The 70991-nt window shown below is 37.1% G+C and overlaps 5 protein-coding genes and 2 pseudogenes across 11 annotated transcripts in view; 4 read left to right on the forward strand and 3 right to left on the reverse strand.

The window, feature by feature from the left end:
* Positions 1-13124: 13124 nt before the first annotated feature.
* LOC148917592 (protein FAR1-RELATED SEQUENCE 5-like) lies at positions 13125-14042 on the reverse strand (annotated as a pseudogene).
* A 1644-nt stretch (positions 14043-15686) lies between these two features.
* On the forward strand, positions 15687-29564 carry LOC103328690 (DNA ligase 6). Of its 4 annotated transcripts, XM_089050131.1 has the most exons (19): positions 15687-18051; positions 18151-18268; positions 18382-18463; positions 19103-19205; positions 19386-19482; positions 20856-20958; positions 21959-22087; positions 22270-22317; positions 23003-23100; positions 23205-23270; positions 23928-24087; positions 24216-24323; positions 24621-24670; positions 25925-25959; positions 26068-26129; positions 26212-26373; positions 26473-26561; positions 26816-26915; positions 29041-29564. In XM_089050131.1, the coding sequence occupies exons 1-19, from the start codon at positions 15831-15833 to the stop codon at positions 29344-29346; spliced, it is 4137 nt and encodes a 1378-aa protein (XP_088906257.1). In that variant the 5' UTR covers positions 15687-15830; the 3' UTR covers positions 29347-29564. The 4 variants fall into 4 exon arrangements, 2 of the variants coding, with proteins under 2 accessions (XP_088906257.1, XP_088906258.1); XR_016126010.1 differs by lacking the exon at positions 24621-24670; XR_016126009.1 differs by lacking the exons at positions 26212-26373; positions 26473-26561; positions 26816-26915; positions 29041-29564 and adding an exon at positions 25745-25833.
* A 490-nt stretch (positions 29565-30054) lies between these two features.
* Positions 30055-32857, forward strand: LOC103328656 (histone chaperone ASF1B). Its single transcript, XM_008231064.3, has 3 exons — positions 30055-30500; positions 31928-32043; positions 32142-32857. The coding sequence occupies exons 1-3, from the start codon at positions 30392-30394 to the stop codon at positions 32484-32486; spliced, it is 570 nt and encodes a 189-aa protein (XP_008229286.1). The 5' UTR covers positions 30055-30391; the 3' UTR covers positions 32487-32857.
* An 834-nt stretch (positions 32858-33691) lies between these two features.
* Positions 33692-37109, reverse strand: LOC103328655 (stress response protein). Of its 2 annotated transcripts, XM_008231062.3 has the most exons (6): positions 36723-37109; positions 36550-36600; positions 35276-35523; positions 34216-34338; positions 34070-34123; positions 33692-33983 (listed from the first exon to the last, which is right to left on the reverse strand). In XM_008231062.3, the coding sequence occupies exons 1-6, from the start codon at positions 36892-36894 to the stop codon at positions 33924-33926; spliced, it is 708 nt and encodes a 235-aa protein (XP_008229284.2). In that variant the 5' UTR covers positions 36895-37109; the 3' UTR covers positions 33692-33923. The 2 variants fall into 2 exon arrangements, with proteins under 2 accessions (XP_008229284.2, XP_088906259.1); XM_089050133.1 differs by lacking the exon at positions 34216-34338.
* An 82-nt stretch (positions 37110-37191) lies between these two features.
* Positions 37192-38340, reverse strand: LOC148917593 (protein FAR1-RELATED SEQUENCE 5 pseudogene; annotated as a pseudogene).
* A 15185-nt stretch (positions 38341-53525) lies between these two features.
* Positions 53526-58528, forward strand: LOC103328654 (Thiamine pyrophosphate dependent pyruvate decarboxylase family protein). Its single transcript, XM_008231061.3, has 2 exons — positions 53526-55287; positions 57987-58528. Exons 1-2 carry the CDS (start codon positions 53863-53865, stop codon positions 58299-58301), a joined length of 1740 nt encoding a protein of 579 aa, XP_008229283.2. The 5' UTR covers positions 53526-53862; the 3' UTR covers positions 58302-58528.
* Positions 58529-65279: 6751 nt separating this feature from the next.
* The window catches only part of LOC103328689 (protein DETOXIFICATION 8), a 6261-nt gene continuing 549 nt past the window's right edge, over positions 65280-70991 (forward strand). Inside the window, exons 1-8 of one of the 3 annotated variants that reach the window (XM_089049623.1) lie at positions 65280-65538; positions 65671-65707; positions 67168-67441; positions 68464-69008; positions 69287-69373; positions 69476-69532; positions 69670-69908; positions 70099-70304. In XM_089049623.1, the coding sequence (XP_088905749.1) occupies positions 67187-67441; positions 68464-69008; positions 69287-69373; positions 69476-69532; positions 69670-69908; positions 70099-70304 (1389 nt within the window). In that variant the 5' untranslated portion in view covers positions 65280-65538; positions 65671-65707; positions 67168-67186. Of the gene's footprint in view, positions 65708-67167; positions 67442-68463; positions 69009-69286; positions 69374-69475; positions 69533-69669; positions 69909-70098; positions 70305-70991 lie in introns of all 3 variants that reach the window. The other 2 variants (XM_008231096.2, XM_089049622.1) reach the window with 2 other exon arrangements.

The following is a 70991-nucleotide window of genomic DNA, read 5'->3' on the forward strand; positions in this document are numbered from 1 at the left end:
GTATTTGCCATGGCAAGGGGCTAACTGCTGGAAACACACATTTGCTTGGGGAGCTAGGGTAGCCACTATTCACGTGAATAGTAACTGCCCTAGGGCTCCCTTGCCATGGCAAGGGGCTAACTGGTGGAAATGCTCTAATGGGTTGGGTTTTGACCCGAACTCAATTCAATCTTCCAAATCTGTCTCCTTAATTTTTGGGGTTTTTTTTCCCTTGACAAAAACTACATTTAATTTAATAAATAATCAAACATGTTGGGGAAATTACAATTAAGAGAATAATTCTTTATTTTCTCTTCCAAGAAGCATGTAGCCAATTAGTTTGATGCAACGATATCTCAATCTTCTCAAGTAAATTCAAGTCCATTACAGTTTGACAAAGCCCATAAATTGATGCAACAGTACATCTCTTGACATGTTTCCTCCAGGTTACAACAACCCAATTAAGATGTATAGAAACTCCAAAAGTCGTGAGATTATATAAGGAATAAAAAGATACGAGATAATAATAAGGGATGATTGAAATGGTGGAGAATGTGGTGTTATTTATAGGCTCGTAGCATCACCCCTAAATTAATAGGGTGGAAACCCCTAAAGTCAAAAGTCTCAAAATTAATAGAACATTACATAAGTTATAAGAATGTAAAAGCATAGAGACTCCATAATAATGTTCCACTAAATAAGCCACCATAACTCTCAAGCATTTTCTCACCAAAAGAACATTGTGAGTTTGATGAGAAGAAAAAAAGCTTAAAAAGTTATGAAGATATTCAAATAACAAACCCATTTACAATTTTCATAAATTTTTGTTGGGACAATTTTTGAAGGAGAACCTAAAAGATGAATGATTTCCAAGTCAATAATGCTAGGGAGACCAAATTTTGTGGACATGTGACAAATGAAGTGTCATGTTATGTCAATGATGTCAATTATTCTATTACGTTCTTAAACCTTTGATCTCCTTCGTCTTCTCTCCTCCCCAACCATTTACCGAAAAACCTTTCCAGATATTGAACCTAAGAATTAAGAAACCAATCTAGAAAATACGTTGACAATTATTTACACACCTAAATCAATTAACACTACACAACCATACACAAAATTCAAATTAAGATAAACAAAACTGTTGAGTTGCATCAGTTACCTTTACAAGAATCACAACACTCAAACACAATATTAGTATTATTTTTTTAAATGATGAATGAAGTCCAAACGGAGAAGTGGCTTTGATCACACACTAGCATAAAATCAAGCTATTGGGAATAATTTTTATTAGGTCATCAAGATCATGAAGGAAGTTGAGGTTTCACCCCAAAACCAATTGGTAATGAGGAGAGTAGCTCAACTTCTCTAGGTCCCTTAACTTTTCAACAACAAGACCTCGCAACTGTGGTGTACTTTCAAGCCTAACACTCGTTGTGAACCCTTGATTTTGTTTTGTATTTTTAGTTGGTGTCATTTGTGTGAAAAAAAATAACTAAATAAATTTGGGGCTCAATGTGATGAAAGTTTGTGAATTTTTTGAAACTAAGTTGAATTTTATGGCTTGTGGGCAGGTCCACCTACCTTTGACCTCACGATCTTTACAAATCACCGGGCGGGTGTACCACACCATCCCCGTGTATCTCGACGTCATCCACCACTGAGAAACTCATGGTCGGCCCTTCCTCCCTTTAACCGTTCAGTCTTTTTTATCATCCCTAAAGATCCCCAAACAAGGGTCTTGGCCAATCTTGCCATGTATGTCCAGAATTTGTATCCTTCAAATCTTTGGTTCCGAGGTCGAGTCGATATAGCTGCTAATGTATTGGTCAAGGCTTTTGATTGGGTTTTTCCTCAAGCTATTAAACCCCTATTAATGATGCTGCTGAGGTTTTTGATCGATGAAGAGAATGTGATTTTCTTATGCAGCTTCATCAAGACCAAGATTTCTATGGCCTTTGACTTCACATTCTAGGGTGCTATTTTGGCTTTTCAAGAGAAATAAGGTCTCCTATCTAGTTTTTAGTTTTTGTTTAAATTACTAATTCCCATGTTCTTGAATTACTAAACCTTAAACCCTCTAAATCTTGATGTTGTTGCAGCTTGATGTGTCTGCACCAAACATGAAAATATTAAAAGGCAATGAGGAGGACGCTAAGTCTGGGTTCTTTCCTCATTCTTATGATCTTCATGTTTTGATATTCTTTATCTATCAAATTACTAAAATGTGTTAGGATGAATATTTTTGAGCAATCAAGTAGCTAGCAGTTCAAGAGGGAATGCAAGAGCCTTCTAAACTAGAGAGACGATTTACCAATCCTTAGTCACATATTATCTTTTCTCATGGAAAGATTGAGAGGTAAGGAAAACAGGCACTGACAGATCCATGAATTTTTCAGGAAGGGGCAATATCTTAAAGGCTAAAAGTTCCACACAAAAAAAAAAATTACTATAACATTAAGGCTTCAAGCCTTGAATTTCCAACGCAATGGATGGTCATCATGATCCACCATCCATTTAATTCCAACTTGGGCTTGGCTTATTCAAATTTCAAAGCAAAGACTGCTTTCAGTTTCTTTTCATTTTTCATTTTTTTTCTTGGCTCCAAAACACTTCGTTCTCGCCATGATTTAAGAAAAGAAACAAATGGACGTGCAACACAGCAAAGAAGAGGAAACAAAGGGTCTCTTGGGCATTTTTTTCAAACTGTTGGTGTGCACCTCAAAGACATAGCTGAAGGGCAATCTCTGGCGACTCCAAACCTTTTTCCATCAAGGGGAGGTACAGCTGCACCTTTTTGCACCTTTGCGGGTCCGCCACTGAGAATAGGCATGCTTATTCTTTCCTCGTTACTCCATCAATTCAGTAACCTTTCATTTGGAACTAAAGGTGAAGTTCCAAAACACCCAATTGAATTTTTCTTGTACAAACTATATAGAGTATAAGGCAATGTTGGAAAGCATAAAGAGATAAGGGGTAAAGTCAGGTGCTACAAACCTTAACTAGATCATGACACATGATCGTAAGGAAGAAAGGAGGCATTATGTACAATGGGTTTTACTTCAAGCTACTCATCTTGTTGTTGAGATCACATGCGATTTGAAGGTTAGTGTACCATAATAGTACAACTTTCCTCTGACTTTGTCATCGTTGACTACTAAGGACCTCATGGTCAGCACCGCCTCCAATTGACCCAACGAGTTTACAGATCACTAGGCTGGTGTATTACATCATCCCCGTGTACCTTGCTACCATCCATCGTTGATGAACTCATGGTCGGCCCTTCTTCCCTTTGACCCTTCAGTCTTTTTGATCGTCCCCAAAGATCCCCAGACAAGTGTCTGTATCTTACAAATCTTTGGTTCCGAGGTCAAGTCGATGTAGTCGCTAATGTACTAGCCAAGGCTTTTGATTGGGTTTTTCTTAAAGTTGTTAATACCCTATCAATGATGTTGCTGAGGTTTTGATTGATGGAAATATTAAGAGGCAATGAAAAGGACGCCAAGTCTAGGTTTTTTTTTTTTTGTTTTTTTGGTCAAGGTAATTCATTCCATAAATATGAAAGGGATTACACAGTCAGAAAATGCAAAAATAAAAACTAGCCCAACATTGATAGGTACAAGGCCTCAGCCCAACAGAAATAAAAAAAAGTCACATAAAAGAAAACCATAAAACAAACATCTAGCACAATACAAATACAAAGGAAAAACCCTAAATCCGATAAGCTACAATAATCATTTTCCTCCTGTCGTGCCTCCGTCGCAAATCCACAACTGCCAGATATAGGTAACCAGTAACCAAACAAACCATTGCTTAGAACGAAGAATGGTGGTAGACAAACCACCCACGCAAAGAGCGCTACCATAATCCTAGAAGCTAGTGCAAAGAGCACTTTTGAACCATCCTCATCCATGGAGCCGAGGAGCAATGGCTAGTGGTTGAGATCTCGGGTCGAGACACAGCTTGAGGGAATGTGTGGAGGACACCATAGCAGAGAAGGGGCAAGGGATGTAGAGGTGAGAAGTGTAGATTGAAGAACAACATTTATGGGTGGGGAAGACAGAGGGTTTTCCAAATTTGGGTATAATTTAGGGAAATTTAAGGTGAGGGTGAAGAGGAAGAGGTAAAGGAAGTCAAACATGGGGAAAGGGGAAAAGGAGAACTTGGGGGAGATAAAAGGGAAGGAAAAGAGTTGGACAGAAGAATCAGAGAGGTAAGTAGCAAAAACAAGCAAACAAAAAAATAACATAAACTCTCACAGAAGAGAGGAAGAACTCTCACATAGGAGAGAGAAGACTCTCACAAAGGAGAGAGAGAGAGAGAGAGAGAGGAGAAGGAAGAAGTGGGAAGAATGAGAGGAGAGGGGAGGAGGTAGTTCCTCCTCTAAAGCGATGCTGCAAATGTTTTCAAAAAAGAGTCTAAGTTCTTTCCTCATTCATATGATCCTCATGTTTTGATATTGTTCATCTATTAAATTACTAAAAGGTGCTTGGATGAATATTGTTTAGCACTCAAGTAGCTAGAGTGTAAGGTAGTGCAAACATAAAGACATAAGTAGTAAGTCAGGCGTTACAAACCTTAACCAGATCATGGCACATGATCATACATAAGAAATGGGGCAATGTGTACAATGGATTTTACTTCAAGCTACTCATCCCATACATCATGATAATGCTTTATGTTCAAGTATCATTAGTTGTTATGATCCTCAATTTAGTTACCTTTTATTATTTAAGTTTTGGAATGAAGGGTGAAGTTCTGAAACACACAATTGAATTTGTCTTGCACAAACTATATAGAGTGTAAGGTAGTGCTTGAAAACATAAAGACATAAGGAGTAAAGTCTGGTGCTACAAACCTTAACTAAATCATGGCACATGATCATACAGAAGAAATGGGGCGATGTGTACAATTGATTTACTTCGAGCTACTTGTCTTATGCATCATGATAGTGCTTTATTTTCGAGTATTGTTAGTTGTTATGATCACGTAGATAAGACTTTTAAATTGAAAGATGAAATCACATTAGTTTATGTTTTAAGAGATATATATATAATATTATATATATACAACATCCAACTTTTTATTGGTTTATAATATATATATATATATATATATATAACCAATTGTTTCAATGTTATTGAAACTTGCGACCTGATCAACAACAGGTTGGCTTTGACTAGCCAACCTTTCAACTCACAAAAGAAATATTAACGTGGGGCCATCAATTCAAAAACAAATATCAACGTGGAGATGGCTTTGACCTTCAACTAAAGGTCTAAAACCCAGCTACCTTAGCAATGAGGGAGTTAATCAAACAGCAGATTAAACAAACCCATTAAACAGGTAATCTCGTATTTCATTTAGAACATAAACGATTTTTGATAAAAAATCTCAGCTCAATAACTCACTTTCCTTTTATTATTCCAGTTGCCATTGTTATCAAAGGAGACCCAAACTCTAGCTGAGTTTTGGTGGTGATAATTCTTCACTCTCTTAAACCCCTTGGCTGGACCCAAGCCAAGCTTGTAGGTCTTGTCATTCTATTTATTTATTATTTGACTATTGCTATTATAAATAACAATATCTTTGTTTTGGCTAGACCTTTGGGTTTCCACTTGACTTGGTTTGGAATTGAAACCACTTGGCTTGACTTGAATTTGGTGACCACCTCCAAACAAATATTGATGAGGATGTTGAACTTAGCGGACCGTTACAAGATGAAAAGGTGAAAGAGTTAGTGAAGAGTTTATGTGGAAATGGTAAAATAGTATTTGTAAGTGATTTAGTTGAACAGTTGGAAAAGTGCGAAAATATAGATTATGACTTTAAAGTTCGGTTTGTGATGTTTGCACTTAACATTGTACTTTGCCCCACATCTTCACTATCAATGACCATAACTATTTAACTTTCTTGACGATTCCAGGGAAGATAGAAAGCAAAAACTTGGTTGACCATGCATTCAACTTATTATGTGAAGGTGTTAGGTCATTCAAAATGATTAAAGTTGCATATGTAAATGGGTCACTGCTTTTCCTCTAACTATTCTATTTTGATTCAATTGTCCACGGTGAAGTATATGTTGATAAATCTTTGGATCCCATTGTATCACGAGACAACAATTCGGTGTGTAAATTGATTATATGGGGTTAGAAAGCAAGGTGGGTTTGATAGTCCTACAGTTGGGGTTATTTCAAGGCACAATAGAACGAATGAAATGTTCGGAGTGAACATTGAAAGAATTATTGAAGAGGTTGCTATCACTTTGGCGCTAATAATACAAGCCGAGCTCAAGTGCTTAATGTTGGAACTCACTAAGAAGGTAATGAGTAAGTGAACTCCTTCATGAAAGACACAAGACAACATCTTCTTGTGGGACATATGGAGATGTAAATGAAACTAAAGGGGACGGGGCATTGAAAAAAACTCAGGAAGGTGGTGAGAATGTTATGACCAAGAAGGATGAAGAATGTAGCAAATTAAATGAAAAAAGTGTAATTGACATGAGCAATTCATCAACACCATTACTGGATGGACAGAGTTGCATTAAACCTGAGGTATGATGAGCGATTAGGAGTTTGAAGATCGACAATAAGTTGGTTTCTTGCTATCGTTTATATTTATTAAGTATCCATTTATTTGGATAGTTGTAATATACTTAAATATTGTTTTTTCCTACATGTAATATTTGAATTCCCTTTTCTGCACAATTCAAAATTAGCGTGGAAAATATGAAGGTCACGAAGTTGCCCCGTGGTGATTGAAGTGGAATATAAACATATTGTATGATCGAAGGGTGTCCAGGACATCATTGTAAAGAGACATGGGTTGAACCGACAATTGAAAAAGGAAAAACAATGTAGAAGATAGGGTCTAAGATAAAAATTGGGTCATTCAAATTAAAACCGGGTGACTTAGAAGATTCCGATTTCAACTTATTTAGTTATATTTTTAGGTCTAACGACACTTAAAGGTAATTAGTTACGACTCATGAATTAACAAATCAACAAAATTCCCTCTATGTAGTTGTCTACATCAATTTAATTATAACAATTTATTTCTTATTCTAGTGTAGTGAGGAAGTTATATTGAAAATTGGAAAAGGACATCATGTGACCCGAGTTGAGTTGATGTGCCTAAGGTCGAAAATGTGGATTAATGACCAAGTGATTAATGAGCAAGTGTGTTATTTACAAGAAAAGGGATCAAGGAGTTGGTACTTCCCCACATAGCTATTGGTACGCATTTATATTTTTTAAAATGTTATAAGTAGTTATTTAGTAAATGAATTTAAGTTTAAACTATATCTCAATGTATGATCAAGTTAATGATACAACTAATGATAAGTTGGACAATTTGGGTGTCAAAATAAGAAGGGGAAACTCAAAACTATTCACCATAGGCCTTAAAAAGTGCCATAAGGTATCAATTTAAGTTGTGTTTGGCAACATCTTTAGCTAGGTTATTTATATGCATGTCTTTTTAAGTAACTCGTTATGCTCCTAGATGTTCATCCCTGTTTTGGATCGAATCGGGAGTCATTGGTATTTGGTAGTGGTACGTGTTGGTGATCAAAAGGTTGAAATATGGGATAGCCTTACAACTGCTAAATACAACGCATCTTGTTATAAATAAGCTCTTGACCACATTTACATTGACAAGATTATCACGGATTTTTAAAAGGGATGGGAGTTTGCAAAATAAAAAAATGTGTTAAGTGACAAGGGCTGTAAACAACCAAATGGATGAGGATTGTGGTGTCTTCGTTTTGAATTGGTTAGAAGATGTTGAACGCACATCACACAGTTCAAACAAAGTGAGTTGGCCTATATATCATTTCACAGTTTTTATCTTCCATGTCACATTTATGTTCATCATCATTTGTTTAATGAGTTGTTTTTTATTTTCAATTCCAACACGTAAGTAAGCGAGGTCGTGTTGCACTATCGTTGGTGAAGAACCCAAAAAATATGCGTCTAAAGGAAGTAACCAAGTCCGCTCGACAAGTTGTTGATGAAGAATTGAACAAGTTGGCGTAACATGGTTCCTTCATCCTTCAAGATAAACTCCAAGTTCCCCAACTTGTATCGAGGGTCAAGAACAAAAGCAACCATCAAAATCTGGTTCAATTTATCAAGGTCACCCTAAAACTTTTTAAATTTCATTGTGATGTTAAGTGTCATGTCCTTCAAAACCTTAGAGGTTTGGGTTTCACTTAATATTTCCTCCTCTTCCATCAATAAATCCTCAATTTCTTATTCTATTACAATCAAGTCGTGAAATGTGATTTGGGAAGCGGGATGCAAAGTGACACTCATCTTCAATATAGTATCATAAAATACCTTTAAAAAATTCACAAAGGTACGAGCATTGTTCCAATTCTGATTAGTTGCTGGCATTTCCCTCTTTTTGGAGTAATGAGATATAACCACTTCATCTTCGAGAACCGATTCATCTTCACCAAACCAAGAAATATATAGGCCTTCATCATCTTCTCCTATTCTCCAAAAAAAGCTTTTTCAAACATTAAAGCTGCTTCCAACATCATATATGTGAAATTTTACTTAGATGACACATCCAACACCACAAGTCATTTGCATTCAATTTGCCCATTCTTAACACAACCCTTAAAGCCCTCTAATTTTTTGGGAGAAAATCTTACGTACTTCACCGAATTTCTTATACACACTATGCTTTTCTCCAATGTCTTCAACCCATCACGAACTATCAAATTCACAATAGCACAACACCTAATGTGCATGTACTTTCCTTCTAATACAAGACTACCATTTCCCCAATGACCCATTTTCAACTTTAAGTAATCTATTACCTTTATGTTTGAAAAAGTATTATCGGCCGTGATGGTTAGTATCTTCTTTATATCCCAATCAAGCAAATATGGCTCGAGGAGTTTACCAATTGAGTTCCCCTTATGATTGAAAATGACACAAAAGTTCAAGACTCTATTGTGCAAGTTCCAATCACCATTTATGAAGTGTGCCGTGATTACCATGTAATTTATATTTTGAACACTTGTCCAAGTGTCCGTTATGGGGCACACTCTTATGTGGTGCTAATTCTTCCTTCAATTTTTATTTCATGGTATCATACATTACCATGAAATATCTCACAAGTGTCCTACGAGATGGCACTTGGAAATGGGAGTTCAAAGAATTACAAAACCGCCTAAACCATTTTCCTTCAACAACACTAAAAGGCATTTCATCCATTACTATAATTTCTACACATGCCTTTAACCACTATTCTTTGTCATGCACTGTTGATGTAAGAACCCCATGTTCTTGGCCAAAAGACAGGAGCCTTTGTCATTTATCTTTAGGAACCCCCAACACCCCCTACCCACACCCGGATATTTTTTACATAGGTTCTCCATATGCTTCCTCAAATTTGCTCCCATCCTCCTTCACACTCTCAACCACATCTTCATATCTCTCAAAGTGATCCCATACTTCCAATTTTTCTTTTTTTGGACTGGAATGAGGTAATGGTGGAAGACCACTTAGTGGAGGTGGTCTTTGGGTATGAGGTGCACTTTAACTTGGTGTTTGAATGATGGGTAAAATGGGTATTTTAAGGTGTTATTACACTGTTGATGTAAGAACCCCATGTTCTTGGCCATGCATTTATCTTTAGGAACCCCCAACACCCCCCCACCCACACCCGGATATTTCTTACATAGGTTCTCCATATGCTTCCTCAAATTTGATTCAATTTCTATGGAGTCGAATTATAGTACTTGAACCTAGATACGGATGCATATAATGGCCACTGAGTGGACCTTTAACTTCATAGCGGATGGCATGCATATGGCCCAACTCTCATGCAAATAGGTTTGACTCATTCATGAATTCTTTAAGAAACAAAAAACAACTTAAAGTTTAAACATGATATTAACCAAAAACAACACCTCAATTTAAAAATAAAATAAACCATTATACAATCCAATTAAACAAAACAAAACAAAATCTTAAAACATTATTCAATCCCTTAGATTAAATTTGAAAATAAAAAAACCACTTTCACAGCAAGCAAATAGGAACATTTATTAGTTTATAACATTAAAGTCATTGGTATAAGAAATTAAGAAAAACTCTATTAAAATCTGCAAAAGAAAATTTCATGTATAATTTAATTAAGCAAAACCCTATTAACAAGATTATCAACTAGTTTATTCACCATCAATAAAAAACTGTTCAATTTACAGATTATCAACAAATAAACACAGCAAAAACATAGGTTATCAACAATTTACAGATTACAGACCTGTCCAATATATTTTCTCATCAATAAAATACAAAAATTTTGATAATTTTCAACAAATAAATACAGCAAATCAACAATACCTACCAAATATATTTTGCTATCAATAATATATGCAAATTTTCAATGGTTGAGAGAGAGAGAGAAAGAGATGAACAATCAAAGAGGAGTTGAGAGAGAGAGAGAGAGAGAGAGAGAGAGAGAGAGATAAATAGTACATGAGTGAGATAGAGAGAGACAGAGAGCTATACGAGATGAAGATGTGGAAGTTGCAAATTACTGGAAGCTGCAATTGCTGGATCTCCGACTTGCTAGAGGACAAAGAGAGTTCTCAGAAAATCTAATGGGGAAAAAAAAAAGATAGAGAGAGAGAATCGACTGCGTGATGGTGGCGATTAAGAGAGGTGAGTATGAGAGAATAGCAACTGAGAGAGAGGTTTGGCGTAGAGAAGGGTTTCAGTGGGCGGCTGAGAGAGTGTGAAGGAGAGAGGAAGAAAAGAAATGGGAGGAGAAGAAAATGCATAAAGAAAAAAATCCTAAGTCAGTGCGTTAGAATTTTTGTGTGATCCTGTGTGTACACGCCTATGGTAGCAGCATACACACCCAATCAAACTTAGCTTTGTATTAAAAAATATTTATAATTTCAAATATAAATATATATATATTAATTCTATTAGATCGGTTCGGATTAGACTGGTTCCTTATGGTGAAAAACCGAAATCGAAATCGGTCTAAACCAATCAGGTTTGGATTTGTCTCGATTTTTGACTTTTCTCGTCAATATGATTTTTTCGGGATTGGATTGGTTCGGTTTTGCGGTTCCAATGCCCACCCCTAATAGCTAGTTGAATTACATTACATGACTGTCAATTGTACATCATGTAAGTAAATTCTATTATTTGCTTACAACCATTTTTGTTGTTGTTATTGATGAAATGAAAACATTTTACTTTTTGGAGGACGTAATCGTGCCAATCATTGGCGAAGGCGGTTCCACTGAATGACGACGTGGCGGATTATTTTCCTTTGGAGGATGTAATCGTGCCATTATTTTTGGCACAAACACACCACGGAACTGACTGCATGCATTGTTCACATGAGGATCCATGTGTATGGTTTTCTTCACACCACTAAATGAACCACATGTAGTGGTTTTCACATTACAAGGTACATCACCCCTAAACCCTTTCTTCACAACACAGTTATTTTTTTTCATTAACTTGGTGAAGATAGATAAGTTGGAGTGTGTATGATAGGATGATCGAAAAATTGTGGACATATAAGGAGTTGTTTTATAGAAATATGTAGAAGCAATAAAGAGAATAGTTGATTCAATTATACAAGTAATGAAGGGTGTGGTTGGTGGTTGATGCAATCATATAAGCAATGAATGAGGTGTAGTTGATTTAATCTAATTGACCCTTGGACAACACACATTCATATAAGTCTCATTTTCAAAACTAATTTCTAGAATATCTAAATTTTTAAAAATTATGGATTTTCATTTCTAATAACCCTAAACCCTAAACCCTGAACCTAATACAATTTTAACCATAAAGCTCAAACCTAATTCAATTTTAATCCTAAAGCCCAAACCCAATTCAATTTTAACTCTAAAGCCCAAACCCAATTCAATTTTAACCGTAAAGCCTTCAACCTAAAGCCAAACCCAATTCAATTTTAACTCCCAAACCCAATAAAACTCTAAAGCCCAAACCCAATTTATTTTTTTTTTAAAGCCCAAACCCAATACAATGTTGGGTATTTTTTAAAGTTCCCTTGGGTTTATTGTATTAGGTTTTCACTTTAAAGCCCAAACCAATGTCAATCAACTCGAATTGAGTTTACTGTATTCAAAATTTGCGAAAATTTGAAGTGTTACACTCTCAGTCTCTCTCTCTCTCTCTCTCTCTCTCTCTCTCTCTCTCTCTCTCTGCCAATCTTACTGCCTCTAGCTTGTCTATCGGCTCTCAACCCCTCGTGGAAAAACCATCAAACTGGACAAATCAACCACATAGTTGGCTATGGATTGAGAAACCGTTTCACTAGTATAACTGTAGCTTATGTCCGGCGACGGCCCATTCTGGTTACTATATTGATAGCTTTGATTACCTGAAAGCATATTCATAGTTGCGTTTCTACTCGGATGCAAGTTTCTTTGGGAACAATTAAGCTTTGTATGTCCATATTCGCGACATAAATGACATTGTCAACGCTTGCGGGTTCCACTATGGCTTGCTTGAGTGCTTTTTGTCTTAACGATGTTTGGTTCTTTCACAAAATTTAGAGGACATTACTCAGCATTACCCAATTTAAGACTTTTATCTTCTTCCTTTTGCTTAAGCCCTCACATATTCCCTCCTATTTACTAAACTCATTCGTCAACATGGTATAACCATCTGCACTCTTCGATGCAAAAAAACAAACTTTGTTTGATATAACACTTAAACTTCCGTATCTCGCCATTTCTACAACTTCCTAGCTAGTGCCTTCGCCTTCGCCCATAAATTTGCTAGAAGCATCACTTTGGCACTCTTTGTCCATCTCTTCATTATGAGCGATGCATGAATTTCAGTAAGGTTCTCGCACTTCGTTACATAAAATAGGTGAAACACGGGATCCCTTCACTTTCATATTTTTAGCATCCACACTCTATTCACATATTTTTCCCACTGTGGTACACACAAGTCCAATTATTATGCGGTTCACCATATTTTGACAATATGTGTACATAACCTCTAAAATTATACATAACCTTATCATGGGTGAGTGTAAACAAGCTTCGGTCTCATGATGTATCAATACAAAGCACCTATGTGTGTAAATCGAAAAAAGTTTATTGCTCGAGTTTTGTTAATGCGGTTTTAAGGACTGGTGTTGAGTACTTTGCGTTTGAAATCACCATTCGCCGTGGTATTCCTACGACATAACATAGCCCTATCAAACAACTTAACGCCTTTTCTCAAGTAATCATTCACATACTTGTTCATATACTCCATGCGTTGAGTGGTGCATGTACAATTGAAAAACTTTCCTCTAAGACATGATTCGACCCATGAGTCTCTTTTTGCATACATCATTTCTAACCATTCGCTATGTTTCGAAGTACTAGCTCTTTCTCTCAAAACCTCTAATTTCTTCTCAAACTCATCCAACGTAAATGGTTCCCAAATACATCCATAAAAATCTCTTAGTAGTTCATCATCCTTCAAGTTATTATGTGCATTCCTTGACATATGCCATGAACACAACTGATGATTATACATGGGAAACACATCATCAATGGCTTTATGCATCGCCTCATCACCATCCGTCAATATTGATATTGGGGTTTTATCTTTCATGGATGCCATGAATGTCTCCAATACCCAATTGTACGTTTCAAATGTATAATTAAGCAATAATGCGCTAGCGAACATTACAATGGAATAATGGTTGTTCGAACCAACAAACAACACTAGGGGCTTGTCATACATATTTGTTTTGTACGTGCTGTCGAATATGAGGATGTCTCTATAAGCAATGTACTCCAAAAGTGAAGTGGAGTCCCTTCAAAATAAATTAGCAAGCCTATTTTCCTCGTTAAAACTAAACTTAAAAAAGAATTCAGGATTGTTTGCTCATTTCGCTTTCAAGTAAGAGAGTCCGGCTTTTGTGTCACCGTCGAGCAAGATTTCCCCACGTGATGCATCAAACTTATTGTACATATCCTTGATTTGAAAACCAACATTTAAATATTTGCCACATTGGTCAACCATATACTCATATGTTATGTATGACATGTTTTGACCAATGCTCTTCGCATTCCCACTGCTTGTACTAAATTGGAATTTCGAATAACACAATTAAATCGAAGATATGGTGATTAAAGTGGAGTAACTAGTTCATGATTGTGATGTGGTTCAAAATTCTTAATAATGTAAGTATCACGTTTCTTCTCATAACTTACCAAAAAATTGCCCGGACAATTTTCTCTTGTAATTGGCTTCGGTAGCGGAATCCTATCCGGTACCTCATTAAACTTCTCATTTCTCAAACCTTCTTTAGAACAACACCACCGTCTCATACTTACTTTCCCTTTCGTGTTACGAACCAATATGTCATTTCTCCCGCTAAATCCAATTCCCTTTGCATAACTCATATAATATTACTCCTCTAATTTTATAGTTTTAAACTTTTTCCTTGTAACATCTTCTCTCCTCGGTACATTAATATCAACACTATTATAATCACTACTTTGTATAACAGGATGTTCGATCGACATATGCCCACTCTCTGTTGCCGGTGCCCCGTGACTTGACCTTTCACAACCACCCAGATACCTCGAATCACTACAACCACCCTTCTGATGTCTCTATGCCCCTGTCCATCTTAGCAGACCTCTCCATACCTGAGAAACATAAATTCAAACTAAAATTACATTATAATCTAAGTGCTAACATACTTTTTCTTCAATACAGACAAATGAATAATCTCAACATGCAATTTCACATTGTCACGACAATAATTGCACATAGGAATAACTGTTTTGCAACAAAAAACATGAACGTATGACCCAAAATACATTCAACTCCTAAACCACAAAAAGAGGGTCGTTTGAATCTTACTTGATGTTTCCAAACATTCAATGCCTCCTCCTTCAAATTCGTTTCGCCACCAACTCAAATGAGGAAGCAATGTCATCGTTCAAAGCCAAGGAGGTTGTAAATCTTCGAAATCTTTACGATGACGCTATTACAAATCAATTCCCGCTGATGTCATCAACGATCAAACTCTTCGGGCATTCGTCCTCTCTTGTTTCTCAAGTTCGAGATTGAGTCTCATAGATTGATTTAATGGAGTACCTATTGGAATGGGCTTCAAAGCTTGTATAAAGATCGAGAAATGGGCGATCTCAGATTAGGCCGGTGCCACCCTTCAATATGTGAGATTGAAGTTATGTATCAGAGTAGCGGTTGACAATTCAAACAAATCAAACTAAATACCTCTCAGTTAGGTGAGCATTAGATCATGGGGGATGGAGCCACCCTCAATTCGGTGAGTATTAGCTTTCTGCAGATGAGTTTTGGGCAAGCAGAGAGAAGAGTTGGAGGACCTCGCTAAGGATTGGATGAGGTAAAGTCGCGAGCGTCGTCTTGGGTTTTCTCGTGGACGACCTCTAGAGCGTGCGTCTGGATTTCTTTGGCTTTCTCACAGTCACATGTGACTCACATGTTTAATAACAAATGGATGAAGAAGTCATCAGGTCATTTAATCTCATCCCTTAATTTTTAAAATCCAATTTAAGCCTTTGGATAAGTGACTGCACAGGTACTATGAACGTACCACGGAATTTTTGAAAAACAAAACCTCCGAGTTTTATAGAGAAAAAATACATGTGAGTGGCAAAGTGTAATTGACCGTGAAATATATACAATATACAATTATTTGGTCTTTGCCGCCTTCAAAACCTGCTCACAACAACTTGTACTAAATCCTCAAAATCCAAACCCAGTAATCAAGCACCGGTCCATTCATTCCCATTCCCGACAATGCTTTCTTCTTGACCTTCCTTTCCATGTCCGATCTCCATGGCCTCCTCCTCCTCCTCCACAACCAAAACCCAAACCCTAGATTCCACCCGCCTCTTCCTCACTGCCCTCGCCACCTTTTCCCACCAACCCAACCCTCCCCAGCTCTCTTTCCCTCCAATTCCCTCCACATTCCCTCACTCCAAACTCATCCCCAAAACCCGTTTCTCCGTCGATGCATTTCGCCACGCAGGCGATCATTCCGTCTCCTACTTCCTCTCCCATTTCCACTCCGATCACTATTGCGGCCTCTCCCCCAATTGGGCTAAAGGCATTGTCTTTTGTTCACAGACCACCGCTCGTCTTCTCAACGAGGTGCTCAAGGTCTCTTCGCTTTTCGTGGTCGCTTTGCCGCTCGACGAAGCAGTGGTAATAGATGGCTGTGAGGTTGTGCTTATTAACGCGAATCACTGTCCGGGTGCGGTTCAATTCTTGTTTAAAGTTCCGGGTTTGAATGGAAAGTTTGAGAGGTATGTTCATACTGGCGATTTTCGGTTTTCTGGTTCGATGAAGTCAGACCCTTTTTTGTGTGAATTTGTGGGTTCGGATGCGATTTTCTTGGACACTACCTATTGTAATCCGAAGTTTGTGTTTCCACTGCAAGAAGAATCTGTTAATTATATAGCTAGTTTGATAGAAACAGCAGGGGGTGAATATAAAAGTTCTGTTAAAAATGTTTTGTTTCTTGTAGCTACTTATGTTATTGGGAAAGAGAAGATTTTGCTGGAAATTGCTCGTAGGTGTAATCGTAAAGTACATGTGGATGCTCAAAAAATGGCGGTGTTGCGTGTTTTGGGCTACGGAGAGAGTGGGGTATTTACAGAGGATGAGTGCGAAAGTGATGTACATGTTGTTGGGTGGAATGTCTTGGGCGAGACTTGGCCATATTTTAGGCCTAATTTTGTGAAAATGAAGGAGATTATGGTTGAGAAAGGATACTCTAAGGTTGTGGGTTTTGTTCCTACTGGTTGGACTTATGAAGTGAAGCGTAACAAGTTTTCAGTGAGGTCAAAGGATTCATTTGAGATCCATCTTGTACCGTATAGTGAACATTCTAACTATGATGAACTTAGGGAATATGTGAGGTTTTTGAAACCAAAGCATGTTATTCCTACGGTGGGCTTGGATGTTGAAAAGCTTGATAGTAAGCATGCCAATAAAATGCAAAAGCATTTTGCTGGGTTAGTCGATGAAATGGCAAACAAGAAAGAGTTCTTGAGGGGCTTTCTTCTTGGATCCACAGAAGTTGGTAACAGTGTTGAAAATGAGTCCAACAATGGTCCTATTGAAGGGCTGGATCAAGAGAAAGGGGCAATGCCATCTGATAAGGATACTGTGCACATGGAATTATCTTCTTCTCTACAAGAACCTGATCCACAAAATCCAATGGTATTAAATGATGAAGAAGCAGAGAAAATCATTCAAGAACTTTGTGATTGTTTGCCCACATGGGTCACTCAAGAGCAGATGTTAGATCTGATTGGAAGCTCAGGAGGGGACATTGTTGAATCAGTTTCCAATTTTTACGAACGCGAAACAGAATTTCATGAGCAAGTAATTTCTTCTACAATTGCTGTTTCTGAATCCCAGACCAGCTCACTTTGTGACTCTGGATCACTCCCAAAAGGAGGTTCTGTTAAGAGCAGTCCATATGGAAGTACTGACGTTCCTTCAAGTCAAGAATATATCTCACTGAAGCCAAGGAATGTAATTAAAAGTGGAATTTCTCCTGGAAAAAGGGCGAGAAACACTAATAATAAGGTAAACAAAAAAGTTAAATTAAATTCCAAATTGGATTCACGTGGGCCAAAGCAACTGGCAATAACAAAGTTTTTTAGTAAAGTTTTGCCTGATGTTCAAGAAACTCTGGAGATTGGATCAATGGATGAACAAAACGTTAAAGATGAAAGTTTGCCCCATGATGACACCAAATCATACAGAGATGAGATAGATCAGTTTCTTCAGATAATAGATGGTACTGAATCATTAGAAAGCTATGCTGCCACCATTCTGAGGAAGACAAATGGAGATATCAATGAGGCGCTGAATATATATTACTGTAATCGCGAGGTTAGGTCTGGTAAAAATGAAGCAGGATTGGTGGTTGATTCAGGGAAAATGAAGCCAACAGCTGATTCATCTGTGGAGGTATCATTACAAGAGAATGTAAAAACAACTGTTCTGTCATTACCACCAGAAAAATACGATCCTACAGAAGATGGTTAGAATAAGTTGTTCAATTTAGAGAACTTTTTTGTATTACATGCCATAATTGTTAATAGTTTTTGAATCTTGGATAACATGGAGATAACACGTGCAGCGTGCTGGAGCTGTGGACAGCGCGCTCCGTATTTACATCTTGCACGAACTTTTGACTTACTTGAGGATGAAAAAGGCAAGATAAAAGCTACTTCTATGCTCTGCAATATGTTCAGAAGGTTTGGTGTATGATTCACTGTGATGTATCTGGTCTTTTATTTAGTATTGGGGTTGCATTTTCCACTTTGGTGTATGTGGTCCATGATTGCTGGAGATGTTTATTTTTATACAGTTTGCTTGCCTTGTCTCCTGAGGATGTGCTGCCTTCAGTGTATTTGTGCACAAATAAGATTGCTGCAGACCATGAAAATGTGGTTAGTTGAATTTCTTTGTAGTCCTTTATATATATTTTTTGCATGTCTGGGTTTATGTTTGCAACCTTTGTTTCCTATATACTAAAGAGAATTGTTGTTTTTTTAATTTTGACGAATTTATATGAAAATTTTCATATAAGAGCTTATTTAGTTGATTGGTTAATTTTTTATCAGTTCAGCTGTGACTATAAATTTTTATCTTCTATTTTGTAGCTTTCACCTTGTATTCCTTACCTCTGCAAAGTCTTTTGACCTGTCATCCTTTGTATTGTCAGATTGAACTTTAACTTAAATTACTGATCAGAATGCATGAATTATATATTTTGTTATATTTTACTTCTAGCATGCCTAGACGGGGTTGTAGTTTATTATTTAAACGAGAAAAGGGAATAGTTTCTTATTACTATATTTGCTTAGGCAGTTTCTGTTTGCATTTGGACCATTTAGTGTTGTACTGCAATCTTTTTATGTCTAATAAGTGTGGTGTTTCTGCTCAATGTGCTTCGTGATGTGGGTTTTCCTGGCAACTGTAGCCGCAATATACTATTTGTTTTCTTAATTTGGCTGGCCAATGGCCAATGTAGGAAGAAACACAAGGAAATTAACAAAAATGGATTCTCATCTGTAAGAATGATACAGGAGCTAAACATTGGTGGAAGTTTGGTCACATCAGCATTGGAAGATGCATGTGGTACAAGCCGATCCAAAATAAGGGAGATGTACAATGAGTTGGGTGATCTAGGTAGGAATGGGCCATTCTTCTCATAATTGTCTTTTTGCTCTTCTAAGCATTTATCTTTACTTTTTTTTAATTTAAAATTTTTAATTTTTTTAAAAAAATTTATTTTGGGGGCCGGGGGAGGGGTGATGGTGCTCGCCATGGTCTCTGAATAACTTTTAAAATAGTCTATTGTGCTTAAAGGTGATGTGGCTCAAGCATGCCGGCAGACACAGAAGCTACTTGCCCCTCCTTCACCGCTTCTAATAAAAGACGTATTTTTCGCACTCCAAAAGATAAGGTATGGATAATCTAAATTGCTTTTGCTTCATGGACAAACATATGAGCTCGACTGATAGGACGACCTGTACTGGTGGTGCACGGGTTTAGTCTATGAAGGATTTGACTGAATTAGAATTAATTTTCATGTTAGTGATGCTTGTTTCATTTTAAATGAGGTTTACATTGTAAGAAGTTGGCTGATGACCCCCCTTTACTTTTCTGCATTGTTTGACTGAAGAAAAAGAACCTAGCAGTTATTTGACCGACTGACACTGTTTGTATATTTTCCACCTTAAACTTGAATCTGGATGCCAAATTTTATTTGCCACAAATAAGTTGAATTTCTTGACTTCTTTTGATATGCTTAAAAATGTACACCATAGTTGTTCCTTAATTTGCATGTTCTACAAGTTTGTCAAAATTAAAAGAACTCACCCCATTAAACATTTGCAAAACAAAGGGAGTTGTATTGGATTAGTTGGCACTGAGGCCACTTGGTGATTTGGAGTTTAATGATTGCATGTTCTCTTTCCTGAGTATTCACCCCCAACCCCCGCCTTGCCTCTTGAGATTTTAATAGAACAGAAAACTCACTTTTGTTAAGTCTGCACTTAATGGAGTTCAGTTCTGTAGCCTGTGTAAACAAAACAACCATAGCGGGTGCACTTATTGGTGGGTAGATGATTGCGTCGTTGGAAGTGTGTTCTGAAGAGAGAATCCTTTAGAGGCTTAATTGTTATACATGATTCTGGATGCCAAATTTTATTTGCCACAAATAAGTTGAATTTCTTGACTTCTTTTGTTATGCTTAAAAATGTACACCATAGTTGTTCCTTAATTTTCATGTTCTACAAGTTTGTCAAAATTAAAAGAACTCACCCCATTAAACATTTGCAAAACAAAGGGAGTTGTATTGGATTAGTTGGCACTGAGGCCACTTCTTGGTGATTTGGAGTTTTATGATTGCATGTTCTCTTTCCCGAGTATTCACCCCCACCCCCGCCTCGCCTCTTGAGATTTTAATAGAACAGGCCTAAAACTCACTTTTGTTTAGTCTGCACTTAACGGAGTTCAGTTCTGTAGCCTGTGTAAACAAAACAACCATAGCGGGTGCACTTATTGGTGGGTAGATGATTGCGTCGTTGGAAGTGTGTTCTGAAGAGAGAATCCTTTAGAGGTTTAATTGTTATGCATGAATATAAGATGCCTTTAATTGTGCTAGTAGGTACATGACCACTTTTAAATGAAAAGATGTTTATGTTTTCTATGCTATATGGTTTTTTATATAATGGAAACTGTACACTTGTTCCTTTTGTTTTTGCTTGTTAATTTATGGTTTTATCTTCTTCAATTACTTGCTCCTCATCACTATTCTAATGTAGTATTCATCAGTGTACAAACAGGTAGTGGGAGCACTGGTCGAAAGAAAAGCCTCATTGTGAATCTCATGCGCTCTTGTAGAGAGAAAGAAATGAAGTTTCTTGTTAGAACTTTGGTAACACAACAGAGCACTTTAGTTATATATATTTTTTTATTTTGGGTACACATGCGTATATTATTTGGATGACCTGGCTGTTTCAAATGGGAGAAGGGAAGAGTTGGAAAACTGATACGTACTTCAAATCTAGAGGTTGTGTTTGCATTTGTTTGTTTGTTTTTTTGCTTTTGTTTTTGTTTTTTTGGTGGTTTGGTGTTTTTGTTCTTGAGGAGTGTTGCATGACCGATCAATTCAGGCAGGCAATTTCTATCTGTTTTCATAGTTCACTTTTCGAGAACATGAAAAAAAATCATCTTTATACAGTTTGACAACATGAAAAACCAAAAGCTCAGCCCTCTGTTAAATAGACAAACCAAAAGCTTTGGCTATCGAGTGAATGGAAGCGAATTCCTGTGTAATAGGAGTAGAATTATAGTTTTTGTTTTTTTTTTTTTCTTCCTATTCTCTTTCCTTGGTGTTACAACAAAAGTTTAAATATCATTTGGAGTGGAATAAGTTCTATATGGTTAAGGAACATGGTATTTTGGGTTTTCAATTTTGTTATTTTGAATGATGACTTTCAGTGCACCTTGGGTCATTTGATATGAATTATAGTAGAGTGTTTTCCTCTAGATTAAGATACAGGGTAGGAGGGCCTGAGAGGCTCTTATAGTTCAGTATATGGAAAAGCATATCATGGAGAGGAGGAAAAAGACAACAGTTGGTCTGAGAGCTGGAAATGACAGTTGATAATTTGGGATATTCTCTGGTGTAAGATGCCATTACTGTTTGTACCTTATATGAATTTGGTTTTACATATAACATTGTTAAAGTATCTTAATATGCTTTCTTTTTCTCCTGTCAATTTCACCGACTTATGAAATGTGTATGATGAATGGAGGAATGCTTGACATCTTCTTTGAAATGAGATTAAATTTAGGATCTTCAAGATTAAATTTAGATCTTCAAGTGTTATTCTTATTTGTCACCATCCATTTCCGTACATTATTCTGTGTAGGTTAGGAATTTGCGGATTGGAGCAATGATGAAAACTGTTCTACCTGCTCTGGCTCAAGCTGTTGTCATGAATTCCTCTCATAACTTCAATCATGAAGGAGCAGTACAAAGTTTGAAAGATAGGCTTCAGGTTTTAATTTTTTTTATTTTGCAGTGAGGAGTTCCATAATTGTGGAAAAACATATCTCAATTTTTTTATTAGAAAAGTTTGTTGTAAATTTTTTCGTTTATCAAGATAATACTTATTTTTTAGAATATTTAATTTATTACAAGTTCATGTTTGTTTTTCCTGGCTTTCTCTTAAATTTCCAGCTCCATTCAGCAGCTGTAGTCGAAGCATACAATGTACTGCCCAATTTGGTAAGTGCTTATCTGTTTTCCACCAAACTTTAAGTTGGCTATTTTGTCTTTAGAAGCTAAGTTTTCAGTGACATTCACAGTATGAGTTACGATTCTCAATTGTTTGGACCAGTCTAAGATATTTGAGGGGTTTTATCAATCCAGGTCCTGGTCCATTGTTATCATCACAGTGTATGAGGTTATGTATCAACATGTCTATGAGGATCTTTTCTTTTGTATATGGTTGATTTTCTTCATCTTCCGATGCCCATGCTTTTGACAAATAAATATAAAAATCTTGCATGGTTACTAACTAATTCAAGTTAGATGTCAATGCTAATTCAAGTAGGATGTTGGGATACCAATGCAAGATGTTAAATGTAAGCATATTATGTTGCCAAACTGTAAATCTGGACTACATATTCAGGAAAGAATCAGCCTAAGCCTAGATCCACAGTTGGGAAAGAGATCCAATCATATATAATACTTATATATTTTTGGTATTTATTCTATTAGATTTTGTCTTGATTCTCAAGCACAATTTGAACCCAAAATTAGTATCCCATTTCACATAAGAGAGCTAGAATTTGTTTTATTTAGTGTTTTCCTTTTGTGAAGTTTATTTATTTTCAAGGCAAATATGTTTGTCATCCTGGTTTTATTATCTCTAGCTGTCAGAATGTGCTGTGTGATTAATTGTAAGCAGGATTTGGTCGTTCCTTCTCTCATGGACAAAGGCATTGGATTCTCTTCATCAACTTTGTCAATGGTTCCAGGAATACCTATTAAGCCAATGCTTGCAAAGTATATGCTTTTTGAAGATGTTTCCTACTTTGTATTGAAGAATTTAAGTAGAATGGAAACTAATGCTGGAGCTCATTGTTTTTAACGTCTGTTTCCTGTGCCAGAATCACAAATGGTGTTCAGCAAGCACTAAAACTCTTAGGAAATAAAGCTTTTACCTGTGAATACAAGTACGGTCTTCTCTTACCTGTAGATGCATTTTTTTTGTTTTGTTCTTTCTTTATGCCCTCTTCAAATCTTAGTGAATCATCTTATATTTAGGCTTATGAAGACATGAAACATAGACCTGCGAAACTATTTATGTTCAAATCCATGATCAAAGATTTTAAATTTTTCAGTCTTATAATGAGAGCTATATGTAAATATGCAATAGGCATTATATTTCTGTTGGAATTTAGAGGGTCAGACGTGTCAAGCCTGAAAGTTGTTGGAGACTTTTGTTCTGTGTAACCTATGATTTGTTCTGACAACTCTTCTTGTGATAAAATATTTTAGGGTTTTTCCTTTCAAGGTTTCATGTCAGAGTTTTCTTGTGAGACTGGCTGGTTGTGTTGCTCTTCTTTTTCTTTGTTTTTCGTTGGTTACATTGTGGTACTTTATTCCCAAAAGGGTATTAATTGGGTGGTGGTCTGTCTTCTTGTTTTTTCCATTCTAGCTATAGAAGCTCCAACTGTTCCTTTCAATTTAATTTTTAAGTAACTCTGCGATATGTGCTCAAGCGGCTCTGCTCATTCAACGAACTTTGCCTCATGTAAAGTTACAAGAGTAAGCTGAACCTTTGCATTTGAAACCAGTAATTATATACCTGCTATTGGCCATAATTTCAGATACGATGGTCAGCGTGCCCAAATTCACAAATTAGTTGATGGGTCTGTGCGTGTTTTTTCACGAAATGGGGACGAATCAACGTCAAGATTTCCAGATCTGATCAAGATAATAAATGAATCTTGTAAGCCTGATGCAGTCACTTTCATACTAGATGCAGAGGTGAAAACTCCTCACCATCATACCCACACAACACACACAGGTTCTGAAGTTGATTTATATTATTTTCTTTTGGTGGGGGAACAAATATAGTTCACCAAGTCTTTGCTCTGTTTCTTTTATGGTTTTAGGTGGTTGCAATTGATAGGAAGAATGGTCTGAAGCTAATGTCTTTCCAAGAGTTGTCTTCACGTGGGAGAGGGAGCAGAGATACATCAATTACATTGGATAGCATAAAGGTTTTATGAGTTATTGTGATGCTTTGCGATGAATTTCTGTATGGGAAATATAAGATGTTCATGCTAAAGTCTTTCTGACATATTATGTTTAATATAAAGGTATAATTTATTGAAAGAGCAGATCTAATAAAAATGTTGATACATTATCTGTGTAGGTATATGTACGGGATAAAGAAAACTTCACATAAAAAACCGTGTAAATTTGTCTGGGTAGAAGTATTTTAAGCAGATATCTATTGGCTTCTACTGTGTTGCTGAAATGTTGAATTTGTTTTCAAATATTTTCTTTATGTGCAGGTCGACATTTGTGTATTTATCTTTGATATCATGTTTGCCAATGGACAGCAGTAAGCATCTATAGCTCCTTAAGTAGTTTTTCTCAATCTTCTCGATATGCTTTTATCTTCTGTGTAGAGATGCTTTCAGATCGAATTTATTATTAATTTAGTAGATTTTTGTACAGCGAAAATAGGATAAGAACCCTGATCTACACTGGTCTAATGAATCGATCTACATAACCTGTAGAAATTTAATGTTCACCAAGTCAAGGACAACATTACTAGTATTTCAGCAGATTATGTTCCTAATTTTCTCAAATATTGTTGTCAACAAGCGAAATTAGTGTCAATTAATCTGTTTGGTGCTGTATAATAATGATCTTGGATACATGGTAGTGTTTATGAAGGCATATTATTTACAATGATAATTGAAAATGTTTTTGTGCATTTTGGCATGTATAGCGTCATGCTGATTTTAGACATCTTCCTGTAATGCTAGTGCTGTGCAGATGTAAAGATGTTGGTTGGACTTTGATTGTTGTACGTATGTAAACTTGAATAATCAAACAAGTATTTCGTGCACTTATGACTCCAGAAATTATACACTTCTTGTGTGCTGGGCGTTGTATTGTTTTTGCTTTTGCTTTTTAATCTGCAGTGCATTCTGAAAAGGTTCCTTGCTTCTCTCCTTCTAATATCCATGTAGCAAGAAATCAGAGAAAGAGTACAAAAAGTTCTCTCTTCAGCTGAGGCTCTACATAAAGGGCGTCAAATAACCTTAATGGTGGAAGGGTCCTGGGAACACCTTACCCCCATACCAACGTCCTTGTGCGGTCAACTTCATGAAAAGAATATTGTTACATATAAATTGACACTGGTTCATCTTTATAAGTCAGGTTTGGAGGGCCTTGAGCGCCCCCTCCCTGCACCAAGAAAAAGGGCAATGTTGGAAATGCTAACTGCTAAATGCACTTGTCCTTTTGTCTATTGTAAATTATCCTGAACCTCGTGTACATTATTTTTGTGCACTGTAAAGCGTATGTACTTGCAACTTTTACAGTTGATCTTTATCTAGAACATTTTTATGGTTTCTGCATTTGGTTAACTTCTGCTAATCTACAATCTGTCTTTCAAACATTATAGGTATAAAATCAAAAGAGTTAAAGATCTTCAAGCATTTTAAAAATCTTCATATAGTTTTTGTGATATCCCAGGGTTGACACACTATAGTTGTAAGATATAATATCTGTCCTTGTTTTTATTTATTGTAACTGGTTGCTTATCTTAAGAGGGATGTGGAGATCTAATCAAACTTTATCACAGGTTGTTGGGCTTTCCTCTACGGAAAAGACGAAAATGTATTCATCTCCGCACCCTATTTTGCAGTCTCTCTATGTCTTTTTTGATAGAGCACCTCTTTTCTCCTGGAATTATATTGTAAAACTTTGGTGCTAAAAAACCTGCAGATTTGAAAGATATGTTTTATGATGAGAAGTTGGGTTATTTTGAGTATGCCAAGGAAATGACAGTAAGTGCTTCTGGTTTACTTATCTATGTAATTAGTGCTTTAACTTTAGCTTTTCTGATTTGTATGATCTGTCTGCTTGTAGGTCGAAGCAGATGATGCTTGTTTAACCAGTGAAGCGACGTTAACGAAGATCAACTGTTTTCTCGAAAATGCATTCCTCTCCTCATGTGAAGGGATTATGGTTAAATCTTTAGATGTTGATGCTGGATATTCTCCATCAAAGCGTACAGATACATGGTTAAAGGTTTAATGCCCTTCAAGTTTATTATATTAAACACCCTGATATAGTAAACCATAGGAGAAACGTTGACCTGTGGTATAAACCTTTTTGTTCCTTTGTTAGGTCAAGCGAGACTACATGGAAGGATCAAATGACTCTCTTGATTTAGTCCCAATTGGAGCTTGGCATGGAAACGGGAGAAAGGCAGGCTGGTAATTACTTCATTTTCATTGCCGCTTACCTTTTCCTTTGTGTGTGATTACCTAGTATCTATATCACAGATGCACAAAATCAGAAAGTACTTTTATATGTTCGAAGTCATTGGGGTCACAAATCCTGTTTAAGAGAAAAAAAAAATTTTGAGTCTTTATTTATAGCTGATGTATTTTCTTTCTATTTGGTATATGAAATATGCATAGATGGTGCATGTAAAGTCCATTCCTACAGCATGCTATTTATGTTGCAGGTACAGTCCATTTCTTATGGCATGTTATAACCCTGATACTGAGGATTTCCAAAGCGTCTGCCGTGTCATGTCTGGGTTCTCAGATTCATTTTACACTGAGGTATGTGTATCTCTGATGTGCAAAGTAACGTGTCATTTTGGGATTCTTTTTTTTTTTTTTGGTTGAATAGAAACATTTTGTATTCAAAATTAGAAAGGATCAAAAAGTAGGACATTTAGAACACAGACAAAAAGAAAGAAGCAATAGCCAGTGAAACAAATGCAAGGCCACGCAACACAGAAAACAAAACAGCCAATCAAAGACAACCCCTTAAGATACTCAGCTGGGATATATCCTTAAAAGCAAGGGAAGTTGATGCCCAAAGGGCAGCCCAAAACTTCACTCTATCCCATAACTCTACCACTCCCACTCCCTTATAATCCTCGAAGATTCTCCTGTTATGTTCCAGCCAAAGGTTCCATATCACTGCCTGCATCAGACTGCCCCGAAGAATTTTAGCTTTCTTTCCCCTTCCCAAAGCATCAAATTTGATGGAAAAAAGTTCGAAACAGCCTTTCGGTATTACCCACAGAGTGTTAACTTTCCTTCAGTAGCGTCTCCCACAATTTTAGAGAGAAAGGGCAATGAAGGAGGAGGTGGTCCGCACTCTCCCCTGCCTTATTACAGAGAGCACACCAGTGAGGGCTAAGGAACATATAAGGGCAGTGTCTCTGTAATGTATCACCTGTATTTAGTTTTCCCAACACCGCTTGCCACACAAAAATCTTAACTTTCGCAGGAGTCTTGGCCTTCCAAATTTGAGTTTTAGGAGAGAAAACCTCCCCTTCCCCAACATTCTGAATATGGGAACAGAGAGAATGATAGGAGAATAGACCGGAGGGGTCTAGCTTCCATCTTCTCTTATCCAATCTGGAAGTGACCAACCTCACCCCCTCCAATAAGTCCAACAATCTAGCCACCTCCGCAATCTCCAAATCATTGAGATTTCTCTTGAAACCAAAATCCCAGCTGAGGGGGAACCCATCCGAGTCCACATATGAGGAAATATTGTGATTTTGCTTCCTGGACAAATTGAAAAGTCTTGGAAACACCTCTTTCAAAACACCACCCCGGCTCCAATCGTCCTCCCAAAATCTGACCCTAACTCCACATCCTACCACAAAAACATAGCCTTGAAGCAACAAATTATAGCCACTAGAAATGTCTCTCCAAGGGCTATGGCAAGACCCTTGAATCGCGGGTTTAGCATCCCACCCATTTGTATCCATTCCATAAATGCTTCTGATCACTTTATGCCAAAGGGCGTGAAGTTCATTGGGAAACCGCCACAACCATTTGGCCCGCAAAGCCGCACTCCTAGCCTTCAAAGAACCCACCCCTAACCCTCCAAAGGATTTTGCTTTACCCACAAGCATATTGTGACTAATTGAAGATGAACTGTGGCTGTATGAAGCTAAGTGGTCTCCAATATTATAAAATTTTGTCAAGATGTTGATTAAAGTTATTTGGTTGCTCACATGAAATTTTTAACTTCCATTTGAAATCAAGTGCCAATTGCAGAGTACTTCCAAGGTTCATTTCTTTGCAGTACTCACAATGTGAAGTGCACTTTCTGATGCAGATATTGGGGTTTAGGTTTTTTGGTCAAGTAAAAACGATCTATGATTGTCTTAATAAAACAAGATCTAGGATTTTAATTTGCACTGGCTCACACGTGTCCTGTCAAAAGTTAACGTGCTTATTCCTTTGGTTGTACTGCTATTTGATATGTTACGGAAAGCAACTTCCACTTTATAGTAAGGCTTAGTTTAGGGCTCAGTGGCAGAAAACAGATTCATGTTCAGAATCCTTGAGTTATTTGAAAACCCCTTTCTTATGGGATAAAAGTTGTTTGTGCGTTTTCCATTTCTCCATGTCTACCTTCTGAAAATTATACTGGCATTGGCTTCTCATTGGCAATAAGGTCTAGTGTTACAATTTTGTAATATTACACGTTGCTTGACGGTGTTGCACTTCAGCACTCTTGTCCTAAGCCACTTTGGCATCTCATACCTAGAACCAGTGAATTCTTATTAAAGAAATGTAACCGTACCACACGATATGCTACTGATCTTTGAATTTTACATTAGTGCTGTAAATTGTGCGAGTTGTTTTCCTTGTTGAAAGTCAATGCATCCTTCGAGCTCATCATGGTAAGAGGTTACGCTTCTGTTTTTAACTGCAGATGAAAAGTTTCTTTTCTGGAGACAAGATCTTGTCCAGAAAACCACCTTATTATAAAACCGCTGAGGCGCCTGATATGTGGTTTCCTCCGGAACTTGTATGGGAAATAAGAGGTGCAGACTTTACTGTGTCCCCTGTCCACCAAGCTGCCGTAGGTTTAGTTCATCCATCACGTGGAATTTCAATCAGATTCCCAAGATACGTTCGCACTGTGGCTGATAGAAAACCAGATGAATGTAGCACATCTGAAGATATAGCTGCGATGTTTTGTTCCCAGACAAGGAAGATGGACGTTGCTGAAGATTGAAAATTTTCTCCTGTTTTTGTGCATAAACTGCTTTCACTGCCCAAAGTTTTGTAATGTACGTATAGTTTAGTGTGAAAAATGTTTTGAATGTATAGCTTAAAAGTTGGGGGTTCTAGAGTACAACAATCACATCCCTTTGCTTCTTGTCTTTGTGCTCTGGTAAAGACAGGATCTCCATTTCAGCTTAGGCAACAATATCAATGATAAAGTTAAAACCATATTTGAATGTGTGGCCCTAATTGACATAATTATATAAAGAAAATAAAAACAAATTTATTCAAGAAAATTATAAACATTTGAAGTCGCATAAAAAAAAATTGAAGTTAAAAAAAAAGCATCAAATTTTGTTTGTAAAACAAGCAAATAAAAAGGGCATAGACTTGAAGACTAGCGGTAATAGGTTTGAACTCTTATAGGACTGTGGTAGTGTGAAAAATCTCTTCTTCATGTAGCTTAGATTATCATTTGTACTTATTAAAAAAAAAAAAAGCAAATAAAAGTTAACTGATTATTTCTACTTTTTTCTTTCTTTCTATTGTTGATGGAATACCACTTTCTCTACTTTGTTGCCTATTAATTCAAAAATCATCTAAATTATCCGAAGTCCATGGCACCTTAGGACACGTGGATAGCACGTGTTGCCATTGCAGTACATCCATTTTCTTCTTCTTTTGGCTCTAAAATATGCCTCTTCCCGCCCCAAGTTACCCCCACCGGTAAATGACAGTGTCTTACCCAATCACCCGAAAAACTCCCGCCAAATCGAAACCGGCTATCGCCCATACCCGTCCGGTAACCATTTTGTTTCGATTTTTCTTTTGCTCTTTAAAAGGAAAACAAATCAATTTCCCCAAACCCAACAATCAAAATCTCGCAAAAGCCCTAAAATCAGAAAAGGAAAGAGAAAGAAAAAACAGTTTGTGATTCTTGGGATTTGCTTCATTTCGATGAAGGTGCTGGAACCTAGGGTTTCAACCGGTCCGTTCACGAAATCCTCCTATGCGAACAAACCCACTGTGTTTTTCTTCTCCGGGACTTCGTTACAATGAGCGCGGTGAACATCACCAACGTCACTGTGCTTGACAATCCGGCTTTGTTTCTCGCACCTTTCCAGTTCGAGATTTCTTACGAGTGCTTGACCCCTCTCAAAGACGGTACCAATTCACTCTTCTGCTTTTTTTCCTTTTTTCAGTCTTTCTCTTGTTCTTGTTTTTGTTTTGGGACTGTGTGAATTTCAATTAGGGTTTTCTCTGTTTGGTTCACGAGAATATTATAAGATAGGGAAATGCAAGTGTTTGATGTAATGGCCTATGGGTATAGCTTGTCCTTGCAAAACCCGGATTTCCTTGCCTTGCAAGGAAATGGTGTCCAGGAGCTCATATACGATAGCTCAGGATATTCTGTTTTGTTGATGGGAGACACTGAGAACATACACTAGTTGATTGTGTTTGTTGTTGGGGTTTCTGAATGGAAACCCATGGATGGTTGTTGAGTGTCACCTTTATTTTTTCAGAATGTAGTTGGAACTTGCAAAAAGGGACATTTGGTGGTGTGTTTGAAGGTGTTGCCCCTTGGATTCTTGATATAAATAAGAAAAATTGAAATAAGAGAATGTTGTGGAGATGCTGTGATGCTGAAGGAAATCAACTGTGTTTTGTAATGTTTCTGCATTTGTAATTAGGTAGTTATTTTTCTGACTTATCTATAAGAAAAAAAAAAGATTGATGACATCTTTTCTATCATTGTCATTGTTTGATTTATCAGCTTAGCTAATAAAATGTAATGCGTCTGCATTTCAAGAATGTGATGTATATAATGGATTTTGGGACAGAAATAAATTTAATTAGAAATAATAGATGTATATATATAGTTGCCTCTGCTGCATGAGATAAAGTGGCTTCATTGGATGTTAAATTGAGGTACTTCAGCTGGTGATGGAATGTAACCTGGCATTTTACATCCACGAGCTGTAATTATGACACCTGGATGAGGTGCTCCGGTTAGTGAGTGATCATTGGCCTTAGTAATGCCGAGGTCTATATAGCACCCTTAGGAGAAAACAAAAAAGGCTCTGTCAAAGAGTGAGAATGTAGCACTATGCAGTTTAAAAAAAAAAAAAAGAGAGAGAGAGAGAAGATTTAGAACTTCCTAATTTGAAAGTTTGATTGGCAGATTTTGTTTTAACCCATAAGTAGCACCAACTTGAAAAACATGGACTCATTTCTGGCGAGGACATTGACTCATTTTGAGGAAAACAGATAAGTAAATAATCATGGAGATATTCTTACCATTCCTTTAAAATGTTTTGGACTTCATACTAGTAATATCCTATTTAATTAAACCATTTAAAGAGTCTAAATTAAATGTGAGGACTTTTAGGGTAATTTGGGTTCCAGGTTGTTGAGTCATCCCCTCATGGGTGGTGGTGATTGTTTGTATGATATCAGAATAGAATTGGGAGCTGAATTTCTCTTAAGTGAGATTGCACAAGTGGAACCAAGTTTCAAATACTTTTGCTAGTTCTGTGTGGGACTAACATTAATTGTTAGAAGTAATTAATCAGTTTCTCATCCCAATACAGATTTGGAATGGAAGCTCATCTATGTGGGATCTGCTGAGGATGAGACTTATGACCAACTATTGGAGAGTGTACTTGTTGGGCCTGTCAATGTTGGAAACTATCGTTTTGTACTACAGGCAAGCTTCCACTGAATCCTTGTACCGTTTCTTTATACCTGATCCACATGGTGCATTTGAATATGAATCAACGCTAAGTTTTTTTGAACATTTTGCAGGCAGATCCTCCTGACCCATCCAAGATTCGTGATGAAGACATTATTGGTGTGACAGTGCTTTTGTTGACCTGCTCTTATCTTGGTCAGGAATTTATCCGAGTGGGCTACTATGTTAACAATGATTATGATGATGAACAGCTGCGAGAAGAACCTCCTCCGAAGGTCTTAATTGATAGGGTTCAAAGAAACATTTTGTCTGATAAACCCAGGGTCACAAAGTTCCCCATCAATTTCCACCCAGAGAATACTGAGAATGGAGAACAACCGCCACCTGATCAGCCTAACGAGGCAGATGGAAGCGGAGATTTGCTTGTTGCACCTGTAAACCCTTCAGAGGAGCAATGACCTTAAGTATTGAACTCACAGGCTTCTTATTCCTTTTGGACTTCCAGTATTCTCTTTCAAGGGATACATTATGCATACTATTTCACTGTGTCTTTGCCGAAAAATTAAGAGAATGATACCAAGGCTTGACCCTACCAAGGAAGGGGTTTGAAGTTTACAACTTCTGCCCTGGAGCTGTGGCAAATATTGGTTCAGGAAGCCATTCTGACTTTTGGTGGCTGGAAATCTGTTTCATTTCTACTTTTATACTTTCTGTGCTGACTGGAATTCTCAAATTTGTAGTAATAGAACAGATTTTCACTTTATTAGCTTGACATCATGTGAATGATTGTAACTTTTTGGACTTCATCACTTTTTCAGTTTTTTCTTTAGTTTATGTTTGCTTAATCAAGTAGGCTGGAGCTTATGGTGCTGACCTGGAAAAGAAAAACTAGGTTACTAAAATGCAACGGTTTGGATCTTTTCTGCCTCTTTTTTTTTTCTTTGGGGTCTGAACTCAGCTCTATTAAGATATTAAGATGTAGCATGTAATGTTTGAGTTATGGCATCGGCAACAGAATGCCAGAGTAAAGTAAAATCGCAAGACAAACGACGACGTTTACCTCTGCAACTTCTAGGCACTTTTACTGGATTATATGAAGTTGGATACGCTTATAAGATAGATTAACAAAAATAATGGTAGATTTAAACAACCCCAAAACCGGTTAAGGATGTAACTGAAGAACCAAGCCTACATTTTAGCTTGTGGATTCACTGATTCAAGAAAATGTCTCTCAACAAGTGCATGACTTTAGTTGTGACTGTTGTTACAGTTAATCTAAAGCTTGTGAGTTTCAGGGAATGGCCGGTGTGATGGGTCGAATTTGGTTACGTTTTCGTACTTGGTACGCTTATTGCACATCTATTCACCAAAACAAACATGCGTGTAACAAAGTTGACTGATCCACACAACGACAATGCCATATATTATCCGGAATTTGCTAAGTCATGCGCCCGCATGGCTAATATCTGACTATTGGTCAATTGTGGGTCTCAGAGATAACGGATAGAAACCGCTCGTGTGCGATATGGAAGACTGACCCTATCATAACTTCTTGTATCCAAACGCATTCTATTATAAATTCTGCGTAGCCTAAATAAACAACTTCAGGAATGCAAAACCTGATTGCCTTCCTTTCCTGATAACAAAAACCTCTGGAACTGGATACCAAAACTTCGCAAGGAAAAAATTTCATACTAAACCCAAAATTTCGCAACAACAAAACAACAGAGTAAAGTAATTAATTATGAAATGACTGTTTAGCTACATCACTCAAAAGTGATGAAAATCTTCAAAGGGGCCGCAGTATTTCGGTACAAACCAGCAAAATCCGCATTTGCTTTCTCACAGTTGTCTTCTCTTGCAGGACAGCAAACAAATGTAACATTCTCAGTACTTCATTTACGACTTCTCTTGGCTGGGTTCTCTTTGGATTTCTTAGCACCATATCTCATTCTCTGAACAATGGAAGATGTGTGTTAACAGACTTTTTATAAATTTAGAGCCTAAATTCATTCAAGCATTGTGGCATGGTGTTTTTTACCTTCTTTCTTGACACCTTCTTCTCTTCTCTTTTACTTTTCTTTCTCGGCATACCCTGGAATAAAGTAGCAGAGATGGGTTAGTTTCTTGCATGCACAAGTGATAATGAATCTGCTGGTTTATTTTAGCAATATAAGAAAGACCAACCTGCGAATTAGCTAAAATTCTAGCATATAAAGCAGGGGTCTCCTCTTCTTCAATTTTCCCATCAGTGTTCAGCATGGTCTTCAACCTACCTTCGTCCAATAATTTCACAGACCGAGCATGTCTCTACAATAATGCCAACAATATCATTAGTCATTAATAATAGTGAATGGTCTTGATAAGACCACATCAAAATACTGGCACTTCCTCAATTAAATGGCAGCTAGCACACAATAATAAAGCTGTATAAATCTGTTGCTTACATAAACCCCTAATAGTTTGGAACCCTTCGAGAACCCCCACATCTTGTGGGATTGATTGCATATCACTTTGTATGAGATATCAAAAATTGCTAAGCATACCTACAGATTCTATACTTCTGCATGTGTTCCCTAAGATTTGGAGATGAGCCCCCATTACATGCAGGTCAAAAACAAAGTCTACACTTAAAAATTCCAAATTGGGGTCCATCATAGAGTGAAATCTCAATACTTTTCTCATAGAGTTATTTTAACTGTACCTTTCTACTCACTCCTATCATCCATTTTCACTTTCCCTTCCCACTAAATGGATGTGTTGCTCTTGCTTTTACTTTAATGCCCAACATTCTGTGCCATAAAGAGTAGATGACCTGTTAATAGTTTTGTAGAACTTCTCTTTCAATATTTTAATATTCTTTTAGTACATAATAAACCAGTAGTTGGTCACCACTTTCTCTATCCTATTCCAAGTCTACTTGTCACATCACATGTATTTCCTTGTCATTTTGCATTACCAGCTTAAATATCAGAAATAATCTCAAATTCAAAATAGTTGAAAGGAAGAAAAAGGAGTATTATAAACTTCTTCTTTTTTCGGGCTGACAGTATCATCATATTTTCATAACTATAAAACAAGAAAATAAACAATTCAATCCAATCCAATCCAATCCAAGTATTTTACTTTCTTTCGTTTTCTTTTTTAAAGTGGCAAGGAGTTGTATCTTGATGACAAACAATTGAAGTTACAAACAGCAGATGATGATTTGATTCCTAGAGAAAGATAATTATGCCACGCATCTTACCTTGGATTTCAAATGAGCCCTTAAAGTCTCCTCATTTAAACAGACAACTCTAGGGCATATCCTGCATTTAAAAGCTGATTTGCATTTGACAACGCAGTCTGGGAAATCAACTGGTAAAGATTCCTCGTTGGCCACGATGTTAGATTGTTCCTCTAGTATTTCTGAACCACTTTTACCAAACAACTGATCGGCCAAAGGAACTTGTCTTTCATTTCCGGTTGTAGCATCATCTTCATTGATTGGCAGATCTGATATGAAAAATGATGTCATATATCCAGGAAATGCAGTCCTCCAGAAGCATAGGAGTATGCATCTTTTCAAACATTAAGATATAAAATGCACTCAACAATAAAATCAAGGTGAATATAATTATTTTATGAACGAAAATTTCCTTGTCTAATTTGCACGGATAACAGTATCTTGCATGATTCCATAATTCCACAAATGATCTGAGGTAAATGTAGCAACTTCGAATAAGGCCTCCACTTTTTAACCTCCAGAGAGTGATCATATACCATTGTGCTATGAATGGTATAAATAACTATATCGCCCAACTATAACCTTATATCAACTAAAGCAGAAAAGCTTCCATGATTTCAAGAACTGCAAATGATGTGTGTGCTTAGTATCACAATGACAAGACTAGCAGAACATCAAACTTGGTGAGCCACATCTGATAAATCTCCATTTGGATCCTAGCTCTCACTCATGACCATTATCACAACCGTGAAAGTACTATATCAAATTATGAGGAGGTAAAAGATAACTAATTATGGGGAAAAAAAAATTTCTCTGTAAGAGATCATTTATGAGATAATAAAGAAGAGAGTGGACTGCTCTATGCAATCACCCCCTCTAACTTGTGAAGAAGCTCTTGAAAGTACTAGAGTGCCCGACATATGTTGTCTCCACCAATCTTTAAAGCAACGCAAAAAGGCATAACAAGTTGCCTGCTATGTGATTGGAACCCATTTTTCCATATCAACTTTATGCCGATCTTAACCACGGGTTGCATAATTTTCATGTTCAACAACATATCAATGCAGGAGTACATAAAGACCTGTCTTTTCTCCACCTTTTTTAAATATTGTTTTCTTTTTATTTTCTTTCTATTTTTCCCCGGAGGAGGAAGACCAAAAATGAGGTAATTAGGAAAGATACAAAAGTCTCTAACTTAAATAAGAGGATCAGAAACACAATGAAAAAGGAAAATTGGTAGCTGTATAGAAATGCAAACAAATCAAAATTCACTGATACAATCAAACAATCCCTACCTGACGAGTCATCAGGAACTTCATTTGCTGAGCTATCCTCACTTTGATATCCTGGAAGCCAAGAAAAGAACAGAAAAACTCAATTCAGCAATATTAACCAATACCCACATAAACAAATAAATAAAATCATATAAATTTAAACAAATTATAACATCAGGAAAGGATGAAAAAACCAGAGGAGGTAGAGCAAGCCTGAGCATCCTCCTCGAGTTCTTCAACTACATCATCATCATCTGAGTCCTCTATGGCTTCTGGTTCTATTTCAGAATCCGAGGAGGATGAAGAGGAATTCGAGGGACCATCTCTGTCGCCATGTTCTAGTTTGTAGAATCGCCGCTTTATCATTTTGCTTCGCAAGTGTAACCGTGCGCACGCAAAGAGATAGATAGAGAGGGAGAGAGAAGAGACAGACAGAGACCGAAAGAGAGAGAACAGAGTGAGTGACGGCGGCTGAGCGGAGAGAAAGGAGGGAGGGAGGGCTTAGCGGGATGAGAAAGGAAGAAATCCTTGAATATTACACTTCTAACCCCGTCAGCTACATGATGTGGCAAAAGCATTAATGTTAATATTTTTTTGGACAACAGGCTTTTTTATATATTTATAATAGCTTTTTTTTTTTTTTCGTCAAAATTGTTTATTAAACTATTTGAAACGAGCGGGAAGGATAAGTTGTTTGCTAAATTTCCCTTAATCAAAATTAAAACCAATTTAATTACTAAAATGCCCTTATTTTAAATAAAATATTTTACATACAAAATTTTAGTTTTAAAAAATAGATTTTTTAAACCAACATAAACACAATACAATATTTTATAAACATTATCTTTTCAGAATTTTTATTATTTTCTCACATATAAAAATATTATTTTTTCTTAAAATTAAATAATATATTATTAAAACATGTTTCAATGAAGTAAGAATTAGGTATAGGTATTTGCATCGGTGAACTGAGCTTAACTGAGTATACAAAAAAAAAAAAAAACCATTTTGACAAAAAAAAAAAAAAGCATTTATACTCTCACTTCGTTGTGTGGTAGACATGCTCGTCCAAAAACTTCCTTTCACAAAGCTTGGCACCTAACGACGTCTTTCATCATATAAGACTCGTAATCAATCATTATTATGTAACTCATACTTCTCAATTATCTCTTTCCAACGATCTTCAAACTCAATATTGATCAATGAATCATACACGATGTTCTCCAAGGCAAATTTAATATATTCATAGTGTTTGTAACTCTTAAGTTTTTGATGAAGCTTCTTCATTATATGCCATAAGCACCAACGATGCCTAGTGTTAGGAAAGACAATCTCAATAGCATTTTTCATGGCCCTGTCTTGATTGGTAATTATCCCACATAGAGCATGCCCAGACATGCATGCCAGCCACACTTTAAATAGCCAAACAAATGTCTCAATATCTTTACTTGAAATTAGTACATATCCAAGCAAAATTGAATGCCCATGATGATTGAGACCTACAAATGAAGCAAATGGCATGTCATACTTATTCGTCAAGTAGGTCGTGTCAAATGTAATGGCATCACCAAATTCCTCATATGTTGCCCTACTCCTGGAATCTGCCCAAAACATATTCAGTAACCGATCACTTTCATCTAGATCAATTGCATAAAAGAAATTTGCATTTTGAGCTTGCATCTTAAAGAAATACTTTTGAATTGCAGTTGCAACTCCTTCCCTAAGCTGTAATCTTCTAACTTTGTTAATGTAATTTCTGCAATCCTTTTCCATGAATGGCACATTCTCAAGCCCTCTAGCTTCAACTACCATTGAATTATAATTCTTATTTACTTTTATTCCAGCTCTATCATTCATTTCAATCTTCCTTTTCATATATGAACTTATTGCACGATTCATTCGAAAATATCGAGCATTGTCTTATTCAATCCATGATTATGATCAAGTTTGACCCAAGTTCACTTTCCACCTTCCATCCAAGCATATACTTACCCTAAGTTGAGCCTTGCAATTGCATTTTATGCTTGGATTTGGCTTTGGGACATTGCTTGCAGTACTTTGTGGGATCCTTGATCGAGAACATGATAAAGTCACATATTTCAACTCCCCACAATCTCATTTCTTCGATGATCTCTTCTTCATTGAGAAACCTACTCGATTTGCATTTTTATTTATTTATAATAATTAAGCACCACATCAGCTGTTTAAAAAAATCATATTTACCTTAGGTTCTTGTGTTGTTTCTTCTAGATTCATTGTATTCTCCAGTCTAGTCTCACCAATCTCAACCTCATCATTTTCTTCACTTATCTCCAAATTTGAATGGCTTCTTGAAGATTCCTCCATCCTAAATAATTCCAAATATTAATATAAACTTTCCTGTAATACATATGCAGTATAATACCAATAAATTTGAGATTGTATATATGCATGTGTATGTAATTTAAGAGCACTTATACAAGAACAATTATGATAGACAAGAACAACGTTGGTTGTTTAAATAAGCAATCCCTCACGCAACATGGTTTTCTACATCCTACTTATTTAGTATTGTATGGCTGAGACAAAGCGACTGACCTTGGAAGGATTAACAACCGCATTGTTGAGACAAAGAGACTGACCTTGGAAGAATTACCACAATAATGTGTATATATATATATATATATATATATATACCTAGGGTAATATCTAGGATCTGCGTAGATTAGGAAGGGAGTGCTGTGGAGACACGATACTCCTATCACAACCACATTCTAGTGATACTCCTATCACATTGCAACAACAATAAAGGAAGGGAGTGATGTGGAGACGTGAGGAAGAGTTGAGAACAGATGTGCGGCCACTTACTAGGGACGTTAGGGTTTTTTAATTTGTTTTTTCAGTTTTTATTTATTTATAAAGATTATTGAAAAGAGAATAAATAAAAAATAGAATACATATGGCAACATTCATTAATTGACATGGCATAACACATCAGCTGCCACATAAGGTGGTCAGCTAAGTTGGTAAATGTTGTGTGTCTAAATAGCATTACTCATATTTATAATAGCAATTTTGTTTTTTTTTGGGGTCAAAGTTGTTTACTAAACTATTTGGAATGAGTGGGAAGGATGTGGATTCTTATAAGTTGTTTGCTAAATTTCCCTCAATCAAAATTGAAACCAATTTAATTACTAAAATGCCCTTATTTTAAATAAAATATTTTTTATACAAATTTTTAGTTAAAAAATCGATTTTTAAAACCAACATAAACACAATACAATATTTGATAAAAATTATCTTTTCAGAATTTTAATTATTTTCTCACATTAATAATTAATAGATTAATTTAAAAAAATTCTTAAAATTAAATAATATATTATTAAAACATGTTTCATGAAGTAAGAATTAGGTATAGGTATTTGCATCGGTGAACTGAGCTTAACTGAGTAAAAAAAAAGTCAACCTAAGATCAAGAACCAATCAGACTGATTCAGATCGGTTTGGTTCCAATTTTAGACATCAAAAAATTGAGAAAACCAAACTGGTGGAAATATTATTTTACATTACCCAAACTCAATTCCAAGAGTCCAACTATTAGAACATTTTCACAAATTTGTCATGGCAAAAGGAAAGGAGAGGCAAGGGTTGTAGTGTCAGCCCTTGAAAAAGGCACTCATTATCATGGCAAAGGGCAATTACTATTCTCTTTAAACGATTAATTTTTTTTTATACTTAAACGATTAATTTGGATAAGATTTTCGAATAAGATTTTTGGTTGACACGTGTTAATATTTATTATAAAATTCACATCTCATATTTGTATTTCAGATAAGATTTTCGGTTGCCACGTGTCCATATTTATTATAAAATTCACATCTCAGATTTCGAATAAGACTTTCAGTGCTACAATTGTGCCACATGTCATCTCTATCTTCTAAATCCCTCTATAAAACCACACCCTCAACTTACAACAATCATCCATATCCTCTATATCCTTAATCGCTAGATTTTACAAAACACATTATACTTCCAATGTCTTACACGAGAATGTTGTTGGAGAAGGCCGAGCAAGAAAATGAAGAAAGAATGCGCAAACATGCTGAAGAAGAAAGGGAGTGGGAAGTAGATGATGTTCAAGTTGCCATGACAGTGGGTACGCTCGATCAATCAAGCCAACACCACCGTGGTTCACAACCATGCCATGGCCCGAATGTGGACAGACGCAGGCATTCTCGACATAAGAATCTCTTGGAATATTACTTTATCCCAAATTTGTTGTACTCTAGTTTTGATTTTCGAGAGCGATATAGAATGCAGCCCTATTTGTTCAATAAAATTATGCATGATGTTTGCAATTACGATGCATACTTCGTTCAGAAGTACAATGCTACTGGGGTTTTGGGTCTTCTTCCAGAGCAAAAACTTACAGTTTCTTTAAGGATGCTAGCATTTGGCGCATGTGCACACCAGGTGGATGAGATTGCTAAGATGGGGAAATCCACTATCCTAGATAGCTTAGTCAGATTCTGTGATGCAATTGAAACTATCTACATGAGGGATTAACTCCGTAAACCTACGCCTAGGGACCTCCAAAGGCTTTTACAAAAAGCCGAGGCTCGAGGTTTCCTAAGCATGATTGAAAGCATCGACTGCATGCACTGGCAGTGGAAGAATTGACCAATTGCCTAGCAAGGAGATTGTAATAGGAAGGGCAAAAAAAGTATCATTTTGGAAGTCGTTGTATCATTTGATACTTGGGTTTGGCATGCCTTTTTTGAGTTGAGGGATCTCAAAACGACCTTAATGTGCTAGGTCAATCCTCAGTGTTCAACAATGTGTTGAGAGGTCAATCCCTTCAGATAATGTATGAAAACAACAACACCATCTATTCGGGTAGGCACTACCTAGCAGAGGAAATTTACCCAAAGTGGACGACATTTGTCAAAACAATTATGCATCCCCAATCAAAGAAGGAAAAATACTTTGCTGCTATCAAGAGGGTTATAGGAAAGATGTGGAAAGGTGTTTTGGTATCCTCCAAGCTCAGTGGGCAATCATTCAGGGTGCTGTTAGTATGTTTGATGAAGAGGTACTTCGGAGCATTATGATGACGTGCATCATCCTCAATAATATGATTGTGGAGGATGAGTATGATTATGATCAACCAGAGATGTTTGAACCCGATCCTATAAGCACGGCATAGACAAGAATTGATAAATGGCTCATGGGAGCAAATGGACAACCATTGGAACACAAACCCTTGATTAGGGACGGTCGTTACAACAATCGTATGATTGACCGTTATACGGAAATGCAATCTTCTTCTGTTCACGAAATACGTCATGTTGACTTGATGGAGCACTTATGGGCGTCGAGAAACAATCACTATCAATGAAGTCAAGTTTAATGCTTAGTTTTGCATTATGTTTTGTTTGTGTTTTGTTTTGAATGATGCTTTCTTTGTGTTTTGTATTGAATTATGCTTTGTTTTGATATATGAAATGTTTTAAATAAATATCTATATTATTGAATGCTTTCTTTATTCAATAAAAGACAAGTAATACAACTAATTCAATAAAAGACAAGCAATACAACTAATTAAGAACTAGCAACTTTATCAATACAATTTAATGGTTTTCATCATTTAACCAATTCGTGTTGCATCGTCACGGAAAAACTTTCTTCTCATAACATCCCCTCGTTCTTACTTCCAAAATGACTTTGTTTCAGGGGACATATGGCTCGTATCCATGACCATGGTTTCCCGATCTTTCATGTCTATGCCTTGTTTGTGTGCATACTCCCTTTCTCTTGCTAATGCTTCATCTCTTGCCTTGTCAGCCACATCTCTTTTCATGTCTCTCTCAATTCTCAATGTGCCAGTGATAGAAATTTGCTCCAAAATTTTTGCACAATCATTATTCGAAGTGCTCCCTCTCTTGGCCTTTGCCACCTTTCTCCCAATAGGCCTACACTTTCTTTGGATTGGTGAGCCTTGATTATCGAGGAGTCCAATGGAAAATTCGATGATGATGAATCGTGGATCGGCGTCTCATTTAACACAATGGTTGGACTTGTGGGAATAATTTTGAATCTCGAACAATTCTTCACAACCTCCCAACATTTGTGATTGTTGAAAGATTTTTTGCCTTGGCCAGTGGCACCGAACCACATTTGTGCTTGCATAATATATAATAAAAAAGCAAACTGGAAATACAAGAAAATATCAAACAATATGACATTAAATTTAATACAGCAACAATTACAAAAAATTTACCTTGTTGCCAAGATTTTTACTGCTTCAAATGTTGCCCCTTGCTTTTGTTAACACATATCTCAATTTCCCTAACTCTTTATTCAAATTTTTTCACCTACTAGCCAAGGCCATTTCTAGATGAGTCGAACCCGATCACAAAATTCGGCATGAATTTTTCTTCACGTATGAGAGAATTTCATCTCATTGCCCCTGATCGAGCAATGACCAACTTGGACGCAACACTCACACAAGAAAACATCTTCTATGGTTGTCCACGACTCTCCAACTTCGATGGAAGAGGCCATTTGTATTTATACACAAATGAAATTTAGTAGTAGAAAATTTGGAGTGGAAAGTGAATAATATTGGAAGGAGAAGAATTTGTATGAAGATTTGGTGTGGAAAGTCAATATATTGGTAGGTATTTATATAAAAAAAATTCAAAAAAATTTGGTATTTTTTTCCAATTTTTTTTTTTTTACATAAATATTGATAGCCGTTGGATTGGAGTAGAAAGAATGGATCGAACACCCTAAGAAGCGCCATGTGGCTTCTATCCTTTGGAGGAAAGCAGAGCTTACGCCAGGTTGGTGATTTCAATTTTTTACCGTTGGCGTGTGTGACGCACTCGGTTCCTACAAAACGTTATCACAACACTAGTACTTACTTCCACCAATTTCTAGCCACAAATGGCATTACACAATAGCTCTCATGCCCTTTCACACATAAACAAAATAGCATATCTGAACGAAACACTCCCACATTATTGTGTAATCTTCATTGCCTATCAAATATTGGATAGAAGTTTCTCAAACATGTCTATATCTAATAAATCGTTTACCGTCCTCTTCCTTGCATGACATCAGTCTTTTACATAAGTTGTTTCATTGTATACCTTGCTACACCTTCCTCAAAGCATATGGGTGTGCCTATTTTCAATGGCTCCATCCTTACTCTAGCCACAAGGTTGAGTTCATAAGCAAATTATGCATTTATTTATTGGTTATAGCATCAACCAAAAAGGCTACGGATGCCTTTATCCTTCTTCAAGCCATGTATATATATCTCCTGACATGTGGTGTTCGATGAATCTAACTTACCATTTAAAACTCTAGTCCCATCTCCTTCTTCACCATCCTCATCACCATACTTACCCACCTACGCCTTTCTATCATTACCACCACCCACAACTCCGATCATACACCCTAACTCTCCAACACCGCTAATCAATATTCCTCACTCCCCCATACCAACATCATCGTATACATCCAATACTTCAACCACAATTCCACGACATCCAACATCTAAATAATCCTCATCATAACCACCACCTCCCACACATACCAACACAGTCTAGCACTGTAAAGCCTAATAGCATCTTCTCAGCCCCATTCAATACCATCCACCTATACACAAGCTTTGAAAGATCTGCACTAGATATATGTCATGAATGTGGAAAGCACCACCCTTCATAAAAACTTAGACTTGTACATTGGTACCTCCTTATCCAACACAAAAATTAATTAGATGTAAATGGGTCTTCCTTATCAAACATCATGTTGATGGCATAATTGAATGCTAGAAGGCTCGGCTTGTGGAAAAATGATTCAATCAGCTAGAAACCATTGATTACAGTGAAACCTTTACTCTAGTTGCAAAGCCCATCACCTATTTGAAATCCTTTTATCTCTCGCAGTTCATAACAATTGGAGTAATTTCCCAACTAGATATCTCAAATGCATTTCTCCATGGTCATCTTCAAGAAACAATGTACATGGCTAATCTTCACAGATTCTCAAAAGCACTACTACTTCGGAATAATAAAATCATCTCCTATACTTGGGTTTTTCACACATCTACATCTTATAAATTTATATTTATTAAGATTGACACCTCTGTTACATTCCATATTATCTACATTGAGGACCTTGTTAACATTAACAACTCCTCCACATCTTGTCAACATCTAGTTCTCAACTCAAAACCCAATTAGCCATTAAAGACTTAGGGTCTTTACACTGCTTCGTGGGCTTTGAAGTACAACTCAACTAGTATGTTTCTCAGCATGACCAAATAAACAATTGATCTCCTCACAGACACAAGTATGTATTGATCCAATTGTAAGAGATTTTTATTTTTCTGTAATAACACCGATATCATCTTTTGTTTATTTATTTTTTTTTAAAACACTGTTATATCCATGTCTCATTAAGAAAGACTTTTCATATATATTACTACACTGCCTGGACCAACTATGTGTTCTTTGCAAAGCTTTTCGAGGATCTTTTTAGACTAGCTAGGGTTTTTGTGCTGGTTGTGTGTCCTACATTGTTTTATTAGAAATAAAAGAAATCTCTCAAAATGATGAAGAGGTCAGAAGAACAAAGAAAAAGCAAGGAAAGGTCCAAAAATTCGATGAAGCAGACGTCGTATCCACTGAAGTCTTTAATAAAAAAGAAAAGGAAATCCAAGTCGAGTGAGAAAAAAGACGAGGGTTATATCGAATGATGATATTTTTGTTGAAATTGAGGATTGAATGCCAGACTTGTTGAAGTCTTTGGAGCAAGATCATGTTGCTAGTAATTACATGTCTACAGTAATTGATCCAAATCCTGACATAGGCAATAATTATGATTTTTTTACTCTTGCTGATATTGAAAATATGTTTGAGGATGATTTGAGCAACATTATTAATATTGATGGTAATTATTTTTCAAGTACCAGTAAGAATAATAATAACAGCTCGTCCACCAACAATGTTGACGTGGCGGTTGTAGAGAAAGAGGTTTGAGGTGAGAGAGAGAGAGAGAGAAGTAACAAGTAATAGGCAAGAAAGATGAGAATGACACGATGAGGGTTTGTGCATTGATATTGCATTATATAGGTAGGCTAAAATAAAGGTCCATAAGTGGCATGTAAATAATAGCAAATCAATTAGGAGTAATTAGCTATGATGTCGTGATAACTGGGTAATTGACTTCCCAAAATCCTGGTCATGATGTCTAGAATCATGATTAGATAGTGGTTGTCCTTTAGTGTTCTATTCATCCCCCCTCAAGCAAAACGGCACGAAGTAGAGATTGAGCTTGGAATGAAGAGAATGAAATTGTTCCCTAGAGAGATTCTTGATAAAGATATCAGGCAACTGATTATGAGAGGAAATATAGCGAGTGTGTAGAACACCACGAGCTAGTAGTTCCCGTACAAAGTGATAATCAATCTCAATATGGCGAGTCCAAGCGTGAAAAATGAGATTGGTTGTCATGTGAAGAGTAGAAATGTTGTCAACAAAGAGACACGGAGAAGAGTGAAGTGGAATCATAAGTTCATGAAATAAGTAACAAAACCAATGAAGTTCAGCAGTTGTGGTGGCAATGGCCCTATATTCAGCTTCAATACTAGAATAAGAAACAGTGGATTGTTTCTTGGCGGTCCATGTGAGAAGATTGGGACCAAGAAAAATACACGCTCTAGTCATAGATCGACGATGATCAACTGACTCGGCCCAGTCGGCATCAAAATAGCCACGACGAAGATATTCACTAGACTTATAAGACCATGCTCAATAATACCTTTAATGTAGCAATAAATACATTTTATGGCTTGAAGATGATTGGTGCGGGGATTATGCATAAATTGGCACACTTGGTTGACTGCAAATGCGATATCCGGCCGGGATAATACAAGGTAGTGAAGACCATTAACCATACTTCAATAAATTGTGGCATCTGGAAGTGGGTCACTATCTGAAGACGAAAGATGAGTGGCGAAAGTTAAAGGAGTGGGACTGGGCTTACATGACTCCATGTTGCATTTTTTTAAAAGGTCAACTGCACATCTAGTTTGAGACAAGTAAATATTCTCAGATGTGCGATGAATCTCCATGCCAAGAAAAAAACTCAGATTGCCCATTCGTCGATTGTTAAACTCAGGGCACAAGTTGTCAATGAAAAAAACAACACTCTGAGCGTAATATCCTGTCACAATAATATCATCAACATAAACTAAAATATAAACAAAGTGATGGTGAGCGTGTTTGATAAATAAAGAAGCATTAGAATGGCTATGAAAGAACTTTGCCTAATTAAATAAGAGGTGAGTCGTTGGAACCAGGCAAGGGGAGCTTGTTTGAGACCATAGAGCTCCTTATGAAGTTTGCAAACATGATTTGGGTGAAGAGGATTTGCAAACCCAGGTGGTTGCTTCATGTATACTTCCTCCTGTAAAAAACCATTCAAGAAGGCATTCCAAACATCCAATTGTTGGAGAGGCCATTATGTGACAAAGCCAAAGACAAAATGGTGTGAATGGTTGTTGGCTTCACTACCAGACTGAAGGTTTTTTCATAATCCAATCCTTCTTTTTGATTGAATTCCTTAGCAACAAGTCGGGCCTTATGTCGTTCTATGGAAACATTAGCTTTCCATTTAATTTTGAACACCCGCTTACAACCCACAAGATTCATGGATTGTGTAGCGGGAATAAGAGACCAAGTGTGATTGCGAATGAGAGCATCATACTCATCTTCCATGAAAGATTTCCATTGTGGGTATTTGGCTGCTTTGGTATAATTCGTGGTTCAAATGTGTGTGTGGAAGTAATGTTTGTAGTGAGGGCATGAGGTAATAGGTGGTAAGTGGATCCATAGACAAGTTTATTAACACTTTTGTATCGATTAGGTGGTGGTGATGGGTTGTCTGTATTGTTTGGTGTGGGAGAGGCATCAAGAGATTGTATAGGTATCTGGTGAAGTGGTGAGCGAGTGGACTGGTCTGAAACAGTGGGCCAAATGTGAGTAGGTCCATTAGGTGTAGAAGTATATATGGACTCATCCACATAACTAGGTGTGTAAGATGGATTGAGCTCAACACCTCGGTGGTTGGCAGCAGCCTTGGGCTCATTAGCAGGTGGCGTTAAATTAGGCTCAGTTTGTGTTGATGATAGGCTTGGTGCATGTAGTGCTGGAAATTGATTAAATGTGGTAGATTCAATGGAGTTGGGCTATGGATTATGCTGGTCCTGGTATGGAAAATTGGTCTCATCAAAGGTCACATGGCGAGAAATATAGACTCGACCTGAAATCAAATCTAAACAACGATAACCTTTGTAGTGATCATCATATCCAATAAATATACATTTAATTGATTTAAATGATAATTTGTTAGTATTGTAAGGAACCATATGAGGGAAACAGACACACCCAAAACTTTTAAGAAATCGATAATCAGGCGAATGTTGAAGAACCTTTTCATAGGGTGACATGTGTCCAAGTGTAAAGGAGGGCAATCTATTGATGTGAAAAACTGCCGTAGAGAAAGCTTCTAACCAAAAAAGTTTTGGAAGAGAGGACCGAGTCAACAAGCATAACCCCATTTCAACAATATGCTTATGCTTTCTTTCTAAAACACCGTTTTGTTGGGGTGTGTAGGGGCATGAAATTTGATTAGTTATCCCATGATCACTTAAAAAATTCATGAATACCCGACTTGTGAATTCTCCACCACCGTCTATTTGTAATCCCTTTATCTTGTAGTTGAATTGATTTTCAATAATTCGTTTAAATGTGACAAACTTGGCAAAGCAATCAAATTTCTTCACAAGTGGATAGAACGATATGAATTGAGTGTGATCATCGACAATGGATAAGTAATATCGATAACCAAAATTTAAGGCAATTGGTGCTAGCCCTCACAAGCCAAGATGTAACAAATCAAACAGATGCAAGGCATGTGAAGTTCTGTATTGAAAAGGAAGCTTACAAGACTTTCCTATAGGGCAAACATAACAAACTTTATTATTAGCAACAATACCATTAAGAGGTAAATGATATTTATTCAAAAGAGTTTGAAAAATTGGGTGAGAGGGATGTCCAAGGCGAGCATGCCACGCATCTTGTGTCGTCCTTTCCCCATAGAACACGATTTTTTTGGTAATATTTGGTGCTGCATAGAGATGATATAATCCACCAGAACTATTGCTAGTGAGGTGTACCTTCCCCGTCTTATTGTCCTTAACACGAAAATCATTAGCATTCATTTCAAAGAAGCAATCATTATCCCGACAAAATCGACGAATGCTAATAAGATTTGTCCTTATAGCAGGAACACATAATACTTCATTGAGTGCTAAACATGTATGTGTTGTGAGTGGACCCATTTTTCCAATATGTGTGATAGCCAAATGATTTCCATTACCAACAATAATAGTACATGTACCTGTATAAGGCTGAGCATATGGAAGAGCAGAGAGATTTATGGTCATGTGGTGAGTAGCCCCTGAATCCAGACACCAACTTGTATTATCATCGGGATTGGCTTTTATGGCATCTACTGTATATGCATAATTCCCACATTTAGGACAATCTCGCCAGACATGTCCATGTTTATTACAAAACTGACAAATAACATCAAAGTCAGGTATGGATGTCGGCAATAGAGGTGGTTTGCCATCAGATAATGGACCATATGTGATGAATTGAGGTTGCTCATTATAATGACTAAAACTAGGTCGGCTGTGAGTGTAGTTGCCCTGGCTATTTTGTCCAAAATTTTGTCTACTTTCATAATTTGGGTTCCAACCCATGGATCATTGGGAAGTGTTGCGAAATGGTTGTGCTCCCTCTCGGCAGCCATGGTCATTGCTTTGGACTGCCACCTCGATTCTGATTATCACGACTGTGATTCCAACCGCTGCTATCTCGGTTTCAATTCCGGCCTCTCCATGCCCCCTTCTTGAACTCTTGTGCCTTTGTGATCTAGGATATTGATTGTGATTGTCATCGGTTGAAAAGCGATCGGTGGACAGAGCGACACCGGTTGAGAGAGACATGGAGTTCATCCATTTTAATAGTTGTTCTTCCTGTACAACCATATCAAAAAATTCATCAAAGGTAAGTTTGGGCCTGAGATGAAGTGATGTAATGAACTCTTTATATTCATGTCTGATTCCATACAAGATGTACTCAATGAATTCTTCATTTGACATTGTTATACCGCTTGATGTGAGGGAGTCAAAGAGTGATTTAGTGTGCATTAGGTAGTCTGCAACGGGTTTGTCTGAGTCTCTTTTAAGAGTGCAGATTTGATCCCGCAAGGTACGAAGATAAGTCTTGGATAACGGAGAAAGCCTTCACTCAAGTAGATCCCAGGCTTTGTGAGTCATTGTGCATAGGATGAGAAGAGTTATGCAGTTGCTTTAATCCAACTCAGGACCAGCTTGTCCTTTGAGTAGGCTGGATTTGGTGTTCCATCAGCGTGCTTTTTCGAAGGACGGGTATCATACGTGATGACATCTTCTAGATCATGAAGTTCTCGGACATCCATAAATTGAGATCTCCAAGAAAGGTAATTATTTTTGTCCATTGGTGTGGTGAAAAGATGAGAGATGTTGAATGAATTTAGGACTGGAGGCATGTTGCCATGCAAGGTTGTATTTTTGGTTGATTTGTCGTGATGAGAGTTAACAGAAGAAGATAAAGGAGTGTCTTCAAGGTTGGTCATAGGTTAGGATCGATTTGAGCACTAGCTACTGCTAGGCTTTGATACCATGTAGAGAAAGAGGTTTAAGGTGAGAGAGAGAGAGAGAGAGAGAGAAATAACAGGTAATAGGCAAGAAAGATGAGAATGACCCGATGAGGGTTCTGTGTATTGATATTGTATTATATAGTTACATGTGGTTGACAAATACAAGGATATTTACAATAAGTAATTTACGATAGGTTAAAATAAAGGTTCATAAGTGATATGTAAATAACAGCAAATCAATGAAGAGTAATCAGCTTTGATATAATGATAACTAGGCAATTGACTTCCCATAATCATGGTCATGACGTCTAGAATCATGGCTAGACAATGGCTGTCTTTTCTTCAGCGATGGCTGGAGTTGAGGAACATGGGACAACAAGTTTCACCGCAACGACAAGTTTATTATTGATTATTGTGTTTAATAATTGTGACGATGAGTATGACAACAACGAAGATGACGATGGTAGCGACGACAACCAATGGCGGAACCATGAATTTTTCTAGGGGTGTGCTAAATATATTTTTTTTTTTGTTGGTATGGAAGATTTATATAAACAATATGAGAACCAAATTTTTTTTTTTGGGTATGCTAATTAATATAGTGAGAACCAAAAATAAAACATATATCATTAGTAATATATAAACAATAACATCTTAATTACATACCTCCTTCTCTCTCTTTCTTAGCTCTCTCGTGCGGCTTGGTTTTTATTTATTTATATTTATTTATTTAAGAATGGTTTTTTTTTTTCCTTTCAAAGATCCGAGAAACAAATAGAGAAGACAAAAGGAAAGAAGGAGAGAGAATAAAGATGGCGGAGAGAAAGAGGAACAAGAAAAGAGAGATAAGAAATAAAAAGAAAATAGGATAGAGAGAGGGAAGAAAGAGAAAGAAAAGAAGAAAAATGAGAGAGAACACAAAAATGACAGAGAAGAAATATGAAAGAGAAGAGAAGGGGGTGAAGGTAAGGAGGAACCCATTTTCAAGAGAAAGGAAGGAAGACAAGGTTTTGGGCTTGTTTTTTATATTCCTTGGTCAGAGTTTTGATTGTGCTTAATGAACCAGTGGGCTGACTTGTGAAGAGTCTTGGGTTGATTTCTAACTTAGCTATATTAAATTGCACATATGGGCCCATTTTGAAAAAACAAGGTTGTGCTAGAGCCCACCCCAACCAACCCATGGTTCCGCCCTTGACGACGATAGCGGAGACATTAGTGACGTTGATGACGACAGTCCTCCAGTGCCAAACTGTGATGTTGATCAATTGTTGGAATAATATATTGTTTTCGCTTAATTACGGTATTATGTTCAATTTATATATATGAAAAAAAAAAAAAAGAATTCTCTTTTGTACTTTTTAATGATCCGATCCATTTCCACATATAGTATGAATCAAAATCGTGGTATTAATTAAACATCAGCGTGGCTCTTGATAATAGACATCACATATATTTTACTAATTAGGATGCATGGCATTCCCGTAATCTCTTGCCTCGTTATACAAATAATACAGAAGACTCCATGTGGCCAAACAAAAAAACGTTAAAACAAACAGTTGGCCAAAATAAAAGTTTTTCTTTGAATTTAAATAAAAAAAATAGAAAAAAAAACATGTTTGTGTGGTCAATTTAAGTGCTTGCGTGATTCAAATTGGACTTTACATATGGTGACCCTATTTCTGATCCAACTTCCTATATTCAATCATAGGACCACTCCATATTTAATTTGAACATGACTCAGCATGACCCACTCAGCTAATCAAGTGTGACCTTCATTCCTCAACCACATCACACCATCACAATAATTAAAAGAATACTTCCGTATACAAAAGCCACACCACATTATGGAATACACATCACAATGGGATTGTTGACGTGAGTCTCCTAATTAATCAAGGAGATTTATTTCCTTGATTAATTAAGGGATTTACTTTCCTATTTTTTATATAATTTACTGTATGTAATTCCTTATAAAGCCTACATGTAAACTCTTATATATACCTTCTTATGGAGAAGAATAAATTCAACCTAATACATTCAAACCATATTCATATTTTAGCAAGGATCACCACATCTTCACTAGTACAAAAATTGCAAACAACAGTGGTTTTACTCCCTGTGGTTTGTGGTCTAAAACTGATGTCTAGTCAACCGTTGTGGTTTACATAGTCAAACCACCACGTTCGTTTTTTTTAATAAAACCTAACGTAGTTTCAAACATTACCACGTCGCTTTTCTATAAAACTCGACGTCGTTAACAACTTTTCACAGTGGTTTCTTACACAAAAGCGACGTATGATTTAAAATATAAGGTTCTTTTTCTTTTAAAAATGATGTTCATAGAGTTACAATTACAGAAAAGTCGTAATCTGAAACAAATTTGTACGGCAAACTTCCTTGAATAGGGTCGTGTGATTGACATACTATGTCACTTATTTCAAAAAAGATGTCATGTGTTGTCCAAATCTGTGACAATTTTTTTTGATATAAAACGATATGTGAATCAAAATCTATGGTGGTTTTTATAAATAAAACCGTCTTTTTGAAGGCTGTTGAGAGATCCATTTTTTAAAAGCAAAGCGCCGTGTGATACAAATTTCGAGCGTAGTTTTTTAAGATTTGGTCAAAAAGATTGAGGATCATGCTAGACAATACTCATCATCAATGTCCTTAACCTTTACAAGTGACTAATCTACTACTAAGCCCATGTCTTCGACAAAATGAGTAAAAACTAGAATAATACTAAAAAAACTTGCCTTTCTCGTAATACACCTGTCTTTGACATTAAGATGCAATATTTTTTAGATGCATCTTCCTTTACCAATTTTGTCTTATTTCAAAAATTCGCCACATCTATACAACCTACCACCATCCATATGCAAAATACACAAAATAGTCACTAGCTAGGCTAACTAACATAGAACTAGATAGCTAGTACATGCGATGACTCACAAATGTTGCCCATTCCATCAAGTTGTTATTGAATGTACGTGTTATCTTTTCCCTTCTCTCACTGCAAAAGATTAGACATAATATTCTCCCAAATTCCCTTGTTCATTTTCTTTCTTTCCTTTTCTGTTGAATCATTCTCGTAAAACTGTTGACTCAAAATTTAAAGGTGCATAATTAAAGACTTGTGTATACATAAATAGATGTAGTTTGAGTGTACAAAATTTGTATACAAGGAGCATTGTGGATGGTTTAAAAAGGAAAAAAGAAAGAGAAAAGAAGCAATCACTTGCGTCTGCCACTTTGCTTACTTTAACTGTTCCATTCATTCATTCACAGACCGACCGCCCACCAAACCAGAAAAGCAATAGTGGCTGACACGGCATGTTCCACATGCATCTCTCAAATTTGCTTTGTCCATCTACCACCACCACCCATCTCCTTATCCTCATCGCCGCCACCTGGCCCAGACAACAACGCACAGATAACAACACACGTTCCCAAAATCTCTCCGTAATTACAACCCTTGCATAAGGGCATAGTCGTCATTCAAATTTCATATCTATATATACCACTCCACTCACACACTCCCTCCCCAAACCAGACACTCAACAATCAGCTACAATGGCGGATTCGTCAGACCCGAATCCCCCAACCACCCAAAATTCCCAAACCATCCTCGATGGCAACCAGCTGATCGCAAAGTCCCTTGCCCGGTTCGGCGTGGATCGCATGTTCGGCGTCGTCGGCATCCCTGTGACCTCGCTCGCAACCCGTGCGGTTTCTCTCGGAGTCCGATTTATCGCCTTCCACAACGAGCAGTCGGCGGGTTACGCCGCCTCTGCCTACGGGTTTCTAACGGGTCGACCCGGTGTCCTCCTCACGGTATCGGGCCCCGGATGCGTTCATGGGCTCGCGGGTCTTTCCAACGCCATGACCAATGCTTGGCCCACGGTGATGATCTCCGGTTCGTGCGATCAGAAAGATTTCGGCCGCGGCGATTTCCAAGAGCTCGACCAGATCGCCGCCGTGAAACCCTTTTCGAAATTCTCTGTGAAAGCTAAATCAATCAAGGAAATACCGGATTGTGTGTTTCAGGCCCTTGCTAAAGCCGGTTCGGGCAGACCCGGTGGGTGCTATTTAGATTTTCCGTCTGATGTTTTGCATCAAACAATTTCCGAGTCGGATGCTGAGAGCTTAGTGGCTGCTGCGGAGAGGTTCCGAGAGTCGGAGAAGGTTGTGAATGTGCCAAGTTCGCAGATTGAAGAAGCGGTTTCGCTGCTTCGGCACGCAGAGAGGCCTTTGATTGTGTTTGGGAAAGGAGCGGCATTTGCGCGAGCGGAGGATGAGTTGGGTAAACTGGTGGAGCGCACTGGAATCCCATTCTTGCCCACTCCAATGGGAAAGGGGTTGTTGCCTGATACTCATGAGCTGGCGGCGACGGCAGCAAGGTCGCTGGCAATCGGGAAATGTGACGTTGCTCTTGTTGTTGGTGCGAGGCTGAATTGGCTTTTGCACTTTGGTGAGCCGCCCAAGTGGTCCAAGGACGTGAAGTTCATTTTGGTTGATGTTGATAAGGAAGAGATTGAGCTCAGAAAACCCCATTTGGGTTTGGTTGGGGATGCAAAGTTGGTGTTGGAAAAGATCAATAAAGAGATTAAGGATGATCCTTTTTGCTTAGGGAAGTCTCATTCATGGGTTGAAGCTATATCGAATAAGGCCAAGGACAATGTTGTGAAAATGGAGGCTCAGTTGGCTAAGGAAGTTGTGCCATTTAATTTCTTAACGCCAATGAAAATTATTAGAGATGCAATTTCTGGATTGGGGAGCCCTGCTCCTATATTAGTTTCCGAGGGGGCAAACACTATGGATGTTGGTCGGGCAGTGTTGATTCAAACAGAGCCTAGGACCAGGCTGGATGCAGGGACTTGGGGGACAATGGGGGTTGGTCTGGGTTACTGCATTGCGGCTGCTGTGGCTTCTCCTGACCGGCTGGTAGTTGCGGTGGAAGGCGATTCTGGATTTGGGTTCAGTGCAATGGAAGTTGAGGTATGATCCCTTACTTGCTGATTCTTGTGAAATATGGGCTAATGCTTATTCAGAATGGTAATTTTTCTGCTAGTGTTATGTTCAATAGATTTAATTGCTTAACTAGGCATAACCTGTTTGTTTTACATTAATAGTTTCATACGAAAGCATACAATGTTTCTATGTTATTTTTTCTTTCCTGGAAACTGTTTTAATTTTTAGTTAGTCAATTCTCAATGAAGCTCTAGAGAGCTGGAGTGACTTAAGCTGATTCTTTGCTTTCTTATACCAATAAGCTTCTTTTGTATCTGTGGATTGTGGCTCTCAAGTTCATTTGAGCTCTAATTTTTGGTTGTTGGTTTTGATGCACTTCCCTTTGGTCCAGAGGATGTGAAAGAAAATTTGATGATCTTATGATTGGGATAGAGGGATTAAAAACTTTGGCGCTCTGATACTTTAATTAGGCACGTTTGCTGGATTTATCAACCTAGGAATTGTTAATTGGGGCAGGGAAACAAGTATTACACATATGGGCAGCTTATATGAGTGTGGGGCTCTAAGAAATGGGCGGCTGAAGTGAGTGTGGGGATTAAGAAATGGCTGGATTATGTTTGGAGAGGTGGAAAAGGCTGGGTCTTGAGGGGACTACACACATACAAGGTTTTTCGTCTGAAACCAGTCTTCATAAATAAGACTTAGAAATAGGCTGGCTTATGCTTGGATAGGTGGAAGGAGTTGGTCTTTGAGGGGGCTACCCAAGCATTTTTTAGTTTCAAACCAATCTGCTTAAGGGCTTTCAAATTTTGCAGGGGCCATGACCCCTTTTTGTCTCTATATAAAGTTTGCTATTGGTTTTCCTCTGTATTTTTTTTCCTTTTTGAAGAGAAACAGAACTTTATTAAAGTAGGAAAGCTGATTACAAAGAGTGGATAAGAATCCACAATCTGAAGAGAAAAGAGAAAATACAACAAAAACCACTCAAATAGAGCTAAGTAAGAAAAAGCTCAAAATTTGAAAAATCTGGTTTCACTTCACAGCTACTGAAAAACCCAACATTATATAATCCCTAAAATCAGCTGAAACTGATGCCCATAAAGTTGCCCAGAACCTCACTGTGTCCCAGAGTTCATCTACCCCCGCATCCTTATAATCCTCAAAGATTCTTGTTTTACGCTTCTTCCTAATGTTCCAGAAAACTGCCAATAAGAACAACAAGCAACCCGAGGGAAATATCTTTCCAAGGGCTACGACTTGAGCTTCTCACCAAAAGATTTGCATCCCACTCATTAGCAGCCTCCTCAAATTTACTCCTAATCATCTTATGCCACAATGAACTTGTTTCCATTTGATACCTCCATAACCACTAAGCAAGTAAAGCTTTATTCTTCTCACTTGAATTGCCCACATCTAAACCCCCTTCGTCCTTACTTGTGGCCATCATCTCCCACCTTACTAGGTGATCTTTCTTCCCCTCCTTTTATTCCTTCCCACAAAGAGCGTCTCATTAACTTTTCCAACTTACTACCACAAGGAATTCTGAACAGGGACATATAATAAATAGCAATATTGCCCAAAACAGCTTGAATCAATATTAGCCTTCCACCTCTAGATAAAAATGCCTCCTTCCAATTTTGAAGCCTTGTTTCTACCTTCTCCACCACTGGATCCCAAAACTTGAGTGCTCTAGGTCTAGGGTTCCCTCCGAGTGAAAGACCCAAGTACTTCATTGTCCATCTGCCCATCTCACACCCCCATGATTATGCCGGCCTAGCAATTTGCTCACAACTTGAAGCATTTAAACTTTTACTGGTTATGAGGTGAGCTTTCTATGAGAATGAGTTTCTATACTTGATTTCCTATGCAGATATCTATGTTTGTCTCTTATTGTTAGAGCATAAGGTTTAAGAGACTTGAACAAATATGAGGCATTTGCTATCTTCGTCTTAGTCTTGCTGGGAGTGAGAAAGGGTGGTTAGCGGCTTCCAAGGGTCTTTTGTGTTGTAAAATCTTATTCGTTTGTCTTCAGCATAGTCTTTGGTATGGTTTTTGGTAGAACTGCAGATTAAAATAGTTTAGTCCAGGTTCAAAACGTCAAAGTTAGTGTGATACTTGTAACAGCTTAATTAGAATGCTGTACAAGGTTTTGGTGGGTCTTAGGGAAACATAGTTCCATACTTTGATTACATTGGCGGTGCGTTGAGAATCCTTGCGAGGGTAGGTTTCTTCCTATGGTTTTACCATGTAAGGTCTTGTCCCAAAGTTGGTATAAGCTTTAGCCATATTTTCTGGTGAGAGATGTTGGTGGTAGAGCCTTTGGTTCAAATTCTAGAAGAGGATTAGGTGGTCTTCTGTATAATTAGAAAAAAATAGAAAGAAAAGAAAAGTTGATGAGAACTTGAACTGGACATATTACCAGACTATTTTACCCATTCAATTTGCCTTTGTTGGTTCTATACTATACGTAGCTTCTGTTAAGGAGGTCAGCGAGAGAGATGTAAGCAATTATTTTGTTATACAGCTTAATTGTTTTCACATGATTATCATTCTCATAATCTTTTCTGTAAGCAAGAACCTCTTTGAACTTTACATAAGAGGCCATTTATGTTTTTGTTTAGTCATTTTTCTTCACTGATTATATTCATCTTAGTGCCTGCCTGTGTGTTTCTTTGGCTGCACAAGAGAATATTTCATTTATGCACACTTTTTCTTGACCTCCGCAGACATTGGTTCGATACCAGTTCCCTGTTGTTGTGATAGTCTTTAACAACGGTGGTGTGTATGGCGGTGATCGAAGAAGCCCAGATGAAATTAGCGGGCCTTACAAAGATGACCCTGCTCCGACTTCTTTTGTCCCTAGTGCGGGTTATCACACTCTGATTGAAGCTTTTGGAGGCAAAGGCTATCTTGTCGGGACACCTGAAGAACTCAAGTCTGCCCTTTCGGAATCCTTCTCAGCACGAAAACCAGCTGTTATAAATGTAATAATTGATCCTTATGCTGGTGCGGAAAGTGGGAGGCTTCAACACAAAAACTGATGGTAGGCCTCAGCTGCCTCTTTTCGTGCCCCTTTTCTGTTGGTAAAGTTGCTTCTGTATGAGTAAAACTTCCTTTCTAGTTACCATTCTATCACGAATTGTACTCCTCACCAAGTTCTGTTAGACCTGTAGATTAAAGAGACTATCAAATGTATGCTATTGACTCTTTGACTCAAAAGGGTCCTACTATTTTTGTTTATAATATTGTGGTTCGAAAGTGTTTTGTATATGATTTTGTTCGAAAAAATAAAAATAAAAACATTGGTATAAATCTATGGAATGTGGATGACCACCATAACATCCATTACCTCCACCCCTTATTGCTTTGTAACCTATGCCCTTATTATTGTAATTAGTAGCTATAAATTGTGGGTTAAATACCTTTATTGTTAGCCTATAAATAGGTGTTTATCAAAGATGAATAAGATAAGTTGATACAAGTTCACAGAACAAATTCTCTGTATTTCTCTTCCTCTTATTGCTCTCTACAATTCCCCCAAGTTTTATAACACGTTATTAGCACAACACTGCCCATGGTATGTTTTATTTCTTCTTATATGAGCTAGAGTTATCACATGATACAGAGTTTCTTTGTACTCACCATCAGACTTCATCATGCTCGTCTAAGAAAAAAAAAAGTTTCTTATTCTTATTACATATGAATATAATGCAATGTTTTTTTTATTTGATTGTTTATTTAATTTTAAGTATGATCTTAATTATTATGATGAGTTTGTATTATACAAAAGATCAGGCTCCAAAGTTTCTCGATCCTCATCATATAACTAGATTAAAAACTGGAGTTTTTTTTATTGACTCAGAACCTGAAGTTCTTTGATTCCAAATAATTAAGATCATGAAGTTCCGCAAATTTAAAAAGAACATAAGAACATGAAACTCTGATTTTGTATTAATCAAAATTAGAATTCCATGAGGCCTACATATGTCAAGAACTCGAACCAAAAGTTTTGAGTGCATATACATACATTGATTTGAATATGAAGTTCAAAGCACAACTATTAATTCAATTTAATTTGATCTACGTATTCGAACATGAAGCTTTGAATATATGTTGATACGAACCTGAAGTTCATAGCTTTTCATGGATCTTAATACTATATATGAATCTGAAGTTCATTACTTCTTTGTGCCTATTTGCCATTTAAACTTCATAGAACCTAAAGTTCTATATCCATGAGATGAATTATCAAAAACTCAAAATTTATGATTTCATGGAAAAATAGCCTACTTTGATGCACATTGAATGGGTTGGATATCTGATTCTTAAACTTGTAGTTCTATCTACATATTGAATATACATTAATATTGGATTATCTTGCATAGTTTTTAATTAATTAATTTTATTCGCTGTTTATACCACTTTACTTATTTATTATTATTAATTTTATATTTTATTTTATTTTATTTATGTTGGGTTATTTGTTAATTTCATTTTACAAAGGTAATGTTTTGTATTACCGCCCAATATTGGCAGCTAGAGGCGTCTATTGAACAAACTTCCTACTTTCTTTTGTGGGTTGTATTACACAACCATTAAAGTAGTTGAATATTATAATGTCATGAACCAGAAGTTCATTGATCCGATAACTTTTATGTTGTGGTATGATTGTTTTGGTAATCCATGGTCCACAATGATGCATAAGATTTCTATAAATTCCTAAAGACATCATTTAAAGACTCAAAATATTGTCTTGTCCAACGAATATAGCATGCTCACAAAGAAAAGCTGTTATAAGACCATCTCAGTCAAAAATTGACTTTGAGCCCTTTTTCCTTAAATAATTCAAGGATATATTTGTGAGCCTATAAAACATTTATTTATGGACCACTTCCCTTTTTTTTTTACTGGATGCACATAACAAATGGTCACATATTTGTCTCTTGTCACGTAAATTTCAAGCACAACTCCCATATTATCCAATTAAGTCAATTTGACTCGATAATGATGGTGAGTTATTTTCCTAAATTATGATGACAATTGTTGTGACAATTTTCCTGTTGTTAGGGGGAGAAATGACAATTCCTAAAGAAGGTCCGGAACTAGCGTTGAATACATCAGCTTTTATTACATATGCAAGCATGTATTGATATTCATGTATCACAATCCATAAGTACAGTTGTTATTTTAATGCAAAACTTATAGCATGTGTTAAATGCATATTTATTAAGATTGTATGGTACATGGAGATCCTCAAAGCTCATGAAATATTTGAGATATATCGCATGAAGCGACCCCTTGAAGGATATAAAGTACCATGATATTCGTGATTAAGAGTTAACACTAAGAGTTTGAGTACTTTGAATTCAAATTTGATATTGTTGTAACATATTCTAACTATTAGATTAGTTGTTGATGCTACTAAAGAGTTCAATCATTTGAAAAGTGAAAAACAAGTTGAGTAGTGTGATAAACGATCATGTATGAAGACAATGTTGTTTGTATTGCTCAAATAAGAGAATGATTCATCAAGGGTGACATAGTTTCAGAAAAAAGCCAAGAGATTGGAGTTAAACAAATTAGTTCACAAGATAATCTGGCGAACCTTTTTACCAAACCTTTTTCTAAAGCCTAAATTCCAGAAGTTAATGAAAATAAGGGGGAGATATTAATCAGGGGGAGAGATCAATCAGGGGGAGCATCCTAATTCTACATACATGACATATGCGCGTTGTATTCTTTTTTCTCTCGACTAGGTTTTTGTCCTACTGGGTTTTTCCTAGCAAGGTTTTAACGAGACAACATAAGCATGTCCAACACCGTATCAATGATCCAGAAGAAAATTGCACTCTTTTTCCCTTATCTTTGGTTTTTTTCCAAGCAAGTTTTTTAATGAGGCAACAATGTCATTGTATGGTGGACATCCAAAGGGGAGTGTTTTAAATCTCTGGAATGTGGATGACCACCATAACATCCATTACCTCTACCCCTTATTACTTTGTAACCTATGCCCTTATTATTGTAATTAGTAGCTATAAATTATGGGTTAAATACCTCTATTGTAAGCAGTGACGGAGCCACTCCTAGGCACTGGAGTGGCCCTGGCCCCCTAGATTTTTATCCCTCATCTATTATATTATATATAATATATAAAATTTGTAATAAACAACTTATAATTTAAGTTAAAATTTCCTCTAAAACAAATTAGACATGACTTAATTAGAAATATTTAGCTCTAAACACATAATTATTGAATACTTAGGTGTTTTATATACTTGTATTTTTTATTTCGGCCCCCCCAAACGTTACAATTCTAGCTTTGCCCCTAATTGTAAGCCTATAAATAGGCACTTATCGAAGATGAATAACATAAGTTGATACAAGTTAATAGAACAAATTCTCTGCATTTCTCTTCCTCTTATTGCTCTGTACAATTCCCCCTAGTTTTATAACAAACATATTATTTTCGTTATTTCGGTTGCTTGAAATTGAAATAAATACAAAAACACAAATAACATGTACAATTGTTGAAGGAAAATGTGAACCTCCCAACATAATTTCACCACCACCAATTAATTAATGGGGTTTTATTATTTTAGGTTTGACCTATTCAAGACGCAAGTCTCTTAATTACAATCTCTTGCTTACAAGGGAAAAACCCGATTCCATCATAAAGGAACAAAATGTGTGTCTTTGGTTTTGTGGCTGCTCCCAAGTCCAACCTCGGGGTGCCTACGTTTTCCTTGCGAGAATCAAGCCACTCGTAGTTCAAAAATTCGCAATGAATAAATGACTCATTGCAAGGGAAATTTGATTTAAATTGCATTGAGAAGTATTTGAGTGAATTTGACTAAATAAACAGGGGATTCGATATGAAATTATGTTTGTGATGAATTTGGTTAAGAATAAACCAGGGATTCTGTTTGGATTTGAGATTTAGGTGGTTGCATCTAGATTGAGTCTCTAGATTGCCTACGTACCCTTTCGAAGGGATCAAACCAACGTAGTTCAGAACTGATTTGTGTAAACGTAGATATTTGATTTTGGGGGAATTTGGTTGATGTAACCAGTGATTCAAATTTGGTTGCGGTTGTGGTTGCGTCTATTGAGATGTTAGACTGCCTATACAGGATCAAACCGACGTAGTTCCAAAATTTGGAAATTAATGGGTAAGTGTGGCTCACTAATTGAGAATTTATGTCTTTGGGACAATTTGGAGATTTTTATAGGTAGATAACCTATGAGAAAAATTGGAAATTAATGGGTAAGTGTGGCCCACTAATTGAGAATTTGTGTTTGAGAGATTCAGGTTTAATCTCATTGGAATTTTCATAGGTAGATGACCCATGCGAAAAATTGGATGGCTTTGTACCATATTTAATGTCTAAGAAAAATAATGAGCCATTTTAATTAACCTACTAATTTCCTAAAGTTGACAATTATACTTGGCCCAGATATGGCTATGAGGATTTTTAAAATTGATCCATGAAGCAAAAATAGGAAATTTGAGCTCTTGTAAATTTAATGGGTAATTATTTGTATCACCCATTAAATATTTTGGGCTTTTGAAAATTAATGGGCAATTATTTTTGACAGCCCATTAATTTATTTCGGGCCTTTGCTATTTGTTAACAGTCAGCCCACTGTTAAGGAGCCCATGAAAAGCTTTGGTCCAGCAGCCAATTGATGCAACCTGAGAACTTCTTTTTTTTTTTGAAAGGAAAGACTTCATTCAATTAATCAACATGACAAAGGAATGTCGGCATGGGTAGTATGGCCTCATTAAAACCTCCCTAAAGAAAACCCGATGGGAAAAACTTCAGGGGAGGAAAAAGAGTGCCACATATGCCCGATTACACATGAAGATATTAAATCAAACGACAGTAGGCTCGTGCCAATCATCATAAACAGCATCCATAAGCCACAAAGGACCCACATCCAACCAGAGCGACAAACTTTGATCGCGCAGACTGAAGCGGGCAATGCGATGGGCAGCCTTGTTCGCTTGGCGAGGAACATGTCGAACAGAGACGCGGACGACGTAAGGCGTCGCACTCCATCCACTGGACCTCCCTCAGCAAGGCATTCCTCCTCACTGTTGACCATAGAAACGCCTGCAAGGAATCATATTCAATCTCCAGAGGCGGTAGAGACACATCCAACGCAAAAGAGATTCCAACTTTAAGAGCATACAGCTCTGTTGCTAGTACAGAGATCCGACTTGGTGCCCGCATAGCTAGAGCCCCAACCAGATTTCCATGAGAGTCACGGACGATGGCACCAGCTCCCCTAGCTCCTGTCTCCATGTCAGTGGCCCCATCCACGTTCAACTTGAAACAATTACCCGTAGGAGGCCTCCATTTAATATCACGAACCGGCGAGGATAAACTCCTATGATTGGCAGCAGAATATCGTTTAAATTCAGCATCATAGTCCTTCGCTCGTTGTACCAAAACTCCGGAAGGGGTGGGTTGAGAGCCAAACAGCACCCCATTACGTTCGTTCCACAACACCCACACAGTAAATGCAAAGAGAGACTGCTTATCGGGGGAATAATAGACCAAGCTGCATCCATCCAGTTCCAACGTCACCATGAGGAATGAGGAAATCCCAGGAAAATCTAACGCCTCCCACACCTGCAGACAAACAACACATCCAACCAACGCATGCAACGTAGTTTCTCTCGCAGCAAAACAGCGACAACAGACCTCCCCCTGTGTAATCCGACGCCGGAATAAGACCTCCTTGGAAGGGAGGATATCTTGAGCCACACGCCATAACAGATGAAGGATTTTTTGTGGCACTTTCAGCTTCCATAGGTGCTTCCAACTCTTCAACGAAGAAGAGGAAGGGCCAGCGACGGTCCTGCGGACAGCTCCTCCAGCCTCTTGTATTCTAGAGCAGCCCAGTACCCACTCTTAACCGAGTACCTTCCATTTTTAGTAAAGTTCCAGATTCTCCGATCCAGAGTATCACCCATTAAGGGAATAGATAAAATAGCTTTAGCTTCTGGAAATGAGAAAGTAGCAAAAACCTTCCCAACATCCCACCCGCCACTAGCGGTAAAAAGATCACAAACTCGGGAGGTAGCTGGAAGAGTAGGTATCGACTGGATAGTGAAAAAACGATCATAAGGCACCCATGGGGCACCATAGATATTAACCAACCGGCCATCACCAATGCGCCACCTTAGGCCCAACCGGAGCAGATCCCGCCCCCATAGTAACGACTGCCAAGTAAACGATGGAAGGGACCCACTCGAAGCTGCCAAAAAATCAGAATTTGGAAAATAACGAGCCTTAAGCATCCGGGCAATCAGTGAGTGAGGAAATTCCAGCAGCCGCCATCCTTGTTTACATAGAAGAGCTTGATTAAAACTTGTCAATTCCCTAAAGCCTAGCCCCCCATCAGACTTGTGTTGGCACATAAAACTCCACTTTTTCCAATGAATACCTCTACCATCATTTTTAGACCACCAGAATTTGGCAATGATACTCTCAATCTCGCGGCATAACCCGACAAGTAATCGAAACACACTCATAGAATATGATAGAATTGCCTGACATACTGATTTGATGAGCACTTCTTTCCCGGCCTTAGACAGAAGCTTACCTTGCCAAGTAGAGTCGGACCTTGCACTCCTGGAGTGCTTGAGAACAGTCCAAATTGAAAGCAAACATTGTACCTCCTCCGTCTTTAATAGAGTACACCAAGTCACAATTAGTACAGAACCTTTGCAAGCCAAAAGAAAAAACTACCGCGACATATCAAGAGGTTTCAGACTCTTTTTGTCTTTTTCCTCTGTTTTTGTTCTCTGCAACACCAAGTTTTTTGAGTCTTTTTTATTTTATTTTCTTCCAGTCTCCAACAAAGTGGCGTCGGCCACCCTCTTCCTTTTCAAACCAAGTGGGGTCAGCCACTTTCCTTCGGTTTCTTTTTTTTTTGACTCTTCTTCTCCTTTTTTTTGACATGAGTCTTCTTCTCTTTTTTTTTTTTAAATTTGCTGCCGCTACTGCACACTGCACAGACCAAGCCAAAGCCCGCATGGTTGTCTTCCTCTTTTCTTCATTCAGCAACTTTTCCATATATATCTTTTTAATCACACACTAGCCACACACGCTTTTGTCTACTGTTTAAAAAAGAAAAAAACACAATTCCAAAGTCCGTAGCGTGGCTTCCCCTTTCAGGACTTCTTTCCTTTCTGTGGAATCCCTTTTGTTTTGGCTTTCTTGGTCCTGTTTGTATGCGAACCCAACACAAAACCAAACCCAAAGGGCTGTGCGTTTTTCCTTTGTTCTGATAGTTTTTTTTTTCCTTATTCTGTATGCCAGCGGCTTTTCTTTTTCTTTTTTTATTTCAGAGCAGCGCAGGCACGAAGAGGGAATTACTGTGCTTTTGTTTTCTTGACAGATACGGAGAAAGCTGGTCAGACTCACCAAAGGCGGAGGTATAACCCATTTTTTATTTGCATTCCATTTTCCAGATTTTTTCATCTACAGAGGTTCTGGGTTTCTCACCTATACGGATTTTTACATCCAAATGATTTCGTGTTACTCACTCATGTATTTTTACATCCAAACAATTTCGCGTTATTCACCCATGGATTTTTACATCCACGAATTTGTGGCCTGCTGTGCCTAAGAAAAGGAAAATAAAAAATGACAGAATACCTGTAGAAATTTTTCTCTCTTCTCTACACTGTCCCAATTTCTCCTGCGGCCTTTTTTGATATGCCGTCTGTCCTTTTTCCTTCCTTTTTTCTGATGTTGCCTTTTTATAGGCCAACTAGATAAGACTCTCTTGATCAAATAATGCTTTTGAATTTCAAATCCATGCTTAACAGATTTAGCCTTCCTTTTAGGCCTATTATCTCATGAATTTAGAAAATAATAAATATCCCAAAATTTTAGGAACCCCTGTTGGCTTGCATTTATCATTTACTTTTTATTATTATTTATATATTTGGAATAAATGATAAATGTCTTTGGCCGAATTTTTAGTTTCAACAACAATCACAACAGAAAACTTTAATAAAGCGAAATGAAGGCATGCATACTTTATTACAGTGGAAGCAGTTAGAGGGACTGGTTTTTTTCCTGAATTTTGCACAGGCTGAGTGATGCATTAAGCAAGTAATAGTCTAAACTACAAGGGAGTTGGTAGTTTTTCACACACACACACACAATATCAGGTGTCATGGGAGTTCAACTGAGACCACTGATTTGCAAGTAAAGTCCCTTTAACACTGGGGCTAGACTTTGTTGGCTGAAAATAATATGTTTTTGTTAGAAAAATTATAACTTGACATTATTTTTGAAGTTACAACATTTGAGGAAGGTAGTATTGAAGCTTCAGATATCAACTTCATTGAAAAGAGTTTCAGCTGCAGTGAAAAGTTATTACCCCATCATCCAAAGCTGAAGTGTGAACTGTTATTTTGCAACGACTACTTTTCTGTCCAATATGTAAATATTAACAAGACAATGGCAACTAGGGGTCAGGATTACAATCAACGTAACCCGTCGCTATTTAATTTTTGACCAAAAAGCTAACCAGAAATTCAAAACATAAACGTTTTGTAATTAAGCCATCAAAGAATATACATCTGTACATGAAATCTATATATAATCAATTAAAAAATCTACATCTGAATTGCTTTTGACTGGATGTTTGTCACAAAGTAAAAAAATAAAATAAATGTCACTCATTAATCATTTAAATTAAACCTATGCATAGGACAATTTGGTCTCTATGGGCCGGTAGAGACGGCGAGCATCATATAACTCTATGTATATTCTGAGAGCCAACTTAGGGAATATAACCCGCCCATTCGTTCATGCTTGTTTTCTTTTTATGTTGATATATATAAATATATATTCATATATAACTGATAGACATATAATTTAGGCAGAGGAACACCATCGCCATGCAGAAGAAGGAAATGGATAAGGAAATTGCGGAGACGGTTGAAGACGAGAAGACATGGGAGGTGACATGGGGAACATTTGGGAGAGAGCTGAGGAAGGAAGGCTTTATAGCTGCTCCAATGGTGGCAGTCTCAGTGTTGCAGTATCTTCTGCAGTTTGTTTGCATGATAATGGTTGGGCATCTTGATCAGCTCTCTCTCTCTAGTGTTGCCATTGCCATTTCTCTCACCAATGTCACTGGTTTTAGCCTGCTTGTAAGTCATCTTTCTTCTTCTTCTCCAATCCCACATTCACTTTTTTTTTTTTTGGATTTTTTTTTTCTTTCTTGCATGAAATTAATTTTCCTCTTTCTTGGCACTAAAATATGATATATTGCAGTATGTTGCCTTGAATAAGGGGTCAATTATTGGCGTTACTTATCAAGTTGGCCATATAAAATATACAAGCGGTTGCCTTATCAGTATCTGCTGACAGTTTTATTTAATGAGCCGTTCAAGTGGTCTCTTTTTCAAACATTTTTTAGATACATTATGATTTAGGTTATTAGATTATTATGATTTTATGGGGGGAAATCAGGATGGATGTTGTTGGGGTACACTTGATAGTGGACACATCGCCAACCACATTCAGTCTTATCGTCTTTATCTTTTGATCGCCATTATAGCCAACATGGCTCGTTTGGTAGCGATTTTTTGTAGGTCAATAATCACTTTCTATAGAGAATCATTTCTCCATATAAATCACTTTTAGTAGTTTTAAGTGATTTTATGAAGAAGCACAAGAGATGTGCTTATTTCCATAAATGATTCTGGTCCATCCATTATCACTTTCAAATGAGGATGAGTACAAGTGCTTTCAAATAAAAAAAAACGTTTTTGACAGTCATTAAAAAAAAAAAAAAAAAGTTAAAAGTTAAAAGTGTTTTTGGGTTTTTGAGCGTTCTTTCCAGAAAAGCTTCCCACGCTTTGAATTTTAATAAATCTTTTCATGAACTTAACGAAATCTCTTTCAATGAAAGTGTCTAATTATAAGCAGCAGTGTTTTTTGTAAACACAATTCAAAACATGCCCCTATCTGTACGGTTTCCTTATTTAAAATTTATCCTTCTAAGTCAGATTCGGCGTAAAATTGGTATGTTGAAATGTGTCGAGTGTATGTTCAGTGAAAATTTGGGTGTTACTAGAATCGGTTTTTTCTTCGTCGTCCTCTTCCTTACACATCCATGGACATATCTACCAATTAAGTACTGATGAATTCATTTGTATTTGTGGATCAGTCGGGAATGGCTGGTGGATTGGAAACACTATGTGGGCAAGCATTTGGAGCAGGACAATATCACAAACTTGGAACTTACACTTGCACTGCAATGCTCTCTCTTCTCTTGCTTTGCCCCCCCATATGTGTCCTCTGGATTTTCTTTGACAAATTGTTACCCTTAGTAGGCCAAGACCCCCAAATATCCCTTGCAGCACGCAAATACTCTGTTTGGCTGATCCCAGCACTATTTGGTGGTGCAATTCTCAAACCGTTAACTCGCTACTTGCAGTCTCAGAGTTCAATTTTTCCAATGCTCCTGTCCTCCTTTGCCATTCTACTTTTCCATATACTTGCAACTTGGGGTTTTGTATATAAGCTGGGCTTGGGAAGCAAAGGTGCAGCCATTGCCTTTAGCATGTCCACTTGGTTGTATGTGATATTGCTGTTGTTCTATGCCTTGGTTTCTTCAGCGTTTGAGAAGACCCGTATTACATTTTCTATGGAGTCTCTTCTCCACATTCGACAGTTCTTTCGCTTAGCTGTCCCTTCGGCTGTAATGGTTTGGTAAGTTCTCCTCATTTTCTTTCCGTTCGATTTTCAATTACTTTTTTTGGTGAATTACTAGTTTGTTGTGTCCATTACCTCATTGGCCCCTCAGTCAGTCTAACCTTCAAATTAACCGTTTGTGTTTTGACATAGCACTCGGTAGGCCAAGAGTGTAACAGTTTGTAACATTACAGTTGCTTTTGACAAATCTTTATTTGTGTTTATGCTTGCTATATATTCCCAATTCCAAGTACTTACATATCTTATTTTGTGTTGCTTTTGACAAAAATATATAGTCTTAAATGGTGGTCATGTGAGCTGATTATTTTGCTGTCCGGCCTTCTACCAAATCAAAAGCTGGAGACTTCAGTACTTTCCATATGGTACATACTTCAAACTCAGACTTGACCACCTTTTATTTTGACAAGAGGAAGAAGAAATTGCATTATTTCTCAGCTGATGCGAAAAAACTTGTGATTTTATAGCATTGCAATCTCTACATTGCACTTCACCGTATCATACGGATTCGGAGCTGCTGCGAGGTATACTCTCAACATTTTAATTTCTCACTCCATTCTGATTGAAGAACAAGAAAACAAAATTACAAAACAAATTCGAAAAACGTTACAAAATGGGCCCAATTGATTCAAGTAAACTAAAACATCCAACTGTTTTACAGCATTCGGGTGTCAAATGAATTAGGAGCTAATAATCCACAAGCAGCTCGAGTGGCTGTTTGGGCTGCCATGTTTCTTTCTGTCACCGAGGCAATTATTGTGAGCACAACTCTCTTCTTCTGCCGCCATGTTTTGGGGCATGTTTTTAGTAGTGAGAAGCCGGTCGTGGATTATATTGCAGTCATGGCACCTCTCATTTGCCTCTCAGTTTTTATGGACAGCTTACAAGCAGTTCTTTCAGGTTAATTATTATTCATCTCATCATATATGGGAGTGTGAGCAATGCTACATCGATTGCATTCGAGCAACGTCTTACTTTTTTAATTTATTCAGTAACTATCGTCTATGAGATTTGAACTTGGAAGATGATTGAACAGATTAATTTCGGATATATAAGACCTATTCTTCTTTGTTTTTGTGGTATGCATCAGGGATAGCTAGAGGAAGTGGATGGCAGAGTATAGGGGCATATGTGAATCTTGGGGCATTTTATCTAGTTGGACTTCCAGTGGGTGTTGTGCTCGGATTTCCTCTACGCTTAAGGGGAAGGGGCCTTTGGATTGGAATTGTGGCCGGATCCGTTGTGCAATCAGCTCTTCTTGCTCTTATCACTGGTTTCACCAATTGGTCAAAACAGGTTTGTGAGTCCAATAATTTATTTTCATTATTCCTTGGCTAACTATATTTTCAATACATGACGAAATTTTAAGAGAACTGTCGAAATTCCCTGAACTTGTAGCTAATTTTAAATTTCCCCTATGTTTTTTCTAATAGAATAAATGCCCCTTGAACTATTAAAATTCTCCAATCTTTCTCCTACCCATTAAATTTTCTCATTTTTAATTGAATTTGCTGTTAAAATACAAACCAATAAAAACTGATCCGGATGATGCAACTAGTGTGGGCCTCTTTAAAACATTGTCTTAAAAAACCTCCAAACAAAGGAAAATCCAATCAAGGAAAAAGAATACCACTGCATCAACCAGCTAAAAAAAACATTTCTCCTAATAAACTGCCCTCCAATATGTAGCAAGAAGGTGAATCCGCTTCTAGTTGATTGGCAATGAATCCAAAATTTAATACACTCCATTGAGATCGACAACTTAAACGTGAGATGAGACAATCTAGCATGTTATATTACTTGTTTGAACAATAAACTAAACTAGACACTCTCATGTCACATTAGTTAACTGTATATATAAGTGGATTAATTTGTATTTGAATAAGTCTAAATTTGCCGTGTGATAACATAACATAACATCTTTTTGACGATAATTTGGCTTACAAACATAAAGGACACACATCTAACCATCTCTATACGTGT

The sequence above is a fragment of the Prunus mume genome, linkage group LG4 (genome assembly GCF_029339155.1).
Source record: "Prunus mume cultivar Tortuosa linkage group LG4, ASM2933915v1, whole genome shotgun sequence".
NCBI classification, from domain to species: Eukaryota; Viridiplantae; Streptophyta; class Magnoliopsida; order Rosales; family Rosaceae; genus Prunus; species Prunus mume.

Excerpts from the sequence above, each read along its gene's own strand:
- LOC103328690 (XM_089050131.1), top strand. The coding sequence starts at position 15,831 with ATGGCCTCCTCCTCCTCCTCCACAACCAAAACCCAAACCCTAGATTCC. Across the intron at positions 18,269-18,381 it reads CTCTGCAATATGTTCAGAAG|TTTGCTTGCCTTGTCTCCTG; the intron begins GTTTGGTGTATG and ends ATTTTTATACAG. Across the intron at positions 24,324-24,620 it reads TTACATTGGATAGCATAAAG|GTCGACATTTGTGTATTTAT; the intron begins GTTTTATGAGTT and ends CTTTATGTGCAG.
- LOC103328656 (XM_008231064.3), top strand. The coding sequence starts at position 30,392 with ATGAGCGCGGTGAACATCACCAACGTCACTGTGCTTGACAATCCGGCT. Across the intron at positions 30,501-31,927 it reads CTTGACCCCTCTCAAAGACG|ATTTGGAATGGAAGCTCATC; the intron begins GTACCAATTCAC and ends ATCCCAATACAG. Across the intron at positions 32,044-32,141 it reads ACTATCGTTTTGTACTACAG|GCAGATCCTCCTGACCCATC; the intron begins GCAAGCTTCCAC and ends AACATTTTGCAG.
- LOC103328655 (XM_008231062.3), bottom strand. The coding sequence starts at position 36,894 with ATGATAAAGCGGCGATTCTACAAACTAGAACATGGCGACAGAGATGGT. Across the intron at positions 34,339-35,275 it reads GGGCTCATTTGAAATCCAAG|AGACATGCTCGGTCTGTGAA; the intron begins GTAAGATGCGTG and ends GCATTATTGTAG. Across the intron at positions 34,124-34,215 it reads GAATTTTAGCTAATTCGCAG|GGTATGCCGAGAAAGAAAAG; the intron begins GTTGGTCTTTCT and ends ACTTTATTCCAG.
- LOC103328654 (XM_008231061.3), top strand. The coding sequence starts at position 53,863 with ATGGCGGATTCGTCAGACCCGAATCCCCCAACCACCCAAAATTCCCAA. Across the intron at positions 55,288-57,986 it reads TCAGTGCAATGGAAGTTGAG|ACATTGGTTCGATACCAGTT; the intron begins GTATGATCCCTT and ends TGACCTCCGCAG.